General features: G+C 41.9%; 2 protein-coding genes across 4 annotated transcripts; both read left to right on the forward strand.

Annotated features, from left to right (window-relative positions):
- Window positions 1-2020: 2020 nt before the first annotated feature.
- Window positions 2021-25196, forward strand: LOC115172495 (neuroblast differentiation-associated protein AHNAK-like). Of its 3 annotated transcripts, none has more exons than XM_029729984.1 (6): window positions 2021-2400; window positions 11137-11186; window positions 11340-11450; window positions 11535-11621; window positions 11737-11881; window positions 12171-12445. In XM_029729984.1, exons 1-6 carry the CDS (start codon window positions 2346-2348, stop codon window positions 12401-12403), a joined length of 681 nt encoding a protein of 226 aa, XP_029585844.1. In that variant the 5' UTR covers window positions 2021-2345; the 3' UTR covers window positions 12404-12445. The 3 variants fall into 3 exon arrangements, with proteins under 3 accessions (XP_029585844.1, XP_029585841.1, XP_029585842.1); XM_029729981.1 differs by lacking the exon at window positions 2021-2400 and having other exon boundaries at window positions 11053-11186; window positions 12171-12334; window positions 12441-25196; XM_029729982.1 differs by lacking the exons at window positions 2021-2400; window positions 11137-11186 and having other exon boundaries at window positions 11281-11450; window positions 12171-12334; window positions 12441-25196.
- Window positions 25197-52518: 27322 nt separating this feature from the next.
- si:ch73-49p17.1 (protein LBH) lies at window positions 52519-56685 on the forward strand. Its single transcript, XM_029729985.1, has 4 exons — window positions 52519-52864; window positions 54596-54686; window positions 55272-55470; window positions 55570-56685. The coding sequence occupies exons 2-4, from the start codon at window positions 54597-54599 to the stop codon at window positions 55641-55643; spliced, it is 363 nt and encodes a 120-aa protein (XP_029585845.1). The 5' UTR covers window positions 52519-52864; window position 54596; the 3' UTR covers window positions 55644-56685.
- Window positions 56686-72089: the final 15404 nt, after the last annotated feature.

A 72089-nucleotide genomic window follows, 5' to 3' on the forward strand; every position in this document is an offset into this window, starting at 1 on the left:
CAATGGTATGGTTTGTAAATGAACAGTTATGTTTAATCTCTGTTCTCGCTATGTACAGTGCATTCGGAAAGTATTCAGACCCCTTTTTCCACATTTTGTAATGTTACAGCCTTATTATAAAATTGATTAAATTCATTTTCTTCCCTCATCTGGGGAAGGGTACCAAAACATTTCTGCAGCATTGAAAGTCCCCAAGAACACTGTAGCCTCCATCATTTTTAAATGGAAGAAGTTTGGAACCACCAAGATTCTTCCTAGAGCTGGCCGCCCGGCTAAACTGAGCAATCGGGGGAGAAGGGCCTTGGTCAAGGAGGTGACCAAGAACCCGATGGTCAACCTGACAGAGCTCCAGAGTTCCTCTGTGGAGATAGGAGAACCTTCCAGAATAACAACCATATCTGCAGACGGAAGCCACTCCTCAGTAGAAGACACATGACAGCCCACTTGCAGTTTTCCAAAAGGCACCTAAAGGACTCTAAGACCAAGAGAAACAAGATTCTCTGGTCTGATGAAATCAAGATTGACCTTTGCCCTGAATGCCAAGAGTCACTACTGGAGGAAACCTGGCACCATCCCTACAGTGAAGCATGGTGGTGGCAGCAACATGCTGTGGGGATGATTTTCAGCGGCAGGGACTGGGAGACTAGTCAGGATCGAGGGAAAGACTAACGGAGCAAAGTACAGAGAGATCCTTAATGAAAACCTTCTCCAGAGCGCTCAGGACCTCAGACTGGAGCGAATGTTCACCTTCCAACAAGACAACAACCCCAAGCACACAGTCAAGACAATGCAGGAGTGGCTTTGGGACATGTCTCTGAATGTCCTTAAGTGGCCCAGCCAGAGCTCGGACAGGAACCCGATCTAACATCTCTGGAGAGACCTGAAAATACCTGTGCAGCGGCGCGCCCCATCCAACCTGACAGGGCTTGAGAGGATCTGCAGAGAAGAATGGGAGAAACTCCATAAATACAGGTGTGCCAAGCTTGTAGCGTCATACCCAAGAAGACTCAAGGCTATAATTGCTGCCAAAGGTGCTTCAACAAAGTACTGAGTAAAGGGTCTGAATACTTATGCAAATGTGATATTTCCATTTTTATTTCTAATACATTTACAAAAATGTCTAAAAACCTGTTTTTGCTTTGTCATTATGGGGCATTGTATGTAGATTGATGAGGATTTTTTTTATTCAGTAGTCTGAATACTTTCCAAATGCACTGTAAGTATACGTTATTCGATGTTGATCACAGGTCCTCACCTTAATGTACATCACACCGCCAATGAACAGTCCCACTCGCTTAACCAGACCATAGTAGTCAGTCTTACCAACAATACATACAAGGATAGCAAGTAGACAAGCTACAAACAAGGTATCATCATAAGCAACTGACAATCTATTGCACAAAGGTTTCGTTTATGAATGGCTTTTAGTGCCTAATGCTATGCTTTCCCTGTGTGTGTTTGTATGTGATGCTGTGCTCTGCTTGTCTGGCCTGGGTTACTACGCAGCATCCCTTCTCTTTCTCTCTTGCTGTGAGCTCATACTCTATTTTAGCTCTTAAATAATTTAACAGGAAGCATCCCTTTGAAAACACACCCTGACTCAGACAATGTGACCAGGCACCACTGCGGCACCTCAGGTTTTTCATACACACTCTCTAAAGTCTGTGTTTATCTCCCCTTTTGCCTTTCCCTCTTATACACGTTTCATAACAACTGTAATATGTAGCATCTTGTCCTTTGAAAGATATTAAACCATGTAGTGTACTGTGTCAAATTCAATGATGTGCCTCCTCCTCCTCGTCCCCCCCCCCCCCCCCCCCCCCCCCGTCCCCCCCCCCCCCCCTCCAAAAGAAGGTGGTCTTTCCAGCATAAATCTCTATTGGAGCGTCGCCCTGAGTGTCCTTGCCTGATTGGTCTGATCAATGCTGCTGGTGAGAGGGAGGGTGGGGGCAGCCCTCCCATAATTCGGTTAGCATGCTGCTCTGAAGGTCTATGTTTACAGGAGAGATTAGGAGAGCCCTGCCTCACTCCAGTGTGGACTGCTCTGAGCGTGGATGCTGCAGAAATCACTCTCTCGCACGCCGCTCGTTCGCTCACTCACTCACTCACTCACTCACTCACTCACTCACTCACTCACTCTACTCTCTCTCTGGTCCTGCGACTCTTGCCTCCTTCCCTGCTGTGACTGACTGAGTGGAGGCAGTTTGAGGAAGAGGCTGCAGCTCTAGCCACTCCAGAACAGGCAAGCCGCCAGAGCTCATCAGCAGCCAGGGCCGCTGCGCTGTCGACTACCTGTCCTAGGACAGGACCCCCTCTCCCTCCCAGGACCCCAGTGGACTGACAACATGTGCGACTGTTTTCACTTGGCCTTCCCCAACTGGCACGGCTCACCGGGCACGGGTGGGCATCCCTCTCTCTCTCATCTCTCTGTTTCTATGTGGTCCTAAACTATTCCCTGATTTAGCACCCGAGCTCAGCAGAGCTGTGTGAGTAAGTGAGTGAGTGTGTTGGGAGGCTGGTGCTGCTGAGAGTAGAGTGCTGAGTCATGCTGCTGACCTGCTGCTTGCCTGCCTGCAGTGTGTGGATGGGTGTGTCTCCAGTGTTTTGTCTGGGTGAGCCTACTTCATAGGGATGCGCTTGATGTGTTTACATAAGTTGATGTACTTTTTCCTGGTGTATAGTCATTAACCGAGAGCCCAGGCAGAATGTATCAAAAGATGAGTGCAATCTGTCATTCACAATGTAAACATAACTAATTTAAGTTTCATATAGAAGCAAATTCTGGAGGACAAACTCATTGAGAGTTTGTATCACAGCCCGTGCTTGCTTGAACTATCTAAAGTGTATTCAGTTTTGCAAGCATTTTGTTGAAAGGTTAAGAAGTAATTTAGGTTATCTTTAGTTGAAATTGTGATAATAAAACATTCTTTATGGTCAATGAGAATATGTTGTGCCTTTCCAATGTTAGCAATGGCCTTTGTTTTTCTTTAGATGCTAGATTTGTGGACATTGTTCTTAGATTTTTACAAACAAAACTCTGGTGTCATTGACGTGTTCAAATAATGTTTATTTTTGACTATTCTCTTGACTTAAATAATTCCATTCACTTAACCTTAAAAGGTTCCAATGCATACGTTTTTATGTCAATATCAAATCCTTTCTGGGTAACAATTAAGTACCTTACTGGGATTGTTTTCAATTTAAAACCTCTTAGATGTAAAGTCCCCTGTTTTGGGAACCTGTGTGGTTCTGATACCGGTTTTGACCTGCAATTTCGCTTATAAATAAATCTGTGGACACCGTAGATAGAAATGTCTTGCATTGAGCTGTAGCCCTGATTCTCATGGACACAGGAGTAAGGCTCTTTTGACTGTGTGAAGCAGGATGTGAAATCTGACACCACTTGAAGCTCTTACCATTTAATTCGCTCTTCCAATTGTCCATCAACTCCTGGCTGAACGCTACGTCACAGTGCCTAATAATGCATATGCCTGCAATCCTTACACCGTAGCACAGGAGGAGAGAGTGATTTAGTCGCTCTAGCACATTCAGAGATACAATTATAGCCAGTAATCTAAAGTAATTAATAGATATTAAACAAAAACACTTTCTGTTTCTCATTAACATGAGATGAAAGGTGAGTTCTTAATGAGTTCAGGAAGCCAAGCTAGAGCTCTGTGAGATGTTCACAGTGATGGGGGCAGACGTTTTGTTCAAGAGAGACCTTTAGAAAATAAGGAAGGTGAAATCTTATAGTTAATCATTTTATAATTTGATTCAACTTTATTTAGAAATCCTATATATGTTATTTCAAGCCTTATTCATACTCATATTCAGTTTTGTTGAATAGGAAATGGCGTATTGCTGCAGAATGCTGTGGTAGCCATGCTGGTTAAGTGTGCCTTGAATGGAATCATGTAGTAACCAAAAAAGTGTTAGAAAAATCTAAATATATTTTATATTTGAGATTCTTCAAAGTAGCCACCCTTTGCCTTGATGACAGCTTTGCACACTCTTGGCATTCTCTCAACCAGCTTCATGAGGTAGTCACCTGGAATGCATTTCAATTAACATGTGTGCCTTCTTAAAAGTTAATTTGTGGAATTTCTTTCCTTCCTAATGCGTTTGAGCCAATCAGTTGTGTTGTGACAAGGTAGGGGTGGTATACGGAAGATAGCCCTTTTTGGTAAAAGACCAAGTTCATATTATGACAGTCCATCGTTACTTTAAGACATGAAGGTCAGTCAATATAGAAAATTTCAAGAACTTTGAAAGTTTCTTCAAGTGCAGTCGCAAAAACCATCAAGCGCTTTAATGAAGCTGGCTCTCATGAGGACCGCCACAGGAAAGGAAGACCCAAAGTTACCTCTGCTGCAGAGGATAAGTTCATTAGAGTTACCAACCACAGAAATTGCAGGAAAAAGAAATGCTTCACAGAGTTCAAGTAACAGACACATCTCAACATCAACTGTTTAGAGGAGACTGCGTGAATCAGGCATTCATCGTCGAATTTCTGCAAAGAAACCACTACTAAAGTACACCAATATGAAGAAGAGACATGCTTGGCCCAAGAAACACAAGCAATTGGTCTGATGAGTCCAAATGTGATATTTTTGGTTCCAACTGCCGTGTCTTTGTGAGACGCAGAGTAGGTGAACGTATGATCTCCCCATGTGTGGTTCCCACCGTGAAGCATGAAGGAGAAGGCGTGATGGTGTGGGGGTGCTTTGCTGGCGACACTGTCAGTGATTATTTAGAATTCAAGGCACACGTAACCATTATGGCCACCACAGCATTCTGCAGCGATACGCCATCCCATCTGGTTTGCGCTTAGTAGGACTATCATTTGTTTATCAACAGGACAATAACCCAACACACCTACAGGCTGTGTAAGGGCTATTTGACCAAGAAGGAGAGTGATGGAGTGCTGCATCAGATAACCTGGCCTCCACAATCACCCGACCTCAAACCAATTGTGATGGTTTAGGATGAGTCGGACCGCAGAGTGAAGGAAAAGCAGCCAACAAGTGCTCAGCATATGTGGGAACTCCTTGAAGACTGTTGGAAAAGCATTCCTCATGAAGCTGGTTGAGAGAATGCCAAGAGTGTGCAAAGCTTTCATCAAGGCAAAGGGTGGCTACTTTGAAGACTCAAATATAAAATAGATTTTGATTTGTTTAACACTTTCTGGTTACTACATGATTCCATGTGTGTTATTTCATAGTTTTGATGTCTTCACTATTATTCTACAATGTAGAAAATAGTTTAAAAAAAAGAAAAACCCTGGAATGAGTAGGTGTGTCCAAACTATTGACTGGTACTGTATTTGTACATCCAATTGGGCCATTAACCAAACAACTCTATGTGCCTTTAACCCTATTTTACTTTTCCAAAGATGGTGGAGAAGAGCATCTTTGTTTTGCAAATCTATGTTGACTCAATGAGTTTTGTACCCTAGCCTGTTTGTAAGAGTATCTGTAAGGTTTAGCTACCTTACACCACTTTGTAAGGCACACTGGGTGGACATGGGACAGAGAGAAAATGCTGCTTTTTTAAAGCTAATTTCCTGCTATTCTACACATGGGGGGGGGGGGGGGGCAGCGCTGTATGGGCCCTCCAGCTTGTGGCCCCCCAGCACTGCATGTGTACAACAGTGTTTAATGTGTCATACTTTTGTACATAAAGTGCTGTACTTGGGTACAGGTTCAAAGTTACGGAGGAAATGTAATTCCTAGGTGTGGACAGAAGTCGAGGTGGGGCAGAGATAGGGATGATAGAATGAGAGATACAGTCCTCTCCCCTGAGCAGAAACCTGTGCCAAATACTGGCCCAGAATTAGTGTGATAGGTGGTCCACTTAGCATTAAACCCATTGAAAGTCCATTTAAGTTATCATCCATGATATCATCAATTAAACACCATAGCCATTGACAATCTCTTATAGACAGTCTGGGGAATATTGCTGAGTTTTATAGACATATTATTGTACTTTGCCCCTCTGCATAGAAGTGGTGGTAAGCAGTACTGGTCCCATTAGAGGATGGGTGTTCACACTATTGTTTGCTTTTTCAATCTATGCCTATGAGATGTATTGTCTCCAGTATCTTAATGACTTCTCCCTGTGGGGCAATTTTTTTAAAATCGTGTTGGGAGGACATATGTGGGAATAGGGGCAAATTCTGATAGTTGAATTCTAAAACCATGATGAAACTCCTATCACATTAGATGAGAATGAATTAATGTTCTGGCCTGCTCGATTGAAAGCATGTGGGATCACAGTCCCATGTCCACATAATCCATGGGGAAAATCCAATTTAGATTTTTTCCTCCTGTGGCTGAAATCTGATTATAATTTGAATGCAAACAAGCCACTCCCCAGAAGAAGGAGCTTGTGTCTCTTATTCAAATTGGGTAGAAATTATGTCTTGCTTCTCTGTAAATGAGGAACATGTAATTAGTTTGGCTAATGTATGAGTTTGGTTAATGAGCTGAGCTCAGGGTCCTACCAGGTGCAGGGCCTATGAGGAAAAAAACGAACTCTAATGGTTATAAAAGTGGTCATGGGTCGCTGGTTATGTTCAGAGAGAAGTTGTTTGATAAAGGTTTTAGAGGAAAATGTATGCCGTAGTAATCCAGGATTTTTAGTATAACATCATTTCTTCGAGGGTATATAAAATGACAAAATAGTTATTTAGCCACTGTTGATACAAATGTATTCATAGATTATGAGATTATGCATTGCCTTCCACATTTCAAGGTGCAATCCAATTTATTTACAGGTAAATGCACATGACTATTTACTATTTGGTTTTGGCCCTGTGTTTTAGACTAACAGTAACATTTGGTTTTCCAGCCTAACAAGCGAGGAGACCAGGCAATAGTAGAATAGCCCATTGCCTACCACATTATTTCTAGCTAGACGTGGCCTGAGAGGGACCACACCCAAAGACAATGGTGCGGTTGCACCCAACATGAGTCATGTAAGATTAACTCCATGAAATGTCGCACAATTTCAGAGATTTGTAAATAAACTTGAACATTGAGGGGACCTTTTTTTTATCGTGTACAGTGAGGGAGAGATTGTTGGCAAATATAAAGCATGCAAAAAATATATTTGTGTGTAATCACATAAACCTCAATGTGCAATCACACCAACCACATTGTAAAATGGTGTAACTAATTACACCTGCCATACAGTATGCAATTTCTATGTCAACACATTTTGTAGGGACACCTAACTTAAAGTAGGGCAGAAAGTGAATTCATGTGGATAATTTGGTAAATAGTGTGTCACCATATCACCTTTCTGCAGCACCCATATGACAAATATTTGAGTAAGGAGTTCCTTCACGTTTAGTTCCAGTTTTAGGTACAGGAATATATGCCAGCCCCTGCAAAGGAAATAGAATATAACATGAACATCAGCATTTTCTGGTCTTTTTTTTGATGGAGATATCAATTTGTAGGATTGTCTAGCTTCATACCACAATAAATGAATTATCCTGAGAAGGGAATTCTCTTAGAAGGGAACACTGCTTTATAGTGTACAAATCTATTTCTCTCTACCATTGCATGTAGTTGCATTTCGCATTTTGATACAAGTTATAAAGGGAACAAATTGATTTTAAGCATCCACTTCTGTTCAGCTCACAAAGGTAGAGTTCCCTTGTTTCTCAGAGAACACTGAGCCCACTGTCTCTACAGTCATAACCCTCTCCAGCATTACCCTCCCCTCTGATCATGTACAGATGCTGATAATCATTCATCAATCATCTGAAGAAAAATGTGTGTAAATAAGTCCCTGTGAGATTAGAGTGGAACTTTCTGAAGACCATAAACTTTACATCGTTTTTCTATTCATAGCTGCAGTGTGCATTCCTTGTAGGAGGGCAAAGGGTTATAATATACAGACATAAATCCGGTCAATTTACATTTATGTTGGAGAACATCCACACCTTTCTGAGAATGAATTTAAAATATGATTATCAACTCTCCAATCCTGACTGTCTCCTCCTGTGTTACTCATACTGTTACAAGATTGATCTAGATTAGAAGGCCGTATCCACCCTTATATGTCTATCAGAGGCTGGTCACTCACTCTCTTGGGAGCAAAAACAAAACAGCTATGTTGGTAGTTTCATTCAGTCTGTTGGTCCACAGTGGAATCTGGGTGAGGCAGCATTAACAGGATAAATCAGGTTGCTAGTGTAGCTTAGAGGGTGACATTTTTCCTTCAGGTAAGCACTCTCTATATAATAATTTCTTTATGACATTGTTTTCATGTGCTTGGATTAGCTGTGTTGGTAAAGCAAACGTAGTAGTAGTAGTGATAGCCATTTAGCAGACACTTTGCTTCTATTACTGAGGGGCATCATTTTTTCCTGAGCTACATAAGGTTATATTAGTCTGATAATACAGGACTAGTAAAGGCCTAGTGCACAACTTTTGTGAAAAAATACAAATATTTTATGATTAATGTTTTTCTTATTCCAGATTTTTCAGGGGGTGCCGCAACACCCTCAGCACCCCTACTTCCCGCGGCTATGTACCTTGATAGAAAATGACTTAAGTAAAAGTGAAAGCCACCCAATAAAATACTACTTGAGTAAAAGTCTAAAAGTATCTGGTTTAAATGTACTTAAGTATTATGATGGAAAAAGTACTCAATTGTCATACTTTAGTAAAAGTAAAAAGTAAATGCTACACATCAAATTCTTTATATTAAAGGTGCACTATGCAGATGTATAAAACCGAAAAGTAAAAGATGCAAAAAACAAACTTAAGAACGGGAAGCATAGAAATAGTGCACATAGAACAGATCTACTTCTTCTTAGATTTTCTTTCAATGAGAATGACAGATCTATAACCAACGTTTTTATTTGAATTTGGTCAGGTCACCCAATAAGTTACAAATTGTAGCTTTAAGCAAACCAGACAGCACAAATATTATTATATATTTTTTTAAGGACCAACAGGGCTCACTCCAACACTCAGACATAATTTACAAACGCAGTATCTGTGTTCAGTGAGTACGCCAGATCAGAGCCGGTAGGGATGACAAGGCATTATATTGATGCAGTTTGGTCCTAAATTATTGATACCCTTGATAAAAATGAGCCATAATGACTGTATAAAATAAATAATTCAAATACTGAGCTATATTGTATGCTAAAAAAATGGGGAAATTATATTATTTTATACTAATACAATTGCTCAGAGAAAGAGATTTTGTTTAAGAAGTTATGTATTTTTTTCTCAAAAAGGTAGGGGTCCAAATTATTAACACCCCTAAAGATTCTTATAAATTAAGTAGTCAAAAGTTGACTATTTCGTCCCATATTCCTAGCAATGACTACATCAAACTTGTTGGATGCATTTGCAGTTAGTTTTGATTGTGTTTCAGATTATTTTGTGCCCAATAGAAATTAATGGTAAATAATGTAGTCATTTTTGAGTCACTTTTATTATAAATAAGGATAGAATGTTTCTAAACACTTCCACATTAATGTGGATGCTACCATGATTATGGATACTTCTGATTAGAATCGTGAATAATGTTGAGTGAAAAAGATAGAGAGGGTCAAAGATCAATCCCCTCAAGATTACAGAGGGTCAATTTCTTTAAATAAATAGTAAAGTCAAGAACAGATACCCCAAAAAACGACTTACCACTGCTCATAAGGTACTTGCTAAGAGAATGACACACCCTTTCCATAGGAAGTTCCCACACCTATACACACAAACTCACAAGTGCACACACAAGATTGTGTACACAGAAAATGCCCCATTACTTATCGCTCAAACTAACCAGGATGTTTTCAAGTGGAGCATAACATGTCAATTGATTTCTTATTCTAAAATCTATTCATGTTGTAATACATGTTTTGGGAACCAAGCAGATCTGCAGTCTGAGGTCTAAAATACTGTGGTAAGAACTATTTGTACTCAATGAGGAAGTTGTTGAACATAGGAAAGATTTTTGTTAATGAACACATGTTTTTGCAACACAATTATACTGAAAGCACTGACCACCGGTGGTTACAGACAGATCATTGTTCACCCAGTAGGCACAACATTGACTTTAAAAGGATATTATCACAGATTGCTCAGAATTTATAAGCAAATTACAATTGCATTTTGATGAGAGAACCTGTTTGTAGAAAAGTAATACGTACCTTCAGACGGCTGAATGCTCTCGTACACTTTATTGCTTGCAACGTCTAGACCGGAACACATATCAAACATGTTTACTTGCTTAAGTCAATCGATATCACATACAGTATCTCAGAACGCAAACTCAGCGTTGGATAGGTCTAATGCTGAGCGGGGATAATCGTGATTTTCACATCAACATGAAAAGTGTCTCTACAACCCCACTGCTACTTCAGCCTACTGCAACATCTGATTTTGTGAGACACCCCTGCTTTTCACCACTGCTTTTCTACCACTGCAGTGATCTGACCAGTGACTTACAGAGGCCTATTGTGATATGAAGCTTCAGATTTGTCCAACCATTGAGGGTACTCAGCAGCTATTATGACCCTATTGACACCATCATTTGTTTTTGAATAGTTGTTTTATTTCTCCGAAATTGTGGCATCACGGCAGGGTAACTTAACAACAGAAAATATGATCACAGCATGATTGTGTATCATGGATGATGGTAATAATAACAATCGCATTGATCAGGATTATACAATTTCAAAACTACACTCCCTTACCTACTTTAGACTTCAAGGCTAGCCAGCCACACTGGCTGTAAGTCAAATCTCCAGATCGATAGAGTGGATCGCTTAACAGGCGCTGCACAAGCTGGTTCCTTTGGGAATTCTTGCCAGGAAGAACTTCCAATAATCTCCTCCTGGGCTCCAGTTTCTCAAAACAATTCTGCTCCCATGGTAAGACAGGCAGAGAGGATCAGTCAGTCCAGGGCTCGGTTTTGTGAAATACATCTGAATTATTTTGTTCTTGTAATATCAAGATAATATTCACTAAACATGTGAACAAAACATTGAAATCCTCTCTAATACCTCATTATCTAATGATAGATATTCTGAGACTTAACCTTTTGACAACTGTAGTGGTTTACCTTGAACTAAATATGCTCTTAGTGTTTTTTCTTCTTGGTTTTGATCAGGGGCCGGACGAAGGCTGAAGGGACCAGAGCCTGACACGGTGGATGATACAGTGAGTGGATCTACTGATATGAAAAACCGATTTCTTGCATGTGTGGACATCATGTGAATACTAAAGACTATGGGAAAGACACACAACTTAAATTATCATTTTTAATTAATCCCTATATAGCAACAAAATGAACTATACATATTTTTGTTCCAGATATGTGAAGAGCCATCTGAATTTATAGAGGGGGAGAGACCTCGCCCACAAGGATCCTCCCCTGTAGATGAATACCCTGAGACTGACAAATACACTGACATTGATAAACAGGTACAATACTTTATATTTCAACCAACCATGGTGACTTGTAGTTCGAATTTTGTCAGACACTGATTCATTTAACATTCCTTTTAGGGTGGAGGTGGGAGTGGCAAGAAAGGAAAGAGGGGTTTTGGGTCCCTTTTTGAAAAGCGCTCCCCTGCCAAGATGAGTCAACTGGAGGTCAGACATGTCTGCATTATATTGAACTCATGCAGAAGCATTGTTTCAGGTTGTCATTGGTGGTACATAACATGTTATTTTTATTTTCATTCTTCATTTTTTCCTGTAAACTCAGAGCTCAGAGTCGGGAGTGATTGTGAGAATGGCAAAAGAGACATGTGCCGAGGGTCTTGTTGTGAGCGGAGGAGGGAAGGAGGGAATCTTCATTAAGGAAGTGAGGCCAGAGTCCCCAGCCTCAAAGCTTCTTAGTGTACATGAGGGTAAGCAGACAACTAGCTCATACCATGCTCTTTCAGAAGTTGATAAAAAATGTAATTGCCTTTAGAGTCTGTAGTCAAGAGTCTATAGTATAGACCAAATAGTTAATCTGAAAGCAAAGGACATATTGGTGAAATGTGGGGTGAAATGGGTGAAATATTAAATAATGGAGCCAAGATTGTTTTTGCTATCCAGGGTAAGAGACTCTTTGATATGACTCTTTGATATGCTTGTTCAACAGTTCAAATGGGGATTTATTGATCTTTCTATGTCTTCCTTTTGTTCATTCAGGTGATCAGATACTCAGTGCCACAGTGTATTTTGACGATGTTAAATATGAAGATGCCATTCAGATATTGGAACATGCACAGCCTTACAAGATGGAGTTACTTCTGAAACGCAAACCAATAAAGATATCCACCCTTGCGAGTGAACCAGCCCTTGAATTTACCCAAGTAACTATCACTATGTTGTTTTTCTGGATCTGTAGAGTAGTGTTATGTCTTTGGCTCTTTTTCTTATGAAGCAATCAATCAACATTTCACTTTTTTTATCCTACAGGTGGAACAAGGTTCCTCTCTGGAAATGAGGGGACATTCAAAGACAAAAAGGCACGGTGACCGAATCTCTTGGCCCAACTTCCCCTCCTTCAGCAAAAGTCGAAAGTCCCATTTTAAGAGGTCTCACAGTACCGCAGATGCAGATGATCAAAGGAAGCTGGAGCTAAGCCCAACCACAAGTGACACAGAGTCGCCAATCAAATCTCAGGAGGCTGACAAGGGCAGGACAAAGAAGCAGAAGATAAAGTTGTCAAGTCTGAAGAGCAGGTCTGTTGAACAGTCAGACCAGGACACAGACATAGAATGTGTGCAAGTTATGGAAATCCAACAGAGTCAAGATGACATATACTCACCGGATAATCTAGAGAGCACATCAGGAGAAACACCTCAAGTATATGTGTTTGAATCAGAATCAGAAAAAATGGAATCCACCAAGATAAAAAATGAATGCACTCTTCCAGACCTGACAGGCTCGGAAACCAAACAGCACAAGGTAGAACTCATCAGACTGGACAAAACTTTGAAAACCACAGACATAACAGTTGCTTTTGCTGATCAAGAAAGTCCCTTAACCAAGACATCTCTGGAGGAAAGGAAAAAGAAGAAAGAGAAGAAAGAGAAGAAAGAGAAGAAAGAGAGGTCAGAACTAAAGTTTAGGATCAAGGGAAAGGAGAAAAAAGACAAACACAAGCAAGACATACATGTAAAATCATCCCCAAAAAGCATGAAGATACCAGGAGCAGATATCATTTCATCTGATCTGTCTGCACATGACAATACCTTGCTGATTCCAACTATAGTATCACATACTAAGCTGGAGGAGCGTCAACTCCCAATAGACATGTCAGATGTAGGACTTATCAGAAAATCCCCTCAGGTTGGACAAGAACGAGACTTGAAAGAAACATATGTTAAAACAAATTTAAATGCACAGAAAATGAATGCTAAGGTCACCAGTATTACAATGGAACCTGACTTGCAGATAGAAATACAGGCTTTAAAGTTACCTACAGAGACAAGCATTGATGACGTTTTAGTACAAATTGGTACAAGGACTGCTACCAAGTTCAAGCTGCCAAGGGAGGACCTTGCTGACTTTGTTACTGACGAACCTATAAAAATGACAGACGTGAAGATTGTAGAAATGGATGTGAAAAGCCTTAAAGTTGAGGATAAGGGGTTGAAGATACTTCCAAACCGTGATGATATTGAGATCCCAGGCATGGAAGATGCATCGTCAACTGGCACCAAAACCCCAGTGATCAAACAGCCTAAAACAGCATTCACTCTTCCTGTTGAAGAAATTCAGGCGCAGACTGTTCAGATGGTTATAGACGTTGACAGAGTTAAAAAGGCTGTCTCCAAATTGCCAGGGTTCAAGCTGCCGAAGGGTGACACTGTAGGACTGCCTGCTCATCAAGAAATCACAAAGACAGATGTGAATGCAGAAAGAGTAAACGTGAAAGTAGATACCACCCTGTCTAAAATCACAGACATAAAGGCACAGTTGGACACGTATGTCAAAAAGACTGACATAAATGCTTCACCTGAAAAGTTGAGCAGGAGCTCAGTTACCACAATCAAAGTGCCAAAGAACACACTTTCTGATCTAGGTGCTCATGAACCTATTACTATGACAGAAATATACCATAAAAAAAGAAAAGAGGAAGCTGGAAGGACCAATGAGTTTGAAATCCAAATTGAACTCCATAAACGAGAGGACGTAGAGATACCTGGAATGGAAAATATACATCAAAAAGGATCTCCCAGCCAATTGGAAAGGGAAAAAGAGTTGGCAGTACCAGTACCTGAGTGGTCAACCATCAAAGCTGAGGAGACAAATGTTATTCCTTACACTAAAGGATTAGATAAGAAGTCAAAGAAAGCAAAGATGTCAATGCCTGGGTTTAGAATAACACAACTGGATTCGCTATTGGGGGGACAATTTTCAGAAACTCAACTATCAGTGAATGGAGAGGCACCTTCAGTTGACATCAAAGGAGGAGCTATAGACATTGATGACCAAGCTGTGGATGTGGACGTGAAGACACAAAAATGTATTGAAGAACAAGATAGAGAATTAAAACTGCCCAAATTTGGAATCTCATTACCAAAAGTAAAAGGTGCTGAAAGTTTCTCCCAAAAAAAGGTAGATGTCAACGGACCAGAGAGGAGAAAAGACATCCAAGCATCCGAGGTTGATGTCAGTCTTGCAAAAAGAAATGGGGAGGTCCTACAGCCAGATGTGCACATTAAAGCTCCAGAGAATCAAGATGAAGTGAAAGATACTGTAGGTTCCCCCTCAAGATTCAAAATGCCAACTTTAAAGTTCCCTAAATTTGGAGCAGCTGCTCCAAAAGTCGCCGGAGATGTACCTGATGTGGAAAAGGACATTAAGGTTCAAGGAACTGAAAGACCAGAACCCAAGCTGACAATGTCAGAAATTAACATTGAAAAGCCAAGTGTTGATATTAAAGGTCCATCTATAGATGTGGATGTCAAACTTAAAAAACTTGAAATGTTCACTTTACCAGAAGTCAAAGTGCAGGTCCAACCACCTAGCGTTGAACTCAAAGTGCCTTCTGGTGAAGTTGAAATACCTGAGGGCGCAGCTAAGTCAAGAATGTCATTCCCCAAATTTGGATTTTCAAAACCTGAAGTGAAAGCACCAGAGGTTGATATCAGTCTTCCAGAGGTGGATATTTCTCTTCCAGAGGGAAAGGTGGAGTTCAAAGAGCCAGAGGTGGAAATAAAAACTCCAGAGATTCAAGTTGATGTGAAAGATACCGTAGGCTCCCCCTCAAGATTCAAAATGCCAACTTTAAAATTCCCTACATTTGGAGCAGCTTCTCCAAATGTCACAATAGAGGTACCTGATTTGGACAAGGACATCAAGGTTCATGGAACTGAAATACCTGAACCCAAGCTGACAATATCAGCAATTAACATCGAAAAGCCAAGTGTTGACCTTAAAGGTCGATCTATAAATCTCAATCGTAAAAAAAATGAAAATGTCACTTTACCAGAGGTCAAGATGAACGTCCAACCACCTAGCATTGAACTCAAAGTGCCTTCTGGTGAAGTTGAAATGCCTGAGGGAGCTGCTACAGAAATGGATGTAAAAATGAAAAAGCCCCGGATGTCGTTTGGATGGTTTTCAAAACCAGAAGCAAAAGCACCCGAGGTTGATATCAGTCTTACCAACGTGGATATTTCGCTTCCAGAAGGAGAGGTGGAGATCAAAGAGCCAGACATGGAAATGAAATCTCCAGAAGTTCAAATTGAAATGAAACATGATATTGAGCTTGAGGGACAAGGAAGTAAATTTAAATTACCCAAATTTGGACTCTCATTGCCAAGAGTTAAAGGTCCTGAAATTGGCTTAAGTGTGTCAAAGACAGATGTAGATGTCGACTTACCAGAGGGAAGAGCAGACCTCCAACTCCCTGATGTGGAAGTCGGAGTGCCCTCTGTTGAAGTTGAAATACCAGAAGCAGGTTCTAAAGATATTGATGTGAAAATGGGAAAGCCAAGAATGTCATTCCCCAAATTTGGATTTTCAAAACCTGAAGTGAAAGCACCAGAGGTTGATATCAGTCTTCCAGAGGTGGATATTTCTCTTCCAGAGGGAAAGGTGGAGTTCAAAGAGCCAGAGGTGGAAATAAAAACTCCAGAGATTCAAGTTGATGTGAAAGATACCGTAGGCTCCCCCTCAAGATTCAAAATGCCAACTTTAAAATTCCCTACATTTGGAGCAGCTTCTCCAAATGTCACAATAGAGGTACCTGATTTGGACAAGGACATCAAGGTTCATGGAACTGAAATACCTGAACCCAAGCTGACAATATCAGCAATTAACATCGAAAAGCCAAGTGTTGACCTTAAAGGTCCATCTATAAATGTCAATCGTAAAAAAAATGAAAATGTCACTTTACCAGAGGTCAAGATGAACGTCCAACCACCTAGCATTGAACTCAAAGTGCCTTCTGGTGAAGTTGAAATGCCTGAGGGAGCTGCTACAGAAATGGATGTAAAAATGAAAAAGCCCCGGATGTCGTTTGGATGGTTTTCAAAACCAGAAGCAAAAGCACCCGAGGTTGATATCAGTCTTACCAACGTGGATATTTCGCTTCCAGAAGGAGAGGTGGAGATCAAAGAGCCAGACATGGAAATGAAATCTCCAGAAGTTCAAATTGAAATGAAACATGATATTGAGCTTGAGGGACAAGGAAGTAAATTTAAATTACCCAAATTTGGACTCTCATTGCCAAGAGTTAAAGGTCCTGAAATTGGCTTATGTGTGTCAAAGACAGATGTAGATGTCGACTTACCAGAGGGAAGAGCAGACCTCCAACTCCCTGATGTGGAAGTCGGAGTGCCCTCTGTTGAAGTTGAAATACCAGAAGCAGGTTCTAAAGATATTGATGTGAAAATGGGAAAGCCAAGAATGTCATTCCCCAAATTTGGATTTTCAAAACCTGAAGTGAAAGCACCAGAGGTTGATATCAGTCTTCCAGAGGTGGATATTTCTCTTCCCGAGGGAAAGGTGGAGGTCAAAGAGCAAGAGTTGGAAATGAAAGCTCCAGAGATTCAAGTTGATGTGAAAGATACCGTAGGCTCCCCCTCAAGATTCAAAATGCCAACTTTAAAATTCCCTAAATTTGGAGCAGCTTCTCCAAATGTCACAATAGAGGTACCTGATTTGGACAAGGACATCAAGGTTCATGGAACTGAAATACCTGAACCCAAGCTGACAATATCAGCAATTAACATCGAAAAGCCAAGTGTTGACCTTAAAGGTCCATCTATAAATGTCAATCGTAAAAAAAATGAAAATGTCACTTTACCAGAGGTCAAGATGAACGTCCAACCACCTAGCATTGAACTCAAAGTGCCTTCTGGTGAAGTTGAAATGCCTGAGGGAGCTGCTACAGAAATGGATGTAAAAATGAAAAAGCCCCGGATGTCGTTTGGATGGTTTTCAAAACCAGAAGCAAAAGCACCCGAGGTTGATATCAGTCTTACCAACGTGGATATTTCGCTTCCAGAAGGAGAGGTGGAGATCAAAGAGCCAGACATGGAAATGAAATCTCCAGAAGTTCAAATTGAAATGAAACATGATATTGAGCTTGAGGGACAAGGAAGTAAATTTAAATTACCCAAATTTGGACTCTCATTGCCAAGAGTTAAAGGTCCTGAAATTGGCTTATGTGTGTCAAAGACAGATGTAGATGTCGACTTACCAGAGGGAAGAGCAGACCTCCAACTCCCTGATGTGGAAGTCGGAGTGCCCTCTGTTGAAGTTGAAATACCAGAAGCAGGTTCTAAAGATATTGATGTGAAAATGGGAAAGCCAAGAATGTCATTCCCCAAATTTGGATTTTCAAAACCTGAAGTGAAAGCACCAGAGGTTGATATCAGTCTTCCAGAGGTGGATATTTCTCTTCCCGAGGGAAAGGTGGAGGTCAAAGAGCAAGAGTTGGAAATGAAAGCTCCAGAGATTCAAGTTGATGTGAAAGATACCGTAGGCTCCCCCTCAAGATTCAAAATGCCAACTTTAAAATTCCCTAAATTTGGAGCAGCTTCTCCAAATGTCACAATAGAGGTACCTGATTTGGACAAGGACATCAAGGTTCATGGAACTGAAATACCTGAACCCAAGCTGACAATATCAGCAATTAACATCGAAAAGCCAAGTGTTGACCTTAAAGGTCCATCTATAAATGTCAATCGTAAAAAAAATGAAAATGTCACTTTACCAGAGGTCAAGATGAACGTCCAACCACCTAGCATTGAACTCAAAGTGCCTTCTGGTGAAGTTGAAATGCCTGAGGGAGCTGCTACAGAAATGGATGTAAAAATGAAAAAGCCCCGGATGTCGTTTGGATGGTTTTCAAAACCAGAAGCAAAAGCACCCGAGGTTGATATCAGTCTTACCAACGTGGATATTTCGCTTCCAGAAGGAGAGGTGGAGATCAAAGAGCCAGACATGGAAATGAAATCTCCAGAAGTTCAAATTGAAATGAAACATGATATTGAGCTTGAGGGACAAGGAAGTAAATTTAAATTACCCAAATTTGGACTCTCATTGCCAAGAGTTAAAGGTCCTGAAATTGGCTTATGTGTGTCAAAGACAGATGTAGATGTCGACTTACCAGAGGGAAGAGCAGACCTCCAACTCCCTGATGTGGAAGTCGGAGTGCCCTCTGTTGAAGTTGAAATACCAGAAGCAGGTTCTAAAGATATTGATGTGAAAATGGGAAAGCCAAGAATGTCATTCCCCAAATTTGGATTTTCAAAACCTGAAGTGAAAGCACCAGAGGTTGATATCAGTCTTCCAGAGGTGGATATTTCTCTTCCCGAGGGAAAGGTGGAGGTCAAAGAGCAAGAGTTGGAAATGAAAGCTCCAGAGATTCAAGTTGATGTGAAAGATACCGTAGGCTCCCCCTCAAGATTCAAAATGCCAACTTTAAAATTCCCTAAATTTGGAGCAGCTTCTCCAAATGTCACAATAGAGGTACCTGATTTGGACAAGGACATCAAGGTTCATGGAACTGAAATACCTGAACCCAAGCTGACAATATCAGCAATTAACATCGAAAAGCCAAGTGTTGACCTTAAAGGTCCATCTATAAATGTCAATCGTAAAAAAAATGAAAATGTCACTTTACCAGAGGTCAAGATGAACGTCCAACCACCTAGCATTGAACTCAAAGTGCCTTCTGGTGAAGTTGAAATGCCTGAGGGAGCTGCTACAGAAATGGATGTAAAAATGAAAAAGCCCCGGATGTCGTTTGGATGGTTTTCAAAACCAGAAGCAAAAGCACCCGAGGTTGATATCAGTCTTACCAACGTGGATATTTCGCTTCCAGAAGGAGAGGTGGAGATCAAAGAGCCAGACATGGAAATGAAATCTCCAGAAGTTCAAATTGAAATGAAACATGATATTGAGCTTGAGGGACAAGGAAGTAAATTTAAATTACCCAAATTTGGACTCTCATTGCCAAGAGTTAAAGGTCCTGAAATTGGCTTATGTGTGTCAAAGACAGATGTAGATGTCGACTTACCAGAGGGAAGAGCAGACCTCCAACTCCCTGATGTGGAAGTCGGAGTGCCCTCTGTTGAAGTTGAAATACCAGAAGCAGGTTCTAAAGATATTGATGTGAAAATGGGAAAGCCAAGAATGTCATTCCCCAAATTTGGATTTTCAAAACCTGAAGTGAAAGCACCAGAGGTTGATATCAGTCTTCCAGAGGTGGATATTTCTCTTCCCGAGGGAAAGGTGGAGGTCAAAGAGCAAGAGTTGGAAATGAAAGCTCCAGAGATTCAAGTTGATGTGAAAGATACCGTAGGCTCCCCCTCAAGATTCAAAATGCCAACTTTAAAATTCCCTAAATTTGGAGCAGCTTCTCCAAATGTCACAATAGAGGTACCTGATTTGGACAAGGACATCAAGGTTCATGGAACTGAAATACCTGAACCCAAGCTGACAATATCAGCAATTAACATCGAAAAGCCAAGTGTTGACCTTAAAGGTCCATCTATAAATGTCAATCGTAAAAAAAATGAAAATGTCACTTTACCAGAGGTCAAGATGAACGTCCAACCACCTAGCATTGAACTCAAAGTGCCTTCTGGTGAAGTTGAAATGCCTGAGGGAGCTGCTACAGAAATGGATGTAAAAATGAAAAAGCCCCGGATGTCGTTTGGATGGTTTTCAAAACCAGAAGCAAAAGCACCCGAGGTTGATATCAGTCTTACCAACGTGGATATTTCGCTTCCAGAAGGAGAGGTGGAGATCAAAGAGCCAGACATGGAAATGAAATCTCCAGAAGTTCAAATTGAAATGAAACATGATATTGAGCTTGAGGGACAAGGAAGTAAATTTAAATTACCCAAATTTGGACTCTCATTGCCAAGAGTTAAAGGTCCTGAAATTGGCTTATGTGTGTCAAAGACAGATGTAGATGTCGACTTACCAGAGGGAAGAGCAGACCTCCAACTCCCTGATGTGGAAGTCGGAGTGCCCTCTGTTGAAGTTGAAATACCAGAAGCAGGTTCTAAAGATATTGATGTGAAAATGGGAAAGCCAAGAATGTCATTCCCCAAATTTGGATTTTCAAAACCTGAAGTGAAAGCACCAGAGGTTGATATCAGTCTTCCAGAGGTGGATATTTCTCTTCCCGAGGGAAAGGTGGAGGTCAAAGAGCAAGAGTTGGAAATGAAAGCTCCAGAGATTCAAGTTGATGTGAAAGATACCGTAGGCTCCCCCTCAAGATTCAAAATGCCAACTTTAAAATTCCCTAAATTTGGAGCAGCTTCTCCAAATGTCACAATAGAGGTACCTGATTTGGACAAGGACATCAAGGTTCATGGAACTGAAATACCTGAACCCAAGCTGACAATATCAGCAATTAACATCGAAAAGCCAAGTGTTGACCTTAAAGGTCCATCTATAAATGTCAATCGTAAAAAAAATGAAAATGTCACTTTACCAGAGGTCAAGATGAACGTCCAACCACCTAGCATTGAACTCAAAGTGCCTTCTGGTGAAGTTGAAATGCCTGAGGGAGCTGCTACAGAAATGGATGTAAAAATGAAAAAGCCCCGGATGTCGTTTGGATGGTTTTCAAAACCAGAAGCGAAAGCACCCAAGGTAGATATCAGTCTTACCAACGTGGATATTTCGCTTCCAGAAGGAGAGGTGGAGATCAAAGAGCCAGACGTGGAAATGAAATCTCCAGAAGTTCAAATTGAAATGAAACATGATATTGAGCTTGAGGGACAAGGAAGTAAATTTAAATTACCCAAATTTGGACTCTCATTGCCAAGAGTTAAAGGTCCTGAAATTGGCTTAAGTCTGTCAAAGACAGATGTAGATGTCGACTTACCAGAGGGAAGAGCAGACCTCCAACTACCTGATGTGGAAGTCGGAAGGCCCTCTGTTGAAGGACAAATACCAGAAGCCGGTTCTAAAGATATTGATGTGAAAATGAGAAAGCCAAGAATGTCATTCCCCAAATTTGGATTTTCAAAACCTGAAGTGACAGCACCAGAGGTTGATATCAATCTTCCAGAGGTGGATATTTCTCTTCCTGAGGGAAAGGTGGCGGTCAAAGAGCCAGAGTTGGAAATTAAAACTCCAGAGATTCAAGTTGATGTGAAAGATACCGTAGGCTCCCCCTCAAGATTCAAAATGCCAACTTTAAAATTCCCTAAATTTGGAGCAGCTTCTCCAAATGTCACAATAGAGGTGCCTGATTTGGACAAGGACATCAAGGTTCATGGAACTGAAATACCTGAACCCAAGCTGACAATATCAGCAATTAACATCGAAAAGCCAAGTGTTGACCTTAAAGGTCCATCTATAAATGTAAATCGTAAAAAAAATGAAAATGTCACTTTACCAGAGGTCAAGATGAACGTTCAACCACCTAGCATTGAACTCAAAGTGCCTTCTGGTGAAGTTGAAATGCCTGAGGGAGCTGCTACAGAAATGGATGTAAAAATGAAAAAGCCCCGGATGTCGTTTGGATGGTTTTCAAAACCAGAAGCGAAAGCACCCAAGGTTGATATCAGTCTTACCAACGTGGATATTTCGCTTCCAGAAGGAGAGGTGGAGATCAAAGAGCCAGACGTGGAAATGAAAGCTCCAGAGATTCAAGTTGATGTGAAAGATACCGTAGGCTCCCCCTCAAGATTCAAAATGCCAACTTTAAAATTCCCTACATTTGGAGCAGCTTCTCCAAATGTCACAATAGAGGTACCTGATTTGGACAAGGACATCAAGGTTCACGGAACTGAAATACCTGAACCCAAGCTGACATTTTCAGCAATTAACGTTGAAAAGCCAAGTGTTGACCTTAAAGGTCAATCTATACATGTCGATGTCAGTCGTAAAATAACTGAAAATGTCACTTTACCAGAGGTCAAAATGAAGGACCAACCACCTAGCATTGAACTCAAAGCGCCTTCTATTGAAGTTGAAATACCTAAGGGAGCTGCGACAGAAATTGATGTAAAAATGAAAAAGCCCCGGATGTCATTTGGATGGTTTTCAAAACCAGATGCGAAAGCACTTGAGGTTGATGTCAGTCTTACAAAGGTAGATTTTTCTCTTCCTGAAGGAAAGGTGGTCAAAGAGTCATATGTAGAAATGAAAGCTCCAGAGAGTCAAGTTGAAATGAAAAATGAAGGTTTTTCAGTTGATGGAAAACTACAAACACCAGACATCGAGGATAAAATGATTGAAATGGGGGTGAAGAGACCACTGATAACCTTTCCAAAAATCGTTTTTTCAAGATCTGAAATTACGGCTCCTGAGATTGTTGTGATTCCTCCAAATGTAGACGTTTCACTCCCAGAGGGAAAAGAATTCAAAGTGCCTGAAGTGAAAATTAAAGCTCCAGAGATTGAAGTTGACGTAAAAGACGCTGTTGGCTCCCCCTTAAGATTCAAAATGCCAACATTCAAATTGCCTACATTTGGTGCAACTTCAAAGGTGGCAGTAGATGTCTCTGATAAAGAGAAGGATATTGATGTGCCTGGTGTAGAAATTCCCGATCAAGTACTAGGAGCTTCCTTTCCAGTTGATTTAACAGAACCCGGGGATACAGTTGACATTAAAGGATGTAGTGAAGTTCAGCTACATGTTGCTGGATCTGAAGGGCCCTCAGTTGAGGAAGGAATGACAGTAGCTGATGTGGATGTTCATGATGTTGACAGTTCAGGACTGACAATTGATGATAAAGGCCATGGCTTACCCAGCAAAGGTCAAGGCTCACCTAGTAAATTCAAACTTCCGACCTTCAAAATGCCCAAATTGAGCATTTCAAAATCCAAACCTCAGAATGAACATGAACATGATGATATAAGTCCAAATATTATTTTGGAGAATTCTGAAATTCATGTGGAACCAGAAGGACCAGAGATTTCACCAAAGTTGACTTTGACAGCATTTGGGGAGGTATTAAGAAGCATTGATGTTGAATTTTATGTCCCTGCATTAGAGGAAGTGGAAGAAAAGCTCACAGGCTCAAGGGAAGAAATAACATCCTCAAGAAAAACCAAACTAAATGCTCAACCCAGTGCTGAAACCCAGTCTGTGCAAGAAGATGAAGAAGCGAAAGAAAAATCCAAATTTGTTTGGTTTAAGTTTCCCACATTTGGACTATCTTCTCCTTCAGAATCTGCCAAGATTTTAGAAAAAGAAACTTCTGAGAAAGAAGCAAGTGAGAAAAGCCCTGCAGGTGACTCTGAGGAACAAGACTCCAGCTTGACCTTCTCAGTGCGGTCATCGGATGCTTTTGCAGATATCAGTTCTACAGTCACAAGCGAACAAGTTGCTCCATCATTGGCCTCTCCAACCAAAGTCACAGTGAAATACTCTGACCCTATTGCCAATGAGATACAAGGTAATACCATTACCTCCACAGCAAGGACAAAAATGATCTCTTTTGAACCCTACTTGGCAGAGAAAGTCACCATTCCAATGTCCTCTGGAGCTTCCTCCTCATCAGTGGACACCCTAAAACTGGAGTCTGGTACACATGTCATCACATCCAATATACAAGCAATACCAGACACACAGAAAGCCACGCTCTTAACAGATTTTGGATTGCAGACAGGGACCGCCGGAGCTTCCTCTGCATCTTTGTCAGTGGACGACACCAACAAAACACAGAGTGATGGGCAAACAGTTATTAAGAGGCATGTAGTTAGGGAAATGTCAGGCACTGACAAGGAAACAGTTGTCATAACTCGAAGAGTTACACATGTGTTTGGGGCTGAGCCCATCTCAGATGAAACAGCCTCATCTATCAAACAGATGAAAGAAACTATGCACTCTGAAAAAATGAAATTCTTCGATGGGGCTGAATTGGAGTGACTTGGAGGAATATGATAAATCCCTCAATTGGGAAGTAATATCAGTCAGATTATTATTGTGCTCTTAATAATTAATTGTGCTTTCATTTATGACAGAGTTTTAATATATACAGTTAAATGTTTTGATTGTTTACTTAGTACACACTATATATATATATATATATATATATATATATACACACAAGTTTGTGTACATGCCCATGATACAGGTAGGGATATTAATGCCAAAATTGTCACTTTATTGTAATTACTGAATTTGCTGTTTTAATACATCTCTGCAGGTTGTCCTGCTGTACATATAATGGAGAGAAACTTGTTAATCCACTGCCATATACACGTTGATAAATTACCTCTGATTTCTGCTCTTTATTCCACTTCTGGGCAGCAATATATAAATATAAGGTATCAATGATTATGACTCTGAAAATATGTTTACAATTATTTCACTGTAAAACCATACAAAATACTTAATGAATACGTAGTGATATAAATAAAAACCATGCAACATTAATAGAACAAAAGTACAGAACACATAAGGAAGAATTGCAATGTGAACACTTATTACAATGAAATAAATATATGTTGCAAATATGTAATGCTTGTAATCATAGTAAAAAAGCAAGAAAAATATATTGATGCAACTATATTTTGATTAGAATTATGCATAGATTTAATTTTCCATAATGTATACTGTACCTAACAAAAACATTCCTGCATTTGTGTATAGTAGGAAAATTGAAAATGCCTATGTATATACTTGATTTTAATCACTTCTTTTGCAGAGTTACTTTGATTGTTGCTCTTATTCTCCACTGATGTAATCAATGTATTAGCAAAACTATACATAATAAATCTTCTAAAATATTAAGAAGTGCATTTCCTTACTGCAATATGTATCTACATTTAATGCCACTCAGATTTCTGGTACCTTCTCCACAGACATGTCATATCCTGGAACCTAGTAGTGAGCTAGTTTCTATAGCAGGCTACTGGCCATTATAGTGGATCATGTATGCTGGCTAGCTACAGACTATCTATGAATAATTCAACATCATTACAGCGGTAGGCCCACTCTTGGTGGTGTGTGCACATATTACAGAGTGCGTAGTGTTTCCCCTATATTAATTTATTTTATTTTATTTTATTATTTATTTCTGTCGAGACACGTCAGATTCTCATCAGATCACGGGGGACCAGTACAGGAAACAAAATGTATGAAATGTATGCAATGTAAGTCGCTCTGGATAAGAGCATCTGCTAAATGACTAAAATGTAAAATGTAATCACCTGACAAACCTCCAAGGTAACTAGCTAACTAGGTTGAAATCCTGGAAGTGTTGCCAACCCTATATACATGGCATGTGGAAAGTATTCAGACCCCTTTACATTTTCTAAATTTTGTTACGTGACAGCCTTATTTTAAAATGGATTGAATTGTTTCCCCCCCTCATCAATCTACATACAAAACCCCATAATGACAAAGCAAAAACTGGATTTTAGAATTATTTGCAAATGTATTAAAAATAAAAAACGTAAATATTACATTTACATAAGTATTCAGACCATATACTCAGTACTTTGTTGAAGCACCATTGAAAGCGATTACAGCTTTGGGTCTTCTTGGGTATGACGCTACAAGCTTGGCACACCTTTATTTGGGATTTTCTTCTATTCTTCTCTGCGGATACCCTCAAGCTCTGTCAGGATGGTTGGGGAGCGTTGCTGCACAGCTATTTTCAGGTCTCTCCAGAGATGTTCGATCGGGTTCAATTCCGGGCTCTGGCTGACCCACTCAATCAGAGACTTGTCCCAAAGCCACTCCTGCGTTGTCTTGGCTGTGTGCTTTGGGTCGTTGTCTTGTTGGAAGGTGAACATCATCCCAGTCTGAGCTCCTGAGAGCTCTGGAGCTGGTTTTCATCAAGGATCTCTTTGTACTTTGCTCCGTTCATCTTTCCCTCGATCCTGACTAGTCTCCCAGTCCCTACCGCTAAAAAACATCCCCACAGCATGATGCTGCCACCACCGTGCTTCACCATAGGGATGGTACCAGGTTTCCTCCAAAGAATTCCATCTTGTTTGCATCAGACCAGAGAATCTTGTTTCTCATGGTCTGAGAGTCTTTAGGTGTATTTTGGCAAACTCCAAGCGGGCTGTCATATGCCTTTTTCTAAGGAGTGGCTTTCATCTTGCCACTCTATCATAAAGGCCTGATTGGTGGAGTGCTGCAGGGATGGTTGTCCTTCTGGAAACTTCTCCCATCACCACAGAGGAACTCTGGAGCTCTGTCAGAGTGACCATTGGGTTCTTGGTCACCTCCCTGACCAAGGCCCTTCTCCCCCGATTGCTCAGTTTGGCTGGGCGGCCAGCTCTAGGAAGAGTCTTGGTGGTTCCAAACTTCTTCCATTTAGAATGATTTGAGGCCACTATGTTCTTGGGGACATTCAATGCTGCAGAACATTTTTGGTACCCTTCCCCAGATCTGTGCCTCGACACAATCCTATCTCACAGCTCTACGGACAATTGCTTCGACCTCATGGCTTGGTATTTGCTCTGACATGCACTGTCAAATGTGGGACCTTATATAGGCAGGTGTGTACCTTTCCAAATCATGTCCAATCAATTGAATTTACAAGGCCAGCATCCCGGAGTCGCCTCTTCACAGTTGACGTTGAGACTGGTGTTTTGCGAGTACTATTTAATGAAACTGCCAGTTGAGGACTTGTGAGGCGTCTGTTTCTCAAACTACACGCTAATGTACTTGTCCTCTTGCTCAGTTGTGCACCGGGGCCTCCCACTCCTCTTTCTATTCTGGTTAGAGCCAGTTTGCTTTGTTTTGTGAAGTGAGTAGCACACAGCGTTGTACGAGATCTTTAGTTTCTTGGCAATTTCTCGCATGGAATAGCCTTCATTTCTTAGAACAAGAGTAGACTGACGAGTTTCAGAAGAACGCACTTTGTTTCTGGACATTTTGAGCCTGTAATCTAACCCACAAATGCTGATGCTCCAGATTCTCAACTAATCTAAAGAAGGCCAGTTTTATTGCTTCTTTAATCAGGACAACAGTTTCATGATCAATTAGCCTTTTAAAATGACAAATTTGGATTAGCTAACACAACGTGCCATTGGAACACAGGAGTGATGGTTGCTGATAACGGGCCTCTGTACACCTATTGTAAGGGCTGTCTGAAGAGAGAGTGGACCAAGGTGCAGCGGAGTTAGTGTTCATCATTTAATTGAACACTATACAAAAACAAGAAAAGAGAAAACCGACAGCCAACAGTCCTGTCAGGTGCAAACACTAACAGAAACAATTACCCACAAAACCGAAAGCAAAAACATGCTCCTTATGTGTGACTCCCAATCAGCAACAACGAGCTTCAGCTGTGCCTGATTGGGAGCCACACACGGCCCAAAACAAAGAAATACAAAAACATAGAACAAGGAACATAGAATGCCCACCCAATGTAACACCCTGGCCTAACCAAAATAAAGAACAAAAACCCCTCTACAGTTCCCCCCCCCCAAGGTACGGACTCCGGCCGCAAAACTTGACACTGAAGGGGAGGGTCCGGGTGGGCCTTCTTACGGCGGCGGCTCAGGTGCGGGATGTGGCCTCTGCCCCACCCTTGACATCGCCCTCTTAGGTGGCGCACCTGGCTGCGCCGAAGGTCTGGTGGGCGACCCTGACTTCGCCCGGCTGGCGACCCTTGTTGTGCCCGGCTGGCGGACGACCCTGGCTGTGCCCGGCTGGCGGGCGGCGATGGCTGCGCCCGGCTGGCGGGTGTCCCTTGCTGCGCCCGGCTGGCGTGCGGTGATGGCTGCGCCCGGCTGGCGGACGACCCTTGCTGCGCCTGACTGGCGGATGACCCTGGCTGCGCACGGCTGGCGGGCGGCGACGGCTGTGCCCGACTGGCGGGCGGCTCTGGCCGCTCCTGACAAGCGGGCCACTCTGGCAGCTCCTGACAAGCGGGCCACTCTGGCAGCTCCTGACAAGCGGGCCACTCTGGCAGCTCCTGACAAGCGGGCCACTCTGGCAGCTCCTGACAAGCGGGCCACTCTGGCAGCTCCTGGCAAGCGGCCCACTCTGGCAGCTCCTGGCAAGCGGGCCACTCTGGCAGCTCCTGACAAGCGGGCAGCTCCGGGCAGACGAGACCCACTGGAGGCCTAGTCCTGGGAGGTGGCACAGGACGGACCAGGATGGGGAGACCCACTGGTGGCCTGGTCTTAGGAGGAGGCACAGGCCGGACCAGGATGGGGAGACCCACTGGTGGCCTGGTCCTAGGAGGAGGCACAGGACGGACCAGGATGGGGAGACCCACTGGTGGCCTGGACCTAGGAGGAGGCACAGGACGGACCATGATGGGGAGACCCACTGGAGGCCTGGACCGAGGAGGAGGCACAGGATAAACAGGGCTGTGGGGGAGCACTGGAGTTCTGGTATGTACGCTCGACATGCTTACTCCAGGCTGAATGCCCACTTTGGCCCGGCACGGGCGGAGAGCAGGCATTGGGCGAACTGGACCCTCCCATCGCCCTGGAGACACAGTGCGCAGAGCCGGTGCATGATACCCTGGCCCGAAAAGGCGCACTGGAGACCAGACGCGCTGAGCTGGCACAACCCGTCCTGGCTCGATGCCTGCACTCACATGGCACTTGCGGGGGGCTGGCCTATAGCGCACCGGGCTATGAACGCGTACTGGGGACACCGTGCGCTTTACCGCATAACACGGTGCCTGACCAGTACTGCGCTGCCTGCCGTAAGCACGGGGAGTTGGCCCAGAATTCCTTCCTGGTTCCGCCACACTCCCCGTGTGCCCCCCCCAAACATTTTTTGGGGCTGCCTCTCGTGCCTGTTGCGCTACCTCTCTTCACACCAGCGCCTCTCAGCTATCGCCGCCTCGATCTCCCACTGCGGGCGGCGATACTCCCCAGCCTGAGCCCATGGTCCACCTTCGTCAAGTAATTCCTCCCATCTCCAGGAATCCTGAACGATCCTCTCCATTTTCTCAAAAGTCCATGAGTCCTTCTCCTGGTGCCTCTCCTTCCTCCGCTGCTTGGTACATTTTTGGTGGGTAATTCTGTAAGGGCTGTCTGAAGAGAGAGTGGACCAAGGTGCAGCGGAGTTAGTGTTTATCATTTAATTGAACAACTTGAACACTATACAAAAACAAGAAAAGAGAAAACCGACAGCCAACAGTCCTGTCAGGTGCAAACACTAACAGAAACAATTACCCACAAAACCCAAAGGAAAAACATGCTCCTTATGTGTGACTCCCAATCAGCAACAACGAGCTTCAGCTGTGCCTGATTGGGAGCCACACACGGCCCAAAACAAAGAAATACAAAAACATAGAAAAAGGAACATAGAACGCCCACCCAATGTAACACCCTGGCCTAAACAAAATAAAGAACAAAAACCCCTCTCTATGGCCAGGGCGTTACACCTACGTAGATATTCCATAAAAAATCTGCCGTTTCCAACTACAATAGTCATTTACAACATTAACAATGTCTACACTGTATTTCTGATCAATTTGATGTTATTTTAAAGGACAAAAAATGTGCTTTTCTTTAAAAAAAAAGGACATTTCTGAGTGACCCCAAACTTTTCAATGGTAGTGTATATGATGGTGTGTATATACATTATGGACATGTATATGAATATAAAAGGTGTGTACAGCAGTAGTTATATAGGATAAGTCTTGACTAGAATACAGTATATACATACTGTATGCTGTGTGTAAAACAGTATGTAAACATTTCAAAGTGACAAATGTTCAATGACTATGTACATTGGGCAGCAGTCTCTAAGGTGCAGGGTAGAACAGTGTGTGGTAGATGGCTAGTAACAGTGACTAAGTTCACGTTACTGGGTGGAGGCAGGCTAGTGGTGACTATTTAACTGTCTGATGGCCTGGAGACCCCACACACAAAATGTGCAAAGCTGTATGTTTGGGGAACGCCCTTGAAGTTCAAGTGTTGTTGCAGGTAACAACAGATGCAGTAGTACCTGAATGCTGTCACTAGAGGTTGGTAGTGTTCTACTCACACAGCTCAGAATGAATACAACTCTCATCTGTGTAAGAGCAGTGTCAGTGAAGTGCCTGAGAGGATGGCATTAGGGATGGCAGTGAGTGATATCTCCAAGCTACATCTGTGGCTCCACAATGAATCAGTCAGACAGTCCAACCGTTTACCCGTTTTCTAATTTCCCTATCTACACACACAACATAAACAAATCCCTGAAGTGTTGTAACTGTAGGCCTACAGTAGCCTAATGTATCCTACTCTTTCCATATAACATAAAAAGAGGTAGATTGTCAATTAACTCTTCACCTGCTCTGAGGGGAATTGAGTGAGCTTCATAATGTAATACCAAGATGAATGGCGCAGCACACAGTGCAGGCTGTATGTGATATCCAATAATGTGAAGTCATCTCCATTTCTGAGATCTGTTTAAATTAAAAGTGAGATGATCAAATTTGAATTAAAGATCAGATAAGGAAATCTCATGAGCTCCAGACATGTGGTGTTGCAACTGAAGAATGTCTGGCTTTTACATTGCAATTAACATGACTTGAAACTTGAAGTACGTAGGATAGCCTACTAGAGACTAGGCGGGTTTCCATTCCTCCCAGGTTTATTTACAAAAAACATTGTGACATTATAAAACATGTGACATTTATAAAACCCTCTTAGGCCTCACTCCCCCCTATCTGAGATATCTACTGCAGCCCTCATCCTCCACATACAACACCCGTTCTGCCAGTCACATTCTGTTAAAGGTCCCCAAACCACATACATCCCTGGGTCGCTCCTCTTTTCAGTCCGCTGCAGCTAGCGACTGGAATGAGCTGCAACAAACACTCAAACTGGACAGTTTTATCTCAATCTCTTCATTCAAAGACTTAATCATGGACACTTACTGACGGTTGTGGCTGCTTTGTGTGATGTATTGTTGTCTCTACTTTCTTGACCTTTGTGCTGTTGACTGTGCCCAATAATGTTTGTACCATGTTTTGTGCTGCTACCATGTTGTGTTGCTACCATGTTGTTGTTATGTTGTGTTGCTACCATGCTGTGTTGTCATGTGTTGCTGCCTTGCTATGTTGTTGTCTTAGGTCTCTCTTGTTGTGATGTGTGTTTTGTCCTATATTTATATTGTATTTATATATTTTAATCCCAGGCCCCGTCCCCGCAGGAGGCCTTTTGCCTTTTGGTAAATAAGAATTTGTTCTTAACTGACTTGCCTAGTTAAATAAAGGTTAAATAAAAAAGTTTAAAAATCTATCTATCTATCCAAGGACAATCCTTGCCATTCTGCTGCCTTAGGGACCCGCGAAACTGGAATAGTCCCAGTAAGCAAAATGATGTTGAAAAGACGTCTAAAAAACGCATTTTCCAGACGTTGAAGTTAGGTTCAATTTAGGATCTGAATGAAAGGTGAAAAGGTATTTTACGTATATTTAAAATACATATTTTCTGGGGAGCACGTGAGGCCGCGGAGCTGAGCAGGCATTAACAAACTGAACTCTTAAAAGTTATCCTATTATTACCTAAATAACAACATTGAAACAATATTCTAGCATTGGCTGATAAACTGTTATGTACTTATCTTCCCAAAGAGCCATGGACCTCTGGCCGAGAAGCAAGAAGAATGACCAAAACGTTGTTGAATCCCAAGATTATGATAATGCAACAACTAGCAAGATTAGCATTAGCCCTTATAACTCAGATGACAGTTCCAGACTGTTGCGCTCAGCAGCCTCTTCCGAGTCTTCTGGCATGCTTGCTACTCTCCTCCGGGAAATTGAAGATGGTAACAAAGGTCTTTCACTGAAAATGTACAAGAAATCAGCTCAACTCCATTCTTCCATTGACAACCTGAAATCCTCCCTGAATAATCTCCTTTTGAGATTGACCGAGGCTGAGTTGCGCATTAGCACAGTTGAAGATACCGTTACTCGACATGACCAGGTTATGAAACATCTGCAGAAGGACAATGCCTATCTCAAAAACAAAGTAGACCAGATGGAGAATAAGAGCAGACGTAGAAATATCTTTGAGGTGGGATTGAAGGAGGACAGTGAGGGCCGTGACCCGGTTCGTTTCTTCACTCAATGGATCTCTGATGTCCTAGGCATAACCAACTTCACCAAGCCGCTGGAAATCGAACGCGCCCACAGAACCACAACACCGAAACCTACACCAGATGTGCCCCCATGGGCCGACCTGATCAGGTTCCTCCGTTTCTTGGACAGGGAGAAGATACTGCAACTCGCAAGAGCCAAAGGGGACATCACCATCGATAGAAAGAGGGTCAGCCTTTTCCCGGATATGAGCGCGGAACTCGCCAGATGACGCAAGCAGTTCAAACCAGCCGCCAAAGCACTGAAGGAGAAGAACATAACCGGCTACCTCATTCACCCTGTGCGGATGAAAGTTCAGTACAAAGCCCCGAAGCCATCTCTTCGACACACCGAGAGAAGTGTTCACCTTTCACAAAGAACTGAATCGCGTTTGATTCACGAAGGTCTGTCCGTGGGATATGACACAGTTTATTGTTTTTTTCTTGTTTCAGCGGTCCTGGGACTGAACTGCTGATGTCTACTTGGAATTTGGATCCGTTTACACCGCGATTCGGTCGCTACAGTTGATTTAGACATTTTCAACTAACAATTATTTTTCCCGTGGTGAGTTTTATTACATTTACAGGAGAGTATATCTTGGTTTTGTCAATATCCACTGGGCAAAGCAAATTAGTAGGCTTGGGCCCACTGCTTTTTCCCGCATTTATGTTTCCACTCCTCTCCTGAAAAGAGACTCAAGCAGCCCTTGTTGTTGACAGTAAATATTCAGCCATAAATGTCTATTTACAACGTTTGTTTTCAACATAGAGTGCTCGTAAGTTTTAGTTTACGCCAAGGTTTAGCTAGTAAGAGCAAGATGGAAAGCGAGCAACAACGTATTTCTACAAGTGTTTTCATGTTTGATTCTCGGGATTGTGGTTTTAGTCCGACAATCAGGGTGGGTGGGGTTTATGTTTTTTTTTCTCTATGTTTAATGTCGTTTCCTTCCTAGAGACACATAAGTCACTTCAGTGTTCAAACTAAAGTTGAAACATTACCTGACCATTCGGTTATATATTTGAAACCCAACCCATGCTTAATCCACAAAGAAATGTCACATTCAACGTAAAAGGTCTTGACAGCCCGATTAAGAGGAAGAGTCTATACATACCATAACAAATTAAAGGCCGACATCTTACAGCCAGTGAACACAAGAAATTGAAGAGGGAATGTTTTTGCGTCCTCTTTTAACTCCAAAGCAAGAGGAACTGCAATTTTGATAAGTAGACACATCCCCTTCTGCGTCAACAACACCATCTCTGATCCCTCGGGCAGGTTTGTTTTGGTGCAGGGCCATATGTATTCGGAGTCTTGGACCCTATTGAATATTTATGCTACTAAATTCATTGACCATTTGCTTATTCAGAATGTCTTCCTTCAGGTTGCTCAAGCACCACCAGGATGGCTACTGGCTGGAGGAGATTGTAATTTTTGTTTAGATACAGTTCTTGATAGGTCCTCTGATAAACCCTCCCTTCTAACCAAAGCCGTCAAGCTCACCATGTCATTCATGATGGATCTCAATTTACTAGACATCTGGAGACAGATGCACCCACAGGATAGTGACTACTCTTTTTATTCACACACAGCACACACATGCATAACTTCTTGCTATCAACCCAACTGTTTCATAGAGTGTTAGATACCAATTATCTCCCCAGATTGCTTTTTTACCATTCTCCTCTGATATTATCAATCTCCATTCCTACCAAGGTAAATGGAGCATATAGATGAGCAGATCAATATTTTTTCTTTGACAAACAAACCCTCTGCTCCTGACAGTTTCATTCTTTGGGACGCATTGATAGCCAATCTGAGGGGACAGATCATTGCCTATACTAAAGGGTTGAAGAGAAAACACGTAAATGGAATTGCTAAAATGTACTGAAGTATCAAAAGTAAAAGTAAAAGTATGAACCATTTCAAATTCCTTATATTAAGCAAACCAGACAGCACAATTGTATTTTCTATTTTTATTGACGGATAGGCAGGGGCACACTCCAACACTCAGACATAATTTACAAACGATGCATTTGTGTTTAGTTAGTCCGCCAGATCAGAGGCAGTAGGGATGACCAGGGATGTTCTCTTGATAAGTGTGTGAATTGGACCATTTTCCTGTACTTTTGGGTGTCAGAGAAATTGTATGGAGTAAAAAGTACATTATTTTCTTCAGGAATGTAGTGAAGTAAAAGTAAAAGTTGGCAAAAATATAAATAGTAAAGTAAAGTACAGATACCCCAAAAAACGACTTAAGTAGTACTTTAAAGTAATTTTTACTTAAGTACTTTACATCACTGCCTATGTATTTTCCAGATGTTGAAAATATGTATTTTCCAGATGTTGAAATCAGGCTCATTTTTGGTTCTGAATTAAAGTTGAAAATAAATAATTTATAGACATCTATGTCTGGGCGAAATCAAGGCTGGTCCAGACCGGACAAAATCTGAACCAAACATTGGTTCAGATTTGGTCCAGACTGGACCAAAAAAGAAAATCCGTGGATGTGGAAATCAAGGCCGGTCCGGACAGCACCAAAAAAAGACGTCCAAAAGGCGTCGGTGTCGGTCCATGCTTACTGAGGAGTAGCCTACAGTGTTGCCTGAAATTGAATTTTATGAATACCCATCTATGTGGTAAGCCTACCGTTTGCAAAACACAAAAAAAAAACTTCCGGACAGGACCAAAAAAAGTATTGTGCTTACTGGGGTGTAACCTACCATGTTGGCCCACAATGGAGTTTTATGAATGCACATCCATGTGGTAGACTCACCGTTTGTAAAACAGGCTGTAGCATTGGCTTTATTAGTCCTGACTAATCAATTTGGCTATTTAAGCTCTGAATATCAGCTACCCAACTTTATCAGGAGTTATCATGAGCCTATTTCCAATGTGTTTACACAACAGGAAATGCAGAAGTATTTTCTTTTTTGCTATGATCAGCTTGTCAAAAATGTACGGATTCAAACTTGAAACCACTGATCATGACAATGGGGTGAAACACCTGGACAACACTTGTGATTGTCTATTCCATATTGTCCATTTTACTTTGACCTGTCCTGTTTTTGGATATGTTGTTTATTTACATGACAGCACATGTTTTATTTGATTGAGGGCCATTTAAGTTAAGCTATTTGATCTGAGAATCTGGCATTATGTAAAAATTGTCCGTCTCATTGAATTGTCATACATTTATCTCCAGCCTGTAGGCTATAGAAAAGGCCACACACTATTTGTACCATATCCTATTTTCTACATGATTTATGTTAGATCATTTTCGGGACGTAACGTTGGTGAAGCGCTGCGATGCGTCTCTCCAACAGCACCCTGGAGATGCGCACTAGGAATGGAATTTTGCACTCCTGCCTTTGACAAAGTGGGCTCACCTAAAAAGCCCATATGCCACTGGTTGAATGAAATTGTCCTTGTTTTTGGGTAGAATTATGTGAGGTTTTATGTGTTGTTGTTGGAGATGCGTCTTGGTCAGTAAAGCTCATAAAATGCCGCCCTTGTCAATCTGCCACCAAAAGCGGCCGCCTAATCCTGCTTAATGAGAGGGCCGACTGTGTGTCTATCTATCTATCTATCGATCTATCTGTCTATCAAAAACACTGGGGAATAGCGTAGCCAGGTAATTCTTACTGGTGGAGGAGTCTGCATAGGGGGGAATGACTGTACTGCTAGTCTATTCACATACCTTTACAGTTTTTCTCAGTTGCTTTGGTGCATTTTTCACATCATCCCTAACATGTGCAAAATAATAAGTGCATTTCTTAGAACAATTTGTACAAACTGCAATATACAATAGATGCGTTTCTAAAGCTAGTCAGTCACTAAAAATCCTTAGTACATCTCTCAAAAGTAAATATTCATGCCAATGATCATGTCAATGTCATCAGAATGATAAGTCATTGAGTCATTGTTCACGAACAAGGTCGTCAAAATGTTTAGGCATGTCAATGGAACTGTGTACTTTGACAGTATTACCTGATGTAAACTTAGGCTACACTTTGGATGACAGTTACTGTATTGAAAATGCACAAGGCTGCACTTCTATGGCATATATCAATTTCAACAGTACTATTTACATATTACTGTATGTGGGTTATTGATTGAAAGAGACTGGACAACCCAAGGGGCACAAAGGAAAAAAAACTAAATTAGAAAGAAACACAGGAAACCACCCCTAAGGCACAACTTTGCCCGCAGCACTGTTCTAGTGCTGTCTCTACACATCCAGACGTTCCTGTCTGTCGGCCCACATATTCTCATCCACATCACACCGGATATTTTCCCTTCCAATGCAACGTGGAAAGAATCTTTTGGAATGCCTTATCCATCCTCTGCAGGCGTCTACTGTGATGTCCTCACATGCTGCATCCATTGCAGCCAGCAGGGTAATCTGTGTGTGTGGCTGACGATCGTACACCTTCCACCTCCATGCTGAAAAGAACTCCTCAATTGGGTTAAGGAATGGTGAATAAGGTGGGAGGAATTCTATGAGCATCCTCGGGTGGGTCACAAACCATTGCCTTATGATGTTTGATCGATGGCAACTCACATTATCACAAATGACCACATACTTTGGCAAATCCTCTCTAAACAGACCCCTCTCATCATCAGGGATGAGAGCCCTGTAGAGAGTCTCTAAAAAGTTGAGTAGATGCTGGGTGTTGTATGGCCCTATAAGGGGGATATGGGTAGGGACACCATGCTCCGAAATAGCAGCACACATGGTGATATTTCCTCCCTGTTGGCCTGGCAAATCCACAGTAGCTCTGTGACCGATGATATTCCCACCCCGCCTTCTGCATTTGGTCAGGTTGAAGCCAGCCTCATCCACGTATACAAAGTTGTGAGAGGGTTCACTTGATTCCAACTCCATTATACGCTATATCCCAGAACACACAGTTGAATTTGTTTTGGTAAGGAAGAGTGACATAAAATGTACATATATTGCATGTTCCTTCCACAGCAATGGAAATGTGTGCAGTTTATGCTTACTGTACTATGTATCACCATAAAATATTGCTGTAAAGTAGTTACATAGTTGCTGTAAAGTAGTTACATATGTTTTACCTGTACATACTGGTACCGTAGCTCCTTAACTCTGTCCTCATTCCTTTGGAATGGTACACGGTACAGCTGTTTCATACTCATCTGGTTTCTATGCAGCACCCTGTCGATGGTTGAGATGCTAACCGTATGGATGTTTTCAGACATCGTTGTCTTCTATAATGGTCCTTTGTATTTCCCTGAGTCTCATGGCATTGTTTGCTCGGACCATGGTGCAAATAGCCTCCTCCTGTTGAGGTGTGAAAAGGCGTCCTCTGCCACCGGTAATCTTGCAGTCCTATGTGGGGAAAAATGCAGTGATGCATCGCACACTTTCACACAACTATGCGAACACACATTTTACTGTAAAACATACAGGTGGGTGCATGTAAGGTGCAGTATGTATCTGTATAGAGTATATTTCTGTATGCTGTGAAATACAAGTGGACTACTGTAATAGGAAGCATTGTAGGAAGTATACAGTATACTGCTTATATACAGTAACTGTGCACTGTACATTGGTGGACATACCTGTTCTCTCTTCGAAACGTTTGAACTATTGAGGACACGGTTGATCTCCCAATATTCGGCTGCACCCTTCGACCCGCCTCAGCCATTGTAAGGCCATGATTGACAACATGGTCTACAATAGTGGCCCTTATGTCATCAGATATGCGCCTATGTCCTCTTCTGCCTCTTCCTCTGTTTTGCCTTCCACCACGCATCCTTGCTCCTCTTCTTCCTCCTCTTGGCTGCTGACCCTGTTCGTTTCCTGGTCCATCCATTATTGGAAAATTGCAACTCTGTGTTGTGGTCTGTCTATATATGCTTGCCAATTGATTCTTCATGAGATGCATCTTTGAGCAATTTAGACAACTGGTTGATTGTTGGTTGAACTAACACTTTACATTCCTTCATGAGTGAGGGTCAGTTTCACCTGCACCATTCATCAATTCACGTTTTTGTACAAAAGGTCTAATAGAAATGTGTAAAACTATGCTTGACAGTTTATGACAAATAGTTCAACAATTTTGCATGGAACTAATGCCTAGATGTTTTGAGGGGTAAGACTATTCAACAGAAAACCATCTACTATATTTTGATCAACATGACATGAGCAATTGAAAATGTGGAAAAAAGCTGACACTTGTACATTATCAATTGCAATATGTACAAAACCAATTGCAATTTGTTCAAAGGTATAAGAAATTGGTTTAATGATGTGCACAAGTGACTAGATGATTTTGAATTTGTACAAGTAGTATCTAGAATGGCACTTTTGATCTAAGAAATGCACCAAAGCGATTGAGAAAAACTGTAAATGGGTTAATATTGGAGAAGAAATCTGTGACATTCTCTGATAATTTAAGATTAAAAGCAGCATGAGCTGTAAGAAAAAATGAAATAAAAAAAGAAGCTGCGTTGAGTAAAAAGGGGAAGAGGCTGCGAATAAACCAACTTCAGCCTGAAGTTGAATCTGTGCCAGAGATGTTCTACTAGAAGTATGTGGCTTTGTCTGTGTGAATAGAGTACCACAGTATGAGTGATAATACCCATAAAACCTAACGGTAAAACAGGGAAATGGTTCCAATGGTTTTTCCACCATACATCTTTCCCATAGGGGATTTTAGAAACACTTAAAATAAGGGCTGTGTTTTGTGTAGGCTTACATTGGGGTGACGTTTTGATAATCGTGCAAATTTCTCTAGGACAAGTTGACTTTTATCAATATATTCACCTGTATTTAACCCCCAAAACTGAAATGCTAATGTGGTTATCATAAAGAAATACAAATGCTATGATTATCTGGACGAGGCTGCCGAATCGAGGCAAAGATGAGAATGTCTGTATTAACTATCTAATGTTAGTAAAATAAATGGGCTACATTTTTTAAATTTACGTCATTTTAGCATGAACAATTCTGTAAATTGTCTTGTGCAAGTTTAAAATTGGCACAATACCTGTTAGCAAAGGTGTCAGCTAGGAATGACGTGCAGGAGCTTGCAGGGATTTGTAGTTTTGCATGTCTACTTTGGCGCTAATTAGCATTTTCGAATCTGAGAGTAAATAGAGATGAATATATTGATAAAGGTAATCATGTCCGAGAGAGATTTACATGATTATCAAACCTCACACCAGGGTAAGCCTACATGAAACACAGCCCTTATTTGAAGTGTTTATAAAATCCCATATGGGAAAAATGAATGGTGGAAAAAATGATTGGAACTATTTCCCTGTTTGACCGCTAGGTTTTTGGGGGTATTATGACACAGTGGGGCTCTATATGACAAATCTATTGATTGTTGAATAAGCTAATGATGAATTCAAAATTATTCACATCTGTGCTCTCGCTGGGACACTGTAGTTCTTTGACAAAGTCAGATACTGTTGCTTCTTTGGTTACCTTGATAAAAACATGATAAAAGTCAATGCATCGAATGAAGATGTTGTGCATTGAGGTGTAGGTATGGAACTTATGATTGACAGACACTGCTCCTCCTACCTCTGTGACCGTGCGCACCTCGTAATGAAAAGCTCAACTATCGAATTGAAGATGCACATCACAACATGGAAATGCAGCATGCCAAATATAAACCCCATAGCCGTTTGTGATCATTGGCATTACTCATTGTAAGCATTGCAGTTTTGACATTCGAGGTGTGTTTATGTTATTTGCAATAGACACAGCCCATTAATTGCACCAAGTTTTCATTATACTACGCAGAGGTGGCACCACAGGTCCCAGAGGGGTATGGCGCAACAACAAAAAGTCTGGGGCCCGTAGTTTTTCCTGATCTGATAACCTACACTCCAGACCTTATACGGTATGACGTAATTAATCTGTTGTAAAAAAAAAAAAAAAAGGTTAATATGGGCTATGAAGGGCCAAGATTTTTCTAATCAGGTAACATGGTTTTAAAAAAAAACTAGGCCAATGTTGCCTATTCAGCCCAAGTTTAAATATAAACCAAATTTGATCCCGTTCACGTTTTCTAACAAACAAATTGGATATAAATACACAATGTTACCGCTTCATTTACCCTGACCAGTGGGACAGGGCGCATAGTAGGCTGGAGTCAGACTATGCAGCTGCTGTTGTTAGTAGTATACAGTTGATCAGACAAAAAAAATAGTATTGCTTTCATGCAATACAGAATGTCAGATCGCTAACGTTCAGGTGTATAAGCTGCTAAATTTCTGTAAGAGTTTTTGCTTGTGTCTGTCAGGACTCGGAGTGATGTGTTATCACCAATACTTTCTTTATACACTAGATGACTCTCAGGGGGCTCTGTTTTGAAGCCACCTTGCCGCCATCTTGGCATTCCCCCATCATTGTAAGAAAAAAATATTTTGGAAGCTATAGAACTGCATTTATCAATGTCTACATTTGTTTTTGCCACGTTTATTATATTACAGACACCTTAATGCATACTTTTACATTATATTATGTGAGCTAAACATACAAATAAAAAATACCAAAATATATAAAAACATTTTCCTTAAAGTATCCTTTTTTGAAAGTTCTAATGTTACTGTCCCCACTGCAGCAAAATAATACCTAAATACATGTAATTATGTCCTTGAAACATTTAACTGAAATACTGTAGAATTCCATCCATTCCGATGGAGGACTGCTCCTTCTGTGGTGAGCCAATATGGCCAACCAGTGGCTTCAAAGGCTCTCATTGGCCAGAATATAGCTTCAGCAATCCAGGGTTTATATACATAATTGGTTATCACTCTTGCTAAATAAATACAAGAGGAAAGTAGGGAGCACGCCTTGAGCTTTGTGTGTTGTGCCCGGCCCCGACCTGCGATTTCCATGAATCTGATTGGTAAAGAGACTGCTACAGCACTACGATGTGAAGGACAGAGAAATTGTGTGCAAATTGAACATTTTAAGACTTAGCGTCAATATATTTCATTAAACTAAAACAAACGGATTGAATAGTGCTTTGGCAAATGTCGCCTCGCTACACGTTTTCCGGCAGCCCTGATACGATGTGTGAATTCAATAGGCCTACTCGATTCTTTTATTTTTTCATAGGTAGGTTTCCATTGACTCAGGTTCAGTGGCGATTTTAGCATGTAAATCTTGTAGGGGTAGCAAAAAAAGAAAGTGGGATGCATGCCAGCAAAGCCACTACACAACACAACACTAAACAATACATTAATTGCACTATAACGGTGACAAACGGTGCCCACAAACTGTTAGGGCCTACATAAAGCTGTCCCAATAGCAGTCCCAACATCTTACCACTGCTACACCTGGCTATCAGCGGAGCCTTGTCTGGCAGCGAAACAGTTCATTCAGCCTCATTTACTGCCTTTAAAAAGAAAACATATTTGATATGGCTGACTTGCTTATTAAACAAATGTGGTTTGTACCGATAATTGAGATGTACAAACTATGGCATAAGGGGACGACAAGCGGATAATATTTGGAAAAAAATGTTTTACCTTTATTTAACTAGGCAAGTCAGTTAAGAACAAATTCTTATTTACAATGACGGTCTACATACACATACTATTACTTTCTTAGCTACAGTATACATATCTCCCTGGCTTGTTACATCATTTACGCAGCAACATAAAAGCTATTTTTGGACTCACCTTGTTGTGCTGTGCTCACTTGAACAGGAAGGTGGCGCGGGATAAGAGGCAATCCGTAATATCGATTAAGACATTAATGAGCGGGCTAGGACTGACGTAGTCAATATAACTATTTGTTCAGCACTTTTGAAATGTACAGTGACAGAATTCAGAACATGGGCCTTTCTTACAGTATTCTTTCTGTACAACAAGTCAGCGACAGTATACATATCTCCCTGGCATGTTACATCATTTATGCAGCAGCATACAATACGTTTTTGGACTCACCTTGTTGTGCTGTGCTCACTTGAACAGGAAGGTGGCACGGTGGTCCTTCGTGGGCAAATTTTATCATCAAACTTTCTGCCATTCTCTGGATTTATGGTGCTTTCAAGACAACTGGGAACAAAACAAAAAAAGGCTTGCATCTTGATGACAACAGTGATCTTCATGTCATAGCTCTAGAAAGAGGCTTGAGTTCCAGATTTACAATTCCGAGTTGGATGAAAGTTCAAAACTTATTTCCCCAGTCGTAGCTCGTTCTTCCCGAGTTCCCAGTTGTCTTGAACTTACTAAAGTCAGATTTTGCAGTTCCGAGTTAACAGTTGTTTTGAGCGCGGCACAAATCATGCTTCATTGACAGCATGGCCAATGTTGAATGTTTATAATATTAAACTAGGAAAACAGACCTTTAATCTTAGACTTGGGACCACACAGCCATTCCACTGAATAGCAGGCTAATGATTACTTTGCAATACTTGCAGTTAGCCACTGATTCCTTCCAAACCACTCATTGTTGAATTTGCGATTTCCAGCTTGTTGTGTAATGTTTATGTCAAATGTCCGATTCGTTTAATCAATAATTTCTCTCCATTATTTATCTTCATATGACAAGGATTAAAAAGGATTTGCCAGTAGATTGTCGACCTGATTCATGGTAATGATTGCTAGCTAAGATTTTGACATGATCAGTCCAATCAAAGCTACTGTAGATATAACGTGATTTGATGTCCTTTTATCTGTGGCCAATGACCTTGAGCCTTCTTGGATGGGCACTTCTAACGTAACTCTATGGCAGCATCCAAGGGGCTTGAATTTTTTAGCTTTACCCTTAGACTTGGAGGTGACGTAGTGTCCCCATGAGTGACAGAATACTGAGCCAATCATGGCGCAATGCTCCATATTTTCTGCTGGCTTGCCCCACCACCACATAAAGCACTGAGCTAGGCTGAAACACCTTCATTTGGAGCTGCGTTACTCAAGAAAACCAAAAAGAGACCATGTTTGTATGATAATTATGACATATATATTTTTACATTGTTTGCAAACTGATATGTGACATGTACTAATGCCAAAATAACATTCAAAACAGACGGGTCGCCACTGCCCAAGTTTACTCAACAAAATCAATGTTGCATAAAAAAAAACATTGTGACGTGTAATGGAAACGGTAGAGAAATGTTCTAAAGATCGCCAACATGTTATCCATTTGACAGGGCTGTATTTTTCTTTTGTCTAACTTTCTTTATTGCTTTAAATTATTTATTGCTTTAAATTGGAAACAGTGTTTTTCTAATAAATTATGATTGCCTAATCATTTTGAAGGTACATGAGGAATTTGATGTCACCAGGTAACTATAAAGCTACACTCCATATTTAATTCTAAATGCCTACCTGTCACGACTTCTACCGAAGTTGATGCCCCTCCTTGTTCGGGTGGTGTTCGGCGGTCGACGTCACCGGTCTTCTAGCCACCATTGATCAGTTTTTCATTTTCCATTGGTTTTGTCTGGTCTCTTTCACACCTGTTTCATATCCCAGTAATTATATGTTGTGTATTTAACCCTCTGCTTCCCCTCTTTTCTCTGTCGGTGATTGTTTGTTATGTTATGTACGTGTTGTTTATGTATCGTTGTGCGACGGGTTATTTGTTTACCCGAATTATTTTCTACGTTGGTTTTGGAGTTAGTTTTGGAAATAAATACTCAATTTTTTTAACCACTCTGTTTTCTCCTGCGCCTGATTTCCCTGCCACCTACATACACGGACTATGACACTACCACTTGCTAAATCTATTTTCAACTCTAAAAATTATGTTTTATTGCAGGACAAGGATTGTCTTGACTTTCAAGAATGCCTGAATTGCTTCGCCTTGCTTTTCTGGTTGGCTGGTTGTAAATTTCACAATCCAATCATTTCAGATTGACCCTTGTGTAGTCTTAACATTCTGTATACTCCCCATGTCCTAAGGGTCAAAAATGACCCGCCTTCACTAAACCCCTAAAATAAAGCAGTTTAATTGAATTGTAAACCCCAAATCTATTTTGCATGGAGAAACAACCTGTCACTCATCACAAACTTTGTGAATATCTGGGTTTTCCCTCTTCACAATGAAGAAAGATGCATTTAATCAGTGGACACCACGTGTTTTTATTACAACACACATGTCATAATTGTTTGCTTTACTAAAGTAGAGGTTTATTATTATTATTATTATTATTATTGATAAAGGTGTAAACACCTTTTTTTAGCAATATATTTATGTACTTGAGATTTATGCACTTGTATAGCCTAAGAAAGTAGCAGAAATGTGCAGAAAGTAGTTTTGAAAGCATTTTATTGAACGGAAACAATAAGAGTCTTGAACTTTTTCGGCAACATAGTGATATATTCTTGTATACTGTACAATGAAGAATTAAACTACAAAATACTAGTCTTCTCCCATTTTTTGAACCATTGCCCCCACCTACAAGGTGTATAAACAACAACAATAAAAAATTATAAAATAAGATAATAGATACAAAACAAAAACGTGAAGAACATAAATCAATCAACTCTAATTAGCACATGTGTGTGTGCATGGACTTTGCTGGGGAGGCGCTCCTTTCTTTGAATATGTGGGGTTGCAAGTGCCTTTCCCAGCTGCTCCAGGAACACCCTCCTCTTGTTCTGCTTATCAGGCATCCAGGTAGGGTTGATCTTGTTCCATATCATGAAGGCATTGTATGAGGACACATCAATGATGTTATGGAAGATGACCAGGGGCTAGCAGGCAGTCATCCTCCTGCAGCTGTAAGTTCCAATCACCTTGTCCAGGTTGTCCATGCCTCCTTTGTTGTGGTTGTAGTCCAGGATGATGGCTGGCTTCCTGTCCTCGTGATCACTGATCTCAACCGTTTTGTGCATTGTGCTCAGGAGGACCACATTCTCCACTGTTACTTCAGGTTGTAGAGGTATGGCAGACGCTCCACCCACTTCTCCCAGACCTCTCTTATGGCCGCCAGTTTGTCTCTCACACATCTTGCAGGTCTTGACTCACAGTTATCAAATCAAAGCATTCTTGTGAAAGTGTGAAAGACTTTCAGCGGCATCGTGGCACTGAAAATCACCCTTCCACTCTGCATCCCAGAGACTACATGTAGCCTTGCCTCGGGACCAATACACACCCGCTAAGATTAGCAGCCCTATGTAGGGATACAGCTCAATCTCGTCCATCCTTTTCCAGTTGTCTCCATATTTACGGAAACCCTCCAAATTTGTCATCTCTGTCACGTCCTGAGCAGTAAAGGGGTTATTTGTTATTGTAAGTTTGGTCAGGACGTGGCAGGGGGTGTTTGTTTTATGTGTTTCGTTTTTTTTTGGTTAATGTTCTATGTTAGTCTATTTCTATGGCTGTGTCTAGTTATTCTATTTCTATGTTTAGTTTATTGGGTTGACCTTCAATTGGAGGCAGCTGTTCCTCGTTGCCTCTAATTGAGGGTCCTATTTAGTAGGGGTGTTTTTTCAAGGGTTTTTGTGGGTAGTTGTTCCGTATGTGTGTAGCTGTGTGCTTCACAGGACTGTTTCTCGTCGTTGTCGTCGTCGTTGTCGTTGTTGTATTAAGTGTTTGTTTTGGTTCTCTTCGTAATTAAAGGAAGATGAGCATACACAATCCCGCTGTGCCTTGGTCCCATCTTTACGACGAGCGTGACAGAACTACCCACCACCAACGGACCAAGCAGCGGGCCCAGGAAAAGAAAGAGTGGAGGACATCATGGACATGGGAGGAGGTAATGGCAGGGGACAAGACCCTGCCATGGAAACAGGTGGAGAAAGCGAGGGAGGAACGGCGACGGTACGAGGAGCGTACCCAACAACGGAAGCACGAGAGGCACCCCCAAGACATTTTTTTGGGGGGGGCGCACGAGTAGTTTGGCTGGGCCAAGGGTGAGCCCTAAGCCAACTCCCCATGCTTATTATGGGGAGCAGCGGATCAGAAGAGCGCCGGTCTATGCGGAAGTGTGCCCGATCTCGCCCATGCGCATGCACAGTCCGGTGCGAGCGATTCCAGCCCCTCGCAAGTGCCGTGCTAGAGTGGGTATCCAGCCAGGTAGGAGTATGCCTGCGCAGTACATCTGGCCACCAGTACATCTCCTAGGCCCAGGCTACCCTGCACCTGCTCTACGCACGGCAGCCATCAGGCCTCTGCACAGCCCAGTTCGCCCTGTGCCAGCACTCCGCCCGTGCAGGGCTACTGTTACCACCCAGCCAGGATGGGTTGTGCAGGCTGTGCGCTCCAGATCTCCAGTGCTTGTTCATGGCCCGGTGTATCCAGTTCCTGCTCCTCGCACTAGCCCTGTGGTGCGTGAAAATAGTCTGGCGCCTCCAAAGCCAGCCCCACGCATCAGGCCTTCAGTGCGCAGTCCCCGTCCAGAGCTTCCGACGACAGTTCCGTCTAGAGCTTCCGACGACAGTGCCCCATCTAGAGCTTCTGGCGACAGTGCCACGTCTAGAGCTTCCGGCGACAGTGCCCCGTCTAGAGCTTCCGGCAACAGTGCCCTGTCCAGTGCTTCCGGCAACATCCTACAGTCCAGAACCGACAGAGACGGCCCACAGTCCGGAGCCTGCAGAGACGGCCCACAGTCCGGAGCCTGCAGAGACGGCCCACAGTCCGGAGCCTGCAGAGACGGCCCACAGTCCGGAGCCTGCAGAGACGCCCTCCAGTCCGGAGCTCCCAGAGTCGCCCTCCAGTCCGGAGCTCCCAGAGTCGCCCTCCAGTCCGGAGCTCCCAGAGTCGCCCTCCAGTCCGGAGCTCCCAGAGTCGCCCTCCAGTCCGGAGCTCCCAGAGTCGCCCTACAGTCCGGAGCTCCCAGGGTCGCCCTCCAGTCCGGAGCTCCCAGAGTCGCCCTCAAGTCCGGAGCTCCCAGAGTCGCCCTCCAGTCCGGAGCTCCCAGAGTCGCCCTCCAGTCCGAAGTCTCCAGCGACGCGCATCAGCCTGAGGTCTCCAGTGACGCGCATCAGTCCGAGGTCTCCAGCGATGCGCTTTAGCCCTGAGCCTTCAGCGGGGGTGGACAGGTTAGGTTGGGGACTAAGGCCAGAGCCTGAGCCACCTCCATAGTAGGAGGATTGGGGAGGGGGGGGTGTAGCACAAGAACCGTTGGTGACGGTGGCCACCCTCCCTTCCCTCCCTTTAGTTTGGGATTCTTTTTTTGTTTTGGGGTTTATTTTTTTTAATTTTTTTTAGGTGCATCCGGGGTCTGCACCTTTGGGGGGGGGGGGGGTACTGCCACGTCCTGACCAGTAAAGGGGTTATTTGTTATTGTAAGTTTGGTCAGGACGTGTTAGGGGGTGTTTGTTTTATGTGTTTCGGGGTTTTTTGGTTAATGTTCAATGTTAGTCTATTTCTATGTCTGTGTCTAGTTATTCTATTGCTATGTTTAGTTTATTGGGTTGACCTTCAATTGGAGGCAGCTGTTCCTCATTGCCTCTAATTGAGGGTCCTATTTAGTAGGGGTGTTTTTTCAAGGGTTTTTGTGGGTAGTTGTTCCGTATGTGTGTAGCTGTGTGCCTCACAGGACTGTTTCTCGTCGTTGTCGTTGTTGTATTAAGTGTTTGTTTTGGTTCTCTTCGTAATTAAAGGAAGATGAGCATACACAATCCCGCTGTGCCTTGGTCCCATCTTTACGACGAGCGTGACAATCTCCAGGATGATTTTTTTAGATGGCTGGTGTGATGAACATGTAGAATGTTGAGGCGATGTCCTGGGCATGGGTAACTGCATGTCTTATGGGCACTGGGGTCATCCTTATGACATTTTGTGCTGCCATCCTGCCCTGGTTGTCATATGGTGACAAGGACCATGTTATTTTGCTGTTCTTTGACAACAATGTCTTTCAGTTTGGGGGATTTCTTCTTCATCTGAAGATGATTCCTTGTGCTCTGGGTTGTATTCTTCCCCATCTTCTTCTTCAGATACCTCCTCCTCTTCTAAATCATTGTTCTCTTGTTCTCCTGGACATCTGAAAAAATCAGATCTACGACCTGTTGGGCACTGAAACATGCACTCATGGCTTCAGCAAAGAGAGAACTGGGGGGACTGTCATCTGCAGCACCTTTTTAGCCTCTGACTGCATTCCCCATTAGTAAACAATGCTTTCAAGAAATGTTTATTTTGTCTGAAATTTTGTTTATTTTGTCTGTGAACTTGAGTTGGCTTGTGGAGGGGAGATGCTGCACATGCACAAGAAAGTTTTAGTTTTGTCTGAGTTCAATCAGTAGCACACATCATCTAAATTTCTCATTGTGTGTATCTGTGTGGTGTTTGTGGTGTGTAAATGATTTTATAACTGCCAGGTCAAAAATGAAACTAAAACAATCTTTGTACCCTGGTGGTGTACAGCTTTCATGGAAATATGAACAAAGGCGATGTTTCACTTTTTCTAATGTTGGGGTCACTCTAGGAAAAGTCATCAAATTTCAAGTTGAAAAATATTATTTAGGGTGTTTTCTCTGCTGATAAACATAGTGGTGGGTCGTTTTTGACCCTTAAAACAACACAAGGGTTAATAGGAGTGCAAATCTCACATGGACCATGGCGATATTGTGGCACATTAGAATGATTCGAATATGGCATATATTTGTCCATTCTTGCATTCTATCCATACTGTTTTTTGCGGGCTACCTGAGACATGAGAATAATAGGTGGGAGGGCATACAGGCAGTCACCAACTTATTAATGCGCACTTTGCCCAAATGAATGATGGAAACACGTAATTTTTTTTCGACACTAGGTTTTTGGGAGAAAAAAATATATATGTATTTTATAGATGCGATGTAATTACAGTGAGGGAAAAAAGTATTTGATCCCCTGCTGATTTTGTACGTTTGCCCACTGACAAAGAAATGATCAGTCTATCATTTTAATGGTAGGTTTATTTGAACAGTGAGAGACAGAATAACAACAAAAAAATCCAGAAAAACGCATGTCAAAAATGTTATAAATTGATTTGCATTTTAATGAGGGAAATAAGTATTTGACCCCCTCTCAATCAGAAAGATTTCTGGCTCCCAGGTGTCTTTTATACAGGTAACGAGCTGAGATTAGGAGCACACTCTTAAAGGGAGTGTTCATAATCTCAGTTTCTTACCTGTATAAAAGACACCTGTCCACAGAAGTAATCAATCAATCAGATTCCAAACTCTCCACCATGGCCAAGACCAAAGAGCTCTCCAAGAATGTCAGGGACAAGATTGTAGAGAAGGAGGGAAGAGGATGGACACACTGGCTGGAGGGAGACAAGCTAGACCTGGAGATGAGAGTTGGAGATGTGGTCACCAGGCAACTCTTCAAGAAGGCAGACTGAAACCACTGGGAAGGATCTCGTTTATCAACTCAACGTTCATGATTCTCATTAGAAAACAATCTAGGACTTGGTATATAAGTGCCATAGTTTTTTAAATATGTTCATCATTGTTTTAAAACCATTACTTAATGGACAACATTTAAGATATTTAAGACACAAGGCTGGAATGGGCTACAAGACCATCGCCAAGCAACTTGGTGAGAAGGTGACAACAGTTGGTGCAATTATTCGCAAATGGAAGAAACACAAAAGAACTGTCAATCTCCCTCAGCTCCATGCAAGATCTCACCTCGTGGAGTTGCAATGATCATGAGAACGGTGAGGAATCAGCCCAGAACTACACGGGAGGATCTTGTCAATGATCTCAAGGCAGCTGGGACCATAGTCACCAAGAAAACAATTGGTAACACACTACACCGTGAAGGACTGAAATCCTGCAGCGCACGCAAGGTCCCCCTGCTCAAGAAGCACATATACATGCCCGTCTGAAGTTTGCCAATGAACATCTGAATGATTCAGAGGACAACTGGGTGAAAGTGTTGTGGTCAGATGAGACCAAAATGGAGCTCTTTGGCATCAAGTCAACTCGCCGTGTTTGGAGGAGGAGGAATGCTGCCTATGACCCCAAGAACACCATCCCCACCATCAAACATGGAGGTGGAAACATTATGCTTCAGGGGTGTTTTTCTGCTAAGGGGACAGGACAACTTCACCGCATCAAAGGGATGATGGACGGGGCCATGTACCATCAAATCTTGGGTGAGAACCTCCTTCCCTCAGCCAGGGCATTGACAATGGGTCGTGGATGGGTATTCCAGCATGACAATGACCCAAAACACACGGCCAAGGCAACAAAGGAGTGGCTCAAGAAGAAGCACATTAAGGTCCTGGAGTGGCCTAGCCAGTCTCCAGACCTTAATCCCATAGAAAATCTGTGGTGGGAGCTGCAGAAGATCTGCAAAGAGGAGTGGGACAAAATCCCTCCTGAGATGTGTGCAAACCTGGTGGCCAACTACAAGAAACGTCTGACCTCTGTGATTACCAACAAGGGTTTTGCCACCAAGTACTAAGTCATGTTTTGCAGAGGGGTCAAATACTTATTTCCCTCATTAAAATGCTAATCATTTTCTAACATTTTTCACATGCGTTTTTCTGGATTTTTTTTGCTTGTTATTCTGTCTCTCACTGTTGAAATAAACCTACCATTAAAATTATAGACTGATAATTTCTTTGTCAGTGGGCAAAAGTACAAAATCAGCAGGGGATCAAATACTTTTTTCCCTCACTGTATATCCAGTGGTTTTTCTCAACACAAGACAGTTCAATGGAAACGCACCATTGCAGGCAATTGTCGCATCAATTTTCTATGCAAACTTTCTAAATGTCCACAAAGAAATGTACAGAGTACTGGACAGGGTATTGGAAACAGCTAGTAGCGCAGGTGTTCTGTTGTGGAGGCATGGTCGACATGTAGCAGGCTAGGTTGACATGGCGCATTCTTTAGGCTATAGGCTACAAATGTTTTATGGTCGTCACTAACTAGATTTCTATCAAATTGGCAACAGATTTTCATGCGAATATTCTAAAATCCACATAAAAACAATATGTGCATTTCCCACCAGAAATGTATTTCCATCAAATTGACTTGTTGCACATAAAAGGCTGTGCGTCATGACATATTTCAAATAAACAAATACCCTTTGCAGTTAAATTCCCATGTACCAAAAAAAAACTAAAGTCAAATGGGTTTCCGTCATATTTTCAACTGTACTGATGGTTTTCTCACAAAAACAATTTACGTTATATACAGCAGTGTGTGCCCACTCTGGTATTGGCATGTGCGCTGTAGCCAACACCCGCAGATACTGGCACTATTGGTTAGAGCAGGGTTTCCCAAACTCGGTCCTGGGGCCCTCCCTGGATGCACGTTTTTGTTTTTGCCCTAGCACTACACAGCTGGTTCAAATAATCAAAGCTTGATGATGATTTATTTGAATCAGCTGTGGTGTGCTAGGGCAAAAAACTAAAATGTGCACCAGGGGGCCCAGGACCGAGTTTGGGATTCCCTGGGCTAGAGCGCATGTATAGCCTACATGATGAGATTGTTATGGACAAAAGAGCGACATCATTTTTATTTGACAAAAGACAGCCAAGCATTGATGATCATGTCACCAGAATAAGACCTTCAATATTTATTGGAAAGGAGCACCAACCTGTGAATGAACAGAATTGATTTAATCTATAGCCTAATAAACTGCATGCTTCCCGATGAGTTGTAGTGGGAGGACCACAGTACATGTCATTGCATGACTCCAAGTTTACTTCCATATGATAGTTATTATATCAATATTTGCACATAAAAGGGTTTCCTTTGTCTAGCAAATTTAGTTTTGTCGACATTTGGAAAGTTTACCAAAAAATGTTCTGTTTCCATCAGGCCTGTCATTACTGTTTTATCCAACATGTAGGCTACTTTACTCACATAAAAAGGTTGGACACCTGTTTTGTAGTGATCACAGCCAGAAAGTCATAATTTTGGCTAAATCCCACATTTCTACAATTTATCTTCTTAAAATGTGATTTATTACCTAACTGTAACACGAACCTTAACCACACTGCTAACCTTATGTCTGATTAAGACAACAACAAAAAACACATTTGTGTTTTCATGAATTTGTCAGCCAATCAGCATTCATGGCTCTAACTACTCAGTACATAATTTTGCATATAGTCACAGTGTACAGTCTTGGGTAATACATTTGGCAGAATAATCAATTGCTCTGCTCTTTCTATCCTACCCGTTGTCTCAGTACAAACATTTCGCTACACCCGTAATAACATCTGCTAAATATGTGTATGCGACTAATACAATTTTATTTTATTTTGATTTGAAGTAGGCTGTGTTGTGAAGTCGACACGACCGACTGCGAAAGTGCGCATGCTCCAGCACTCGCGTGCGTGGGAAACTTCATTGGATACGTCACGGTGTATACGGACACTTGTCTACCGGATTTCTATCACTGTTCTGAAAGAAAACCCATTCTGAAGAAAATATATTGTTTGCCGTGTTTTCACTGGACATCTAGCCTACCTCAACTCAGCTTGAAAGGACAAAATACGTTTATAAACGCTCCAAACAGGTAGGCATGATTATTAAGGTGCGCACAGTTACAGTTAATAGCCTGTAAAAAGTTTGTGTTTAACAACAAATGGTTTAGGACAAACTAAAATATCCTATAATAATAGAGAATAGAGTTCACAAATGTAGTATTCAACAGTTTACTACTGATAGATCACCGAGTTATCAATATGGGTCTTAATTTTGGAGAGAGCTGCATTATTGCAACCATATTGTGTCATATAAGGACGTGGGTGTATCTCAATACCAGACCCGCCTCCTTTCCTATGTTTTATTTCTTAGGCCTCACTAATATGAAAGGATTGGATATAAGTGAGTGCATTTTATCAGTCACTCCAGCTAAACAATATTGCTTGGGCCTCAAATAGGACAAATATAACTAACACCAACTGTTTTTGAGCCTGTGTCTGAGTGACAGGATTAACACTTTATTGGGTTGTAATGTAATGCAGACTTTGCTTTTGAATAGTTGGATGCACCTTGATGACATTCTTTTCATCTGTGTTCATCCTGCACACACACCCTTCCTCCTAGTTACATCATGCTGTGGTATTTTATTTTCACAGGATGTGATTCACAGTTTCACACTCATGCCATAATTAGGTAGGTGTGTTTGTATTGGCCTACCCAAGCTTTCACAATCACATTGAACCATGGTAAAGATGACTTCACAACTGGTAATGAGTAAGAGAAGCCTTTCCCTTGGACCTAGGATGGCCAAGAGGTCAAGACACAAAGTGACCACTGGAATTCCGTCAAGGGACAAGATGTGCTTTTGAGTAGGAATAAAGGAGCAATTGTCTTACAAATGTACCACAGTACGAGGAATAAAAATAAAAAACACATCCAGATTACGAGTAGTAATCATCAGTAATTGCTATAATGCATAAATGAAAACACCCAAATCAGCTTTCCTTTTCCACACTGCCAAGAGTGATACTCAGACAATCACACAGAGATTACATCTACTCATGTATCCATGGAAACCATAGCTGTCAATCCAACTGACTGAGTGGGGTAATTTATGAACTAATGCTCACCAGAATATCTTGGACTCCGAGTGTAGCAAGGTCTGTCTGTTTAAATATGTTCTGTTGATTCTGTTGAGTTGAGAGTGGCACTTCATGAATGCCTTTATATTAGATGGCCTGCGTCTGCTCCGTTTCCCTGTGCCAGCTGTTGCTCTAGCACTACATCACATTTCAAGGACAACTGCATACATAAATAATGAGTAAGAGTGAGTCTTCAACAGTCATGAAAACAGGGTTTAGACATCATGATATCCATTTAGTATGCTGCTTACGTTCTCATGAAAACTCTGTTAAAAAATTCCCTGGTTCAGATAAGTTTCTTCTACACAGTCTTAATATTTTGTGAATTTGTTGTTTTTGAAGTACCAGGTTTCTTTATGCCTATTTGCATATAAGACTAAGTACAGTACCCTGTAGTTAGTTTCAACTTCAAGGGCAATGATTGGCTGTCTCATTGGACCACAGGCTGGCTTTGCACTTCACGTGTCTCTCTGATCAAGGTTGTCAAAAAATAAGCAAGAGCTGAGCGAGGGAGGGAGGGAGGAGAGAGCAAACAAGAGGGGAGATTATAAAAGTATTACATTGGATTTCTTGAGTATCAGTGAGTAGCACTATGTGAATGTATTATAGGTAGACATAAACCACATCCGTTTATTTACATGAAAGTGTGTACAACAATGGTATTGCCTTGTTGTTCATAGGATGACTGAGGTGATTAACACACAGGAACCTGTGATGGAGGACTTCACTGTAGCTGGAGCTGTGTCAGGGGATCAGGGCATATCCTTTCAGGTGAGTCTACTATTGCCTCAATCCATCCATCCATCAATTCACCAGTCACTCAACCAAGAGATTAATTGACATCCTACCAATGAAACAATTACAAATGTGCCTTTCATTTTGGATCTTTCTTGTAAAATGTTGTATGAGCTCTCATTGCAAGGATCTCAAAACACCATACTGAGATACAGCTTCTACCCCCAAGCCATAAGACTGCTGAACCATTAATCAATATAACCCCCCCCCCCCCCGTTATTACACTGCTGCTACTCAGTGTTTATTATCTATGCATAGCCACTTTATCCCTACCTAAATTTACAAATTCCTTGACTAACCTGGACCCCCGTTTATTGTTATTATATTGTGTTACTTTTTATTTATTACTTAAGTTGATTTAGTAAGTATTTTCTTAACTGCATTGTTGGTTAAGGGCTTGTAAGTAAGGATTTCACGGTTGTATTCGGCGCATGTGGCAAATAAAATTTGATTTGATGTGGTCGTCTCACCTAGCTATCTTAAGATTAATACACTAACTGTAAGTCGCTCTGAATAAGAGTGTCTGCTAAATTACTAAATTGTAATACTTCTTGTGTCCAGATTTTCCCAGATACCCATGAGCGGAATCCCAAGCTGTCCAAGAGACTTCCTTCTATTGTGGTGGAGCCCTCTGATGGGGGCAATGTGGAGAGTGGGGAACTCCGCTGGCCCCCTAAGGATCCCAACTCTGCTGAGGTCCCAAGTGGGATACAGCCCTACAAACACACACCTCTTCAGACCACACAGGACCAGACTGCAGGTAGGATAACCTGGCATGATATTCTATTACCCCAATTCAAAGTGTGTGTGTGACTCTTTCCCTATCTGAGTGTGACACCTCTCTCCATGCGTCTCCCAGATGAAGATCTGAATCTTGGGGTGCAGGACAGCAGTGAAGTGGTGTCTGGGGCTGTAGTGGAGGAATCTAACTGAGAAGATCATCCATCCACCTCCACAGCTGCTCTCGCTGTGAATGTGTCCAGAGTAAGATAGATAGGCAGGGGCACGGAAGAGAGGGTAGGAGGTACTTGGAGGGTCGTAACCCTTACCTGCACACTGCCAGAACACCTATGATTTAATTTGGATGTTTAAGCTGGACAGCGATCTGTAAAGCTGTCTTAAATATCTTGCTCACATTTGCCATACTACTGGTGGTAGCTACTTTGTGCCGTTTTCATATACATGCAGACTAGATCACAGCTACGCAGCACTCTCAAAGCTGCAATATGTAACTTTTTGGGCGACCCGACCAAATTCACATAGAAATTTGAGTTTTATAGATGTGAGTTTTATAGTTGTATATTGTCATTCTCATTGGAAGCAAGTCTAAGAAGTGGTAGATATGTTTTAGGTCCGCTACTTCCATGCTTCCCGTTCTTAAGTTTTGTTTTTGCGTCTTTTGCTTTTGGTTTTGTACACCAGCTTCAAACATCTGAAAATACAACATTTTTGGTTATTGAAAAGATATTTCACAGCGGTTTAGATGCTTGTTTTTTCACATAAACTCAAATTAGGCAAACTATTCTCATTTTAACAACCAGGAAATGGCAGAGCAATTTCTGCATATTGCACCTGAATAATTTTGTTGTCCTCTCTCTGTAGAAATGCTGATACTGTGTAAAAACATGGAGTACTTTTTAAGAACTGAGATGTTTTTGAAAAGCAGCATTTAAAGTTGTGTCCAGCATATATACTCCAAGTAAAATTGAAGATGCATAAAGTGGTGACAACTGTGGGTGTTCGTGTGTAGTGAAAAACTACTATTCTGTTTGGCAGTTTTTTACGTCTGACTTCATATGTGTAAGCATACATTTTTTTTCTTCAATTTCTTCTATAAAAAGCAACAGCTTAACATCCAGAGATAGTCCTAGTTGTTACAATCCATGACAGTGAAAATGCTGTGTAATGTATTTACCGCAACTGCATTTTTCTAATCTGTAGTTTTTATAAACAATAAAAATGTGAGTGCTTAGATTGAAGCCTCATGTATTCAATTCAAATCAAATTTATTTATATAGCCCTTCTTACATCAGCTGATATCTCAAAGTGCTGTACAGAAACCCAGCCTAAAACCCCAAAACAGCAAGCAATGCAGGTGTAGAAGCACGGTGGCTAGGAAAAACTCCCTAGAAAGGCCAAAACCTAGGAAGAAACCTAGAGAGTGAACCAGGCTACGAGGGGTGGCCAGTCCTCTTCTGGCTGAGCCGGGTGGAGATTATAACAGAACATAGCCAAGATGTTGAAATGTTCATAAATGACCAGCATTGTCAAATAATAATAATCACAGTAGTTGTTGAGGGTGCAACAAGTCAGCACCTCAAGAGTAAATGTCAGTTAGCTTTTCATAGCCGATCATTGAGAGTATCTCTACCGCTCCTGCTGTCTCTAGAGAGTTGAAAACAGCAGGTCTGGGACAGGTAGCACGTCCGGTGAACAGGTCAGGGTTCCATAGCCGCAGGCAGAGCAGTTGAAACTGGAGCAGCAGCACGGCCAGGTGGACTGGGGACAGCAAGGAGTCATCATGTCAGGTAGTCCTGAGGCATGGTCCTTGGGCTCAGGTCCTCCGAGAGAGAGAAAGAAAGAGAGAAAGAGAGAATTAGAGAGAGCATACTTAAATTCACACAGGACACCGGATAAGACAGGAGAAATACTCCAGATATAACAGACTGACCCTAGCCCCCCGACACATAAACTACTGCAGCATAAATACTGGAGGCTGAGACAGGAGGGGTCAGGAGACACTGTGGCCCCATCTGATGATACCCCCGGACAGGGCCAAACAGGAAGGATATAACCCCACCCACTTTGCCAAAGCACAGCCCCCACACCACTAGAGGGATATCTTCAACCACCAACTTACCATCCTGAGACAAGGCCGAGTATAGCCCACAAAGATCTCCGCCATGGCACAACCCAAGGGGGGGGGGGCGCCAACCCAGACAGGAAGACCACGTCAGTGACTCAACCCACTCAAGTGACGCACCCCTCCTAGGGACAGCATGGAAGAACACCAATAAGCCAGTGACTCAGCCCCTGTAATAGGGTTAGAGGCAGAGAATCCCAGTGGAGAGAGGGGAACCGGCCAGGCAGAGACAGCAAGGGCGGTTCGTTGCTCCAGAGACTTTCCGTTCACCTTCACACTCCAGGGCCAGACTACACTCAATCATAGGACCCACTGACGAGATGAGTCTTCTGTAAAGACTTAAAGGTTGAGACCGAGTCTGCATCTCTCACATGGGTAGGCAGACCATTCCATAAAAATGAAGCTCTATAGGAGAAAGCCTTGCCTCCAGCTGTTTGCTTAGAAATTCTAGGGACAATTAGGAGACCTGCATCTTGTGACCGTAGCGTACGTGTAGGTATGTGCGGCAGGACAAAATCGCAAAGATAGGTAGGAGCAAGCCCATGTAATGCTTTGTAGGTTAGCAGTAAAACCTTGAAATCAGCCCTTGCCTTAACAGGAAGCCAGTGTAGGGAGGCTAGCACTGGAGTAATATGATCACATTTTTTGGTTCTAGTCAGGATTCTAGCAGCCGTATTTAGCACTAACTGAAGTTTATTTAGTGCTTTATCCGGGTAGCCGGAAAGTAGAGCATTGCAGTAGTCCAACCTAGAAGTAATAAAAGCATGGATTAATTTTTCTGCATCATTTTTGGACAGAAAGTTTCTGATTTTTGCAATGTTACGTAGATGGAAAAAAGCTGTCCTTGAAACAGTCTTGATATGTTCTTCAAAAGAGAGATCAGGGTCCAGAGTAAGGCTGAGGTCCTTCACAGGTTTATTTGAGACGACTGTACAACCATCAAGATTAATTGTCAGATTTAACAGACGATCTCTTTGTTTCTTGGGACCTAGAACAAGCATCTCTGTTTTGTCCGAGTTTAAAAGTAGAAAGTTTGCAGCCATCCACTTCCTTATGTTTGAAACACAGGCTTCTAGCGAGGGCAATTTTGGGGCTTCACCATGTTTCATTGAAATGTACAGCTGTGTGTCATCCGCATAGCAGTGAAATTTAACATTATGTTTTCGAATGACATCCCCAAGAGGTAAAATATATAGTGAAAACAATAGTGGTCCTAAAACAGAACCTTGAGGAACACCGAAATTTACAGTTGATTTGTCAGAGGACAAACTATTCACAGAGACAAACTGATATCTTTCCGACAAATAAGATCTAAACCAGGCCAGAACTTGTCCGTGTAGACCAATTTGGGTTTCCAATCTCTCCAAAAGAATGTGGTGATCGATAGTATCAAAAGCAGCACTAAGATCTAGGAGCACGAGGACAGATGCAGAGCCTCCGTCTGACACCATTAAAAGGTAATTATACCACCTTCACAAGTGCAGTCTCAGTGCTATGATGGGGTCTAAAACCAGACTGAAGCGTTTCGTATACATTGTTTGTCTTCAGGAAGGCAGTGAGTTGCTGCGCAACAGCTTTTTCAATTTTTTTTGAGAGGAATGGAAGATTCAATATAGGCCGATAGTTTTTTATATTTTCTGGGTCAAGGTTTGGCTTTTTCAAGAGAGGCTTTATTACTGCCACTTTTAGTGTGTTTTGTACACATCTGGTGGATAGAGAGCCGTTTATTATGTTCAACATAGGAGAGCCAAGCACAGGAAGCAGCTCTTTCAGTAGTTTAGTTGGAATATGGTCCAGTATGCAGCTTGAAGGTTTAGAGGCCATGATTATTTTCATCATTATGTCAAGAGATATAGTACTAAAACACTATTGTATTGCACAAATAATAGTCTTTAGGCTTGCCAAAAGTTTTTTTGTTACCTTTATTTTTGCCCAGCTGTGCCTATATACCTATCCCCCTCTCTCTCACCCCCTTCATGTAGGTCCCCGCCCAACCACACACAGTCCTGGCTTGCAATCCCCATGTCTGATGGCTCACTTGAATACTGGTTTCCTGGTAAAGGTCAGATACAATGTTTTCATCTAGACATGAGTGGCAGGGTCTCAATCTTATTTTTCCATCTCTTTCCTTTTTGAATGTGACCTTTCAGCTGACAGTTTAGTGAAGGACCCACTCCTGGGAAAACGAGTGGGCAGAATTGGAGAGCAAGGAGTGAGACGGCGAAACAAATAATATGGTGTAGATAACCTTTTGACATTTGAAAAATATATATATTTTTGAGAAGTGGAAGATCGATACTGTGCACTATTTATGTCGTGCAGGCCTTAATGCTCAAATCAGTTTTTCAAATCCATTTTGGACTACGGTCTGTCCAAACAGCAAGTTATAAGTGAACAAATCAGATTTGTGTGTTCAGACAGCAGTCATTTGCTGATAAGGATATGCTAGTTGTCATAGTAATGGCGGGTGTGTGTGCAGTCAGTGGTATAAAGTACAGTACTTAAGTAAAAATAGTTGTTTTTTGGGGTATCTGTACTTTACTATTTATATTTTTGACAACTTTTACTTCATTACATTCCTAAAGAAAATCATTTACTTTCTACACCATACATTTTCCCTGACACCCAAAAGTACTTGTTACATTTTGACAGGAAAATGGTCCAATTCACGTACTTATCAAGAGAACATCCATGGTCATTCCTACTACCTCTGATCTGGTGGACTCACTAAACACACATGCTTTGTTTGTAAATGATGTTGGAGTGTTGGAGTGTGACCCCGGCTATCTGTAAATTAAAGAAACAAGAAAATAGCGTTTTCTGGTTTGCTTAATATAAATAATTTGAAATGATTTATAGTTTTACTTTTGATACTTAAATATATCTAAAACCAAATACTTTTAGACTTTTACTCAAATAGTATTTTATTGGGTGACTTTCACTTTTACTTGAGTCATTTTCTATTAAGATATCTTTACTTTTACTCAAGTTTGACAATTGGGTACTTTTTCCACCACTGTGTGCGGTGGTGTTAGCTGATTGGTGGTGATGTTAGTGCTTCCTACACCTCAGAAGTTATGTATCAAGCTAAGGTGACAACAATGCTTGCCATGTACATTTCCCAGTTTATTTTAATGTTCAAAATCATAGGGTAAGAATACGTTTTAAAGCCTGAAAGGATAAGTTGATACGACTTTTAAAATGAGCCTTAGCTATGTAGCTGTTTAGCTTTCTAGCACATTCACAAATTTATTTGTAAACAATTAACAGGCTGGTTAGTTAGCTACCACATGTTCTTGTCAAAAACGTGGTTTTTCCAATAACAACCTACTCCTTCACCTGCCGGGGTCAAAAAAAGACAAAGAAAGAAAACTGCGGGGTCAAAAAAACTGATTGGTTTCACTTGTCTGCAGTTTGGCTCTGATTACAACTGGAGACAGGTGTGGCTGTTCTGCTGCAGTCTAGAAGTTTCCCCTGAGCTGTCCATGGACCTGCCTCTGGGGAATACTTCACAATGCTGTCCGTGGTCCTGGCAGCCAAAAATCGAAAAAACCTCGCAGGCACATAACATTCATCCACCACACAACCCCGGAAACCGCTACATAACTTCCCCCCCAGCGTTGACCGTGTGGTCAAAGCGGTCGAAGAAAACATGGCATGCATACGAGACATGGTATCAGCATTACCATGTTTAGAACATGAACAGTGGATGATCTGATAGTGGCAAGGCTGGAGGCTGAGGAACCACCGGGTGATTCGGGCGTTAGTGTCCTTATTCTACTTTATCCCGGTAAGGGGAGCGTGATCTGTCGTCAGTACAAACTTGCAGCCCAGAACATAATATTTCAAGAACTCCAGAGCCCATTTGATTGCCAAACACTCTTTTTCCACTGTTGATATTTGGTTTCATGGGGAATCAACTTACGGCTAAAGTAAGCGGGCATAAGGTAAGCGAACTCCAACTATAATAAAACACAGTTTTTAACTTTTGTCTCTTAATATAAATATGCATGTGTGCATCATAGTTCAACTCAGTCTTCATATTTTGTGTATTCTTAATATTTGCCTTGAAATACCTTCATTAATGATGGTGAGGACTTATCCCCACTTATCCTGCCACTTATACTGTGTTTTCAAAATACCCCTCCATATACCCATCAAGAGTCATTAAAAGTAATGTAAAACTTTGTAGAATTGCAGGAAATGCGGCTATTGTCCTCCCCAAATATCTAAACCACAATTTTGTCCTTGTTTGAACATAAACACCAGACCTAATTCTTCTCTTTGTTCACAATAATAGTATATTGTGCCCTCAAGTAAAAAGTAGTTATTTTACATACAGCAACTGTACATATAACATGTATTTTGTATATTTAAGCACATTTCTCATGTCATGGCAACAGTCTTCTGACATGGCTGCAGCATCACCATGGCAAGCACATTTCCATATCATTTCAAAATCTATACTTGACCCAGTTGTACAAAACCTGCATGTTTATACAATCACCATCATCATGTGTTCCCTTTTTTATGGTGATTATCATTACAAATACATTTATAATCTTCTGTGTTTGTGTTTTTTCCCTCCTCATTGATTTGTATTTTGTTCCATTTTGTTGGACAAAGAGTGACCCACGTCAGATGGTGCCCGCTCTGTGTTCCCACTTTCATTTTTCTCTCCCGCTTGCTTCAAACAGGTCCTTTAAAGCGGGGCGTAATGGGTCAAGTTAGATACCTTACCACACCTAACATATCCCTTCACACACCAATCACCCAGCATCCTCAGCCTTCACACATCACTTTCAGCCTCATCTCACCCAGCAGGGATGTTGTCTCCCCATGGCAGGGTCATTATGCTTAAATGAGGCCAAGGTCCGGAAAGCTAGGACATGCCTGTGGGCTTGCATCCCACTATCTTTTCCTACCCAGAACGAGGACTTAATGAAATTAAGACTTTGGGAGTCTTTTGGCAAAGTCATTCCCTCACAGTAAATTATGTGAAGGAGAGATAGAAAATTCAGAGGTAGAGCACATCCAATGAGAGGATGTAGATTCACATTGATTCTATATGGTCACTTATCCTGCAAAGGCACTTAATTAACCACCAACTTAATCTACATTTAGTTAGGGCTCTCAGCAGTCTAAGGCACTGCATTTCAGTGCAATAGGCGTAACTACCGTCCCTGGTTTGAATCCAGGCTATATCACATCCGGCCGTGATTGGGAGTCCCATAGGGCGGCGCACAATTGGCCCAGTGTCGTCTGGGTTTGGCCGATGTAGGCCGTCATTGTAAATAAGAATTTGTTCATAACTGACATACCTAGTTAAATAAAGGTAAAAAAAAAAAAAATTATGTATCAGGGAGATAGAACAGCAGCCTCACTAGAGAATTGCAAGTGAACATGCAGTTTCTGAATGCTTTATAGAATAACAATCAGTGTAGCATAACCACTTCATTATGTACAGGACTCTTCACTGAATAGCTCAAGGCTACTTCTCTCCTCCTGTTAGTGATGCGGTGTTCATATTTACCACAGCCGAGGGTCACGCCTGTAGCCTTCCCAGCAAACATTAAATGTCACTTTAATCAATTGTAGATAAGAGGCACTACACATGGCAGAGCCGAGGAGAGCTAGGGATTCTGTCACAAGCAGAAAATGGCACGTAAACAGTACATAAAGTGTGTCTTTGTCACGATCATGATTGATTGGTTGATTTTATTTGTCAGTTAAGAAAAAATACATAGTGAGCTCCAAAAGTATTGGGACAATGACATTTCTTTGTTTATTTTGGCTCTGTACTCCAGCACTGATGCTATAATGACTGTGGGGTTAAAGTGCAGACTATCAGCTTTAATGTGAGGGTATTTTCATCCATTTTTGGTGAATCGTTTAGAAATTACCGCACTTTGTGTACGTACTAATCCACCCATTTTAGGGGACCAAAAGTATTGGGATAAATTCACTTATGTGCATTAAAGTAATCAAAAGTTTAGTATTTGGTCCCATATTCGTAGCATGCAATGATTACATCAAGCTTGTGACTACAAATTTGTTGGATGCATTTTTTGTTTGTTTTGGAGTCACTTTTATTAGTGTGGATGCTACATGTACCATGATTATGGATAGTCCTGAATGAATCGTGAATAATAATGAGTGAGAAAGTTACAAATGCACAAATATCATACCCCTCTTCAGGGTATGATATTTATGCTTCTAACTTTTTTTATTCTCGTCAAGACCAGTATGTAGGGGATCTATACTGAACAAAAATATAAACGCAACATGTAAAGTGTTGGTCCCATGTTTCATGAGCTGAAATAAAAGATCCCAGATATGTTCCATATGCACAAAAAGCTTATTTCTTTCAAATGTTTACATCCCTGTTAGTGAGCATTTCTCCTTTTCTAAGAAAATCCATCCACCTGACAGGTGTGGCATATCAAGAAGCAAATTAAACAGTATGGGCTCCCGAGTGGCGCAGTGGTCTAAGGCACTGCATCTCAGTGTTAGAGGCGTCACTACAGATTCTGGTTCAATCCCTGGCTGTATCACAACCGGCCGTGTTTGGCCGGTGCCGTTAGGGGAGGGTTTGTCTGGGCTATGCCATCATTGTAAAATAAGAATTTGTTCTTAACTGACTTGCCTAAGTTAAAATAAAGACTTTTAAAAAAATCATTAAACAGGTGCACCTTGTAATGGGGATAATTAAATGCTACTCTAAAATGTGTAGTTTTGTCATGTCTCAAGTTTTGAGGGTGTGTGCAATTGGCATGCTGACGGCAGGAATGTCCACTAGAGCTCTACCATAAGCCGCCTCCAACATCCTTTTATAGAATTTGACAGTACGTCCAACTGGCCTCACAACCGCAGACCACATGTAACCACAACAGCTCAGGACCTCCACATCCAGCTTCTTCACCTGCAGGATCATCTGAGACCAGCCACCCAGACAGCTGATTAAACTGAGGAGTATTTCTGTCTGTAATAAAGACCTTTTGTGCAGAAAAACTCATTCTGATTGGCTGGGCCTGGCTCCAAGTGGGTGGGCCTATGCCCTCCCAGGCCCACCCATGACTGCGCCCCTGCCCAGTTATGTGAAATCCATAGATTAGGGACTAATAAATTGATTTAAATTTTATTATTTCCTTATATGAACTGTAACTCAGTAAAACTGTTGAAATTGTGTATTAAAGTAGCATTTATATTTCTATTCAGTATAGTTTCAGGCGTTTCTTTTACACCTGCTACGTTAGGTTACACCCAAGGTAGCTGAATGATGCTGAGCAGAGCCCCTGATGACAACGTGGGCTACATACTGACGGTATCCACTGAGGATCTGAGGATCTATGTAAGTCATGCAAACGTGTTAACCCTTGCAAGTCTGCCGGCATCCCTAGTTGTGCCCTCAGAGCATGTGCAGACCAACTGGCTGTTGTGTTCTCTGCCATTTTCAATCTCTCTCAAGTTCAGGCCGCTATACCCAGCTGCTTCAAGATGTCCAATATCATCCCCGTGCCCAAGAAAGGGAAAGTAACTGAAATGAATAACTAACGACCAGTAGCACTCACTTCCGTCCTCATGAAATGTTTTGAAAGGCTAGTCAAAGACCATATCACCTCCTCCCTCCCCAACACACCTGACCCTCTCCAATTCGCCTACCGCCCTGACAGATCCACGGACAACGCAATCGGCATTTCCCTGCACACTGCCCTTACCCACCTGGACAAAAGGAATGCATATGTGAGGATGCTGTTCATTGACTACATCTCGGCCTTCAATACCTTAGTGCCCTATAAGCTCTTTACAAAGCTCACAGCCCTGGGTCTGAACTCCTCCCTATGCAACTTGGTCCTGGACTTCCTGACAGGTAGCAGGAGGTGTAGGTAGGCAACACTACCTCCTCAACACTGATTCTCAACACTGATTCCTGAGTCCCCTCTTGTATTCCCTATATACCCACAACTGCCTGGACTCACACAGTTCCAACTCCATCATCAAGTGACAGTAGTAGGCTCAATTACCAACAACGATGAGATGGCATACCATGAGGCACTCTGACCTCATGGTGCTGGTAAACAACCTCTCCCTCAATGTCAGCAAAACAAAGGAGCTGATTGTAGACTTCATGAGGAACCAGGCTGGACACACGGCCCCATTCTCATCTACTGGGTCCCCTTGGAGAAGGTCAATAACTTAAAATTCCTCAAGAGCCCTCACAGTTTTATACAGGAGCACCATCAAAAGCATACTGTCGGGCTGTATCACAGCCTGGTACGGCAACTCCACCACCGCGGACTGCAAGGTGCTTCAGAGGGTGATCCGCGCAGCGGAACGCACCATTGGGTTCACATTGCCTGCCCTCCAAGACACCTACAACACCAGGTTTTGCTGGAAGGCCAAGAAGATCATCAGGGACCCTAGCCACCCGATCCATGCCCTGTTGTCCCTGCTTTCATCACTCAGACATGGGCAGTGCAGCAGCATCATGGCAAAAACTGGACTGACCAATCATTTCTACCCCCAGACCATCAGGCTGCTGAATAACCACCACTAGTCAGCTGGGAGGTTCTATTAACATTCTGAGAATGGAAAATATAGTTTTTTATTTTTTTTATAACTTCCTTAAAACTTTCAATTCATGTTTCAATAAGACTTTTAATAACACTGCTAGCTTAGTTTAACTGTTTTGAACTCCAAGCACAGATAGGACACATGGGAATTTATTTGCAAGCAAAATATTTTTTTACTGTAGCACAGCATCAGTGAGATTCAAACCTATAATCTTCTGTTCTCAATTCATGGGATTAGTTCACTGTGCCACCAGGAAGCCAGGATGGAGCTAGCATGCCATGTTTTTTTTTTTTACTCATACAAAGCTGTGATTTTAGTCATTTAGGCATTATATTGAACAGATATTAAACTGGCCAAACTAAATGTCTTTAAAAATGCAGTTGGCAGGAGGCAAGATCAGGTGAAACCATTCTAGCCAATGAGAGGGCAGATATCCGTGATAACAACAGGCACAACTCCAATATAACGTTTTTTTCCCTCAAAGTTGCCAGGAAGTCACGTGTCCTACTTTTATCAGTACACTCGTAACAACATAAGCATTAAGAAATGTATATTCGATCAAGTAAACCTCATGTAGAAAATAAGCCATTCCATTTTTTGTTGACCAAATTCATCAGTTTCATTGACCTCCATACAAAACTTCTAACATAGTGAGCGAACAAACGGGGAAAGAACACCGCCTGCTGGAGAAGACAGGTTTTGAGCCCAGTTATCCCTCTCGCTTCGAGTCTTCCTCTCTGATTTTGGTCTATCAGATACGGCCAACACACCTGAACTCACTTAACAAGATAGAGGATTGAGAGAGTCTTGTTGACGCTGAGAACAGGACTATATGTTTTTAAATAAGTCTTAGAACATTATTTGAATGTTACTAATGTTTTCTTGTGGTTTTTATGGAAAGTTTTCTTAATCTTCTTTTGAACATGACTTTAAATAGAACCATGAGGAAACCTGTAGGAAACGTTATGCTGAAGTACTGAAATTCACATTGAAGAATGTCGTTTCTTAATGTTCTCTGAACTATTTGAGAGCATTCCCACTGTCAAGCCAGTTGGAGAAAGGTCCTAGAACATGACCAAAATGTAAATGAAATCTAACCATGTTTGAACGTTCTGTTAAAGTAATGAAATACCAATGAAAAAAAATATTTTGGGGTCAAGTTCCTTAAATGTGCTGAGAATGTTCCAAAGCCAAACAACTATCCTGCACCATTCCCAGAATGTTCTGGGTTATGTTGTATGCAAAATAACTATAGAACAACCACGCTCTCAACAAGTTCTAAGAAACGTATGGTTCTCAGAACATTATGTGCTAGTTGGGGAGTCATCAGCATACAAAAACAAATTACAAGAGCAGGCTTATTTCATATACTTAAAAGTCAATTGCCCTTTAGAACCAACTTGTCTGGTTTTACATTTTTAGTCATTTAGCAGACACTCTTATCCAGAGCAACTTAGAATAGTGAATACATACATTTCATACTATTTTTTTTGTACTGGTCCCCTGCAGGAATCGAACCCACAACCCTGGCGTTGCACACACCATGCTGGCGTTGCAAACACCATGCTCTACCAACTGAGCCACAGTTGGCTCAGTTGTTTTAGCAATATGAGTCAGAAACATTAATTCTAGTGTAAATAGAATAATTTTGGTCATAAAGTCAGTCTTGTCTAAAACAAGACTGACTTTATGTAAGTGAGTTTGTCACAATTTACTGGAGGGTTGGGTATGGACATTTGTTTTCAAGTCTGCATATGGATGCAACGCACACATTTTGCTTGGATGGAAAATGGGCTTCCATAAAATTGGTGCAAACCTCCAATGCATTTCAACAATATTGCCAGATGGCCAGAAATTAGAGCCCTACACCGGCATGAATTTTAAGCCCGATCCCTACCCATGCCCGAACGTTCAGGCCCTACCCTACCCATGCCCGATTGCTTCTGCACAAAATCCGAAATCACAAATAACTTCCTCTGTTAGTAAATCCATTTGCTGCTCCTCCTCTCTGTCACTCACTCCCTGTGCGCAGCTCGCTTTGCTAATGGCGGCTCTAAGTCTGCGAGTATTCATAGCAACGGTCCTGGTTGGGCTGCCCTGCTCCTACCCCCAAGTACTTCTCTGCAGCTGCCACCACAACATCTATTTTCTGTGATTTAGGTCATGTTAGGTCACTCTGCTGCGACATGACCATAAACGTCGCACCTGAAAAAGTGCAGTAGATTTGCCACAAACACTCAAAATAGGATATCTGATATGTCCTAACATGACCTTGGCAGGTAAAAACTCTGACTCAAAACGACTGACAGTGACTCCTCTGTTTTGCCACGCTCACCACCGGGTCTGCGTCACACAAAACGGCAGGTGTCACAAAAAAACAGCAATCTTCAACTTCAATTGCTAACCCATAAATTATTCAATTAAATGGTGCCCTGTTCCTAAGAGCAAAGCAAGAAACAGATCTTGACCCAAGTTGCTTTGCACGGAGTGCCTGCTCCCTGAACAAACATCAAGTCCACTTCGGGTTACATTCACCGACCATCTTCTCCACCCAACCTGAACAGCCAAAAGGCTGATGGTTCCATGCACTTCCAAAAAATTCTCACTCCCACTGGACCAAACGTATCTTTATCATAACCATGTCCATCAATGCAAGGCTCGGGCTCCGAGCTCCTCACAACCTCGTGTACCCCTTCCATTTCACCTCCAGAACTCGAACTGGCGTGCTGCTCACTCAGTTTGAACTTGACACCAATCTTCCGACATACCTTATTGCTAGCTTCAACAGATTCAAACCCATCCTCTGCCTTTTCAACCTCCTCACTTTCCCAACTCATTAAAATAATCAACATTTCCAAGGCAAAATCTATTTTTAGCCTCTTCGAGAGACAAGAAGCAAGTACAGGAAGTAAATATTTAATAGATAACCAACATGAAACAAAACAAGGATAGCATCTGGACAGGGGGAACAAAACTACATTAATGCAGACACGGGGAAGAAACTCAGGAAGTGACAGATATAGGGGAGGCAATCAAGTAATAGAGTCCAGGTGAGTCCCATGAAGCGCGTAACTATGGTGACATGTGTGCGTAATGATGGGCCGCCTGGCACCCTCGAGCGCCAGAGAAGGGAAGCGGGAGCAGGCGTGACAAAGCCTTGTACTCTCTCCATTTCAAACACACTACTCTATAATCTCATTCATTTGGGGGCTTCACTGCCTTCGGTTTAATTAGGGGAAGGACCTCAACCTTAAATCTTGGCCTACAATGTTCCCTGCACAGTTCACAATAGATCACAAGTTGAGGAAGTTTTAGAAAATGGTAACTTTATTGCAGCGTTATATAGTTTCACAAGGTTTAGGAAATGGATGACTTTGTTTCATACATTGAAAAATGTGATCCTGCCTAGCTGACCATCAGACACGGTCTCCGCACTGCTTCCCCACGGTGCTGGAGTCTACTCCCAATGATCCGTCCCCATCCCATGGCACCTGCAGGGGAGATAGTGATGTGGAAAAGCACAGCAAACCACACAGAAGACCAAAGAGGAAGAAGCTTGCAAATTCATAAAACAAAACCACAAGTAGTGAAGGGAGCACAGGAACGTCACCCCAGCTTGTCCTCCCAAGACACAGTGCACACCGGATCAACTGTGGAGTCGTGGCCGACTAGACGGGGAGAAAAAGACACTGCAAGATTAGTACAGAGGATTTTAGTCAACAATCTGAGCAGCGCTGTTAATTCGAGCATAGAAAAGGTAAACAATTCAATCACATTTTACAATGTTTCTCTATATATGAATATTCTAAAGGAAACAGTGATTGGTACATGTTTTGCAAGCACTGTACATGCGCCTGGACTGGCTCCCTTTCCACTGTCCCTCCTTTTGGACTTCAGTTAACATATGAGTTCAGGGCTGGACATTTAGCAGACACTCTTATCCAGAGCAACTTAGAATAGTGAATACATACATTTCATACTATTTTTTTTGTACTGCTCCCCTGCGGGAATCAAACCCACAACCCTGGCGTTGCACACACCATGCTCTACCAACTGAGCCACAGTTGGCTCAGTTGTTGGCTCAGTTGTTTTATCAACATGAGTCAGAAACATTAATTCTAGTGTAAATAGAATAATTTTGGTACTGGATTGGATGATTCCCTGGCATACAAATGACTGCAGAGCTCCACACACACAGCAGCACAGTACCTCTCTCAAAGTAAAGCAGAAATGCCTTTCAAATTCTCCACACTGCCTACTCACTCATTCACACCTGTATGCAATTAGGTCTGATTGGTCTTCGGTGTCTTCTATAGGTGCACTACTGTGTGGGGACAGTAGATGTCAGCCAGGCAAAGACTCATCCTGGACTGGGCTTGGACACCACATTATACAAGTTTATTTTGTATTTTCAAGGGCAAAAAGAAATGAAGGATCACACTTTTCTAATAGAAATATAGCTATGGCTCTGGCAGCAAATAGCAAAACGGTACGATCAATAGCATGTCAGGGAACTGCTATCTTATACGGGACACCATACATCACGGTTTCCCAAAGTCGGTCCTGCCATACAGGAAGGTATAATATTTGCAAATTGTTATATTAGCAGAACACTGCTTCTACAGTATTATGTGAAGTATGGGTTATTCTACATGGAACTGTTCCACTTGAAAGTTATCAAAACACTTTGTTTAGAATATCTACATAAGTTCAGCAATTGCACTCTTCTCATATTACTCTGCAGGCTACTGACCGATGAAAAATTGGTATAAATTGGTCAGTAGCCTACAGAGTGGTATAAGAAGAGTACCGTCTTCCAACTACCTGTAGTTATTGAACTCATGGGTCATGCACTCCACCCTTCCTGCCACCTGACTTCACCTGTCTGTAACCTGTAATACATTACATACAGTCGTGGCCAAAAGTTTTGAGAATGACACAAATATTAATTTACACAAAGTCTGCTGCTTCAGTGTCTTTAGATATTTTTGTCAGATGTTACTATGGAATACTGAAGTATAATTACAAGCATTTCATAAGTGTCAAAGGCTTTTATTGACAATTACATGAAGTTGATGCAAGGAGTCCATATTTGCAGTGTTGACCCTTCTTTTTCAAGACCTCTGCAATCCGCCCTGGCATGCTGTAAATTAACTTCTGGGCCACATCCTGACTGATGGCAGCCCATTCTTGCATAATCAATACTTGGAGTTTGTCAGAATTTGTGGGTATTTGTTTGTCCACCCGCCTCTTGAGATTGACCACAAGTTCTCAATGGGATTAAGGTCTGGGGAGTTTCCTGGCCATGGACCCAAAATATCAATGTTTTGTTCCCCGAGCCACTTAGATATCACTTTTGCCTTATGGCAAGGTGCTCCATCATGCTGGAACAGGTATTGTTCATCACCAAACTGTTCCTGGATGGTTGGGAGAAGTTGCTCTCGGAGGATGTGTTGGTACCATTCTTTATTCATGGCTGTGTTCTTAGGCAAAATTGTGAGTGAGCCCACTCCCTTGGCTGAGAAGCAACTCCACACATGAATGGTCTCAGGATGCTTTACTGTTGGCATGACACAGGACTGATGGTAGCGCTCACCTTGTCTTCTCCGGACAAGCTTTTTTCCCGATGCCCCAAACAATCGGAAAGGGGATTCAGAGAAAATGACTTTACCCCAGTCCTCAGCAGTCCAATTCCTGTACCTTTTGCAGAATATCAGTCTGTCCCATATGTTTTTCCTGGAGAGAAGTGGCTTCTTTGCTGCCCTTCTTGACACCAGGCCATCCTCCAAAAGTCTTCGCCTCACTGTGGATGCAGATGCACTCTTACCTGCCTGCTGCCATTCCTGAGCAAGCTCTGTACTGGTGGTGCCCCGATCCTGCAGCTGAATCAACTTTAGGAGACGGTCCTGGCGCTTGCTGGACTTTTTTGGGCGCCCTGATGC

The sequence above is a fragment of the Salmo trutta genome, chromosome 33 (assembly GCF_901001165.1).
Source record: "Salmo trutta chromosome 33, fSalTru1.1, whole genome shotgun sequence".
In the NCBI taxonomy this organism is placed as follows: Eukaryota; Metazoa; Chordata; class Actinopteri; order Salmoniformes; family Salmonidae; genus Salmo; species Salmo trutta.

What these genes read in the sequence shown, in the direction of transcription:
- si:ch73-49p17.1 (XM_029729985.1), top strand. Translation starts at nt 54,597, where the DNA reads ATGACTGAGGTGATTAACACACAGGAACCTGTGATGGAGGACTTCACT. An exon ending in ATCAGGGCATATCCTTTCAG is followed by an intron (nt 54,687 to 55,271) that starts GTGAGTCTACTA and finishes TCTTGTGTCCAG; the next exon opens with ATTTTCCCAGATACCCATGA. An exon ending in CACACAGGACCAGACTGCAG is followed by an intron (nt 55,471 to 55,569) that starts GTAGGATAACCT and finishes TGCGTCTCCCAG; the next exon opens with ATGAAGATCTGAATCTTGGG.
- LOC115172495 (XM_029729981.1), top strand. An exon ending in GCTTCTTAGTGTACATGAGG is followed by an intron (nt 11,882 to 12,170) that starts GTAAGCAGACAA and finishes TTGTTCATTCAG; the next exon opens with GTGATCAGATACTCAGTGCC. An exon ending in CAGCCCTTGAATTTACCCAA is followed by an intron (nt 12,335 to 12,440) that starts GTAACTATCACT and finishes TTTATCCTACAG; the next exon opens with GTGGAACAAGGTTCCTCTCT.